This window comes from Ranitomeya variabilis, chromosome 3, assembly GCF_051348905.1.
Source record: "Ranitomeya variabilis isolate aRanVar5 chromosome 3, aRanVar5.hap1, whole genome shotgun sequence".
Classification (NCBI taxonomy): Eukaryota; Metazoa; Chordata; class Amphibia; order Anura; family Dendrobatidae; genus Ranitomeya; species Ranitomeya variabilis.
In genome coordinates this window covers 117,273,291-117,345,379 of record NC_135234.1, presented here as the reverse complement: position 1 = coordinate 117,345,379, position 72,089 = coordinate 117,273,291, and the positions used below count along the sequence as shown (strand labels likewise).

Sequence of the window (72,089 nt, the reverse complement as noted above, 5' to 3'; positions counted from 1 at the left end):
AGGTCTTAAACCGAGTACTCTGAGGGTTCAAGTGGCAGCCCTCAGTGTATTTTATGACTCTTCCCTAGCCTCCCACCCCTGGATTGCTCGTTTTTCCAGGGCAGTTTTAAGGCTAAGGCCCTTGATCAGGAAAACCATCCCACCTTCGGATCTTAACCTGGTCCTTAATGAATTGTGCAAAAATCCTTTTGACTTAGCTGAGGATATAAATATCTCTAATCTCTCCCTCAAAACTGCATTTCTAGTGGCCATCACTTCAGCCAAGAGACTAGGAGAACTCCAGGCCCTGTCTATTCAGAACCCCTATCTGCAAATATTTGATGATAGGCTAGTCTTAAGACTTGACCCAGGCTTCCTTCCGAAGGTGGTCTCAGATTCCAATATAAATCAGGAGGTAGTACTTCCATCGTTTTGTCAGTTTCCCAAAAACCAAAAAGAAACATTTAATCATAACTTGGACGTTAGGGAGACCGTACTTAAGTACTTGGAGGCAACTAGGGCCTGGAGACGGGATACTAATCTATTTGTTCTCTTTAGAGGCCCTGATAAGGGGAAAAAAGCTTCAAAATCTACCATTGCGAGATGGATTAGGTCCACCATTAGCCTAGCATACGAGGCACAGGGAAAGAGTCCCCCAGGCAACCTAAAAGCTCATTCATCCAGGGCGGTAGCCGCCTCATGGGCAGAGAAAGGGGGTGCTTTGGCGGATCAGATCTGCAGGGCTGCATCCTGGTCTAGTCTCAGTACCTTTTCTAAGCATTACAAACTAGACGTAGTGTCGTCTCAGCTAGCCTTTGGCAGGAAGGTGCTTCATGCAGTAGTCCCGCCCTAAGACCAAAAAGTCTCCTTTGGTACTTCTCCATGGTGCTGTCAGGTGGTGACCTGGAAAACGGTAATTAAATCTACCGGTAATTGTATTTCCAGGAATCCATCCTGACAGCACTGTTAGTTCCCTCCCTATTTCAAATTCAGTGCATACTTATGTGAATATCCATTCTTTTATACCTGTGGCAATACCTGTGGCAATACATTTCTGTCTCCCAAATCATAACATTATGGACATGAAATTACTTGTATTAAAGGGTAACTTCAAATCGCAAAAAGACAGGAGAGTCTTGGAATATAAACTGATGACGACCTTTGACACTCTAAATGCAGGAATGAGTGTGTCACACGGATTTATGTCTTTATACATCAACTAACTACAACTAAGGAACTTGCCCATCAGACCATGTGGGGTCATCAAACAGAGACCCTAATCACAGGACAATAAAACAATCCTTATCTAAGAATTGGCCCAATATTTATGGACGTAACTGTTTATCACCCATGGTAATTCTGCTTCATGTCACCTGGCTTATCCATGGTTTTTTTCCCCTCTCCCTTTTTTTTTTCTCTATACTATGTTGTGCATAAATATGTGATTCTTCAGAATTTGTTTTAGTCTTTGCCTGATGAAGAGACGTATGTAGTCTCGAAAGCTTGCAATTTGTTACCACCTTTTCAGTTAGCCATTAAAAGGTATCAACCACTGAGGACTCTCAATTCTAAATATTTTTGTGTACTCTGGTTGGAATTCTAAAGAAAATAAAGGGTGCATCTGGCTGTAAATCAAATATTTAAAGAGGGTGCAGTGCCTAGTCCAATGATATGTGTAGTACCAAAACGAGGAAAAAAGGATTGGACTAAAACAGGCACGCACAACCATATGATATGAAAAAATAGAAAAACCTTTTTATTCAACATCACAACAAATATAAAAACATTTAAAACAGGTGAAAACACCCAACACCCCTATACAAGTATTCAACTGCAATAATCGGATGAGTATACAATATATGTTACAAAGACACGCTCCACCAAATCAACTTGTAAGCCTAGCACCGCCTGATAACCCATACATGAGCCATGGCTCTGAAAGACCATAAAAATAAGCCTGATAATGAGCCAGGCAAGAAGTAGTGCAATACTACATGCACTAATCCCTCAGTTACCTATTGAAGGAGGGAATGGTGCCTATGTGAAAAAGTAATCACAACGCTGACTACACAGTGCTCCTATGTATAAGAAGAGGCAAAATGTGCCGTCAATACTGAACTGAATAGAATCCGGAGCAAACTGTGGCCGCGATTTAGCTAGGTTGAAGAGTCCAGGCGGGTACACAGGTAGGTAGAAGTCGGTGTGCGATGAAAGTAGGGGGGGAAGAACCTCACAACACCCCCTACTTTCTATTTTTTCATATCATATGGTTGTGCGTGCCTGTTTTAGTCCAATCCTTTTTTCCTCGTTTTGGTACTCTGGTTGGAATTCAACTGACACTGGAATGGAATGGCTGTCAGACATGTAAAGAAGCTGATTTTTATAAAGCTGTGCAGTGGTCTCTTAATTTTTGCCAGAGCTATAGCTATATATATATATATATATATATATATATATATATATATATATATATATATATATATACACATACATACATACATACATACATACATACATACATACATACATACATACATACATATCGTGCAGGGCTGCATATACAGGGACGGACATATAGTTGATGCAGCTGCTCCGGGGCCTGGAGGTGGAGGAGGGCCCTTGCAGGGCAGTAATACTGAAGGCAATCTGACCTGTTGCTCGGAGCCCGAGGCTCCGTGGGGACAATGGCCTGATTGCTCTTATAATATGCGGTGGGCAGAGAGCAATCCCTGCTTCCTACTTTGCGCTATTTCTCTGACACAGGCATGTGCAGCTTGATGACGTCAGCATGCAGCGCGCACCTACGAAAGTTCACAGTTTTTTAAAGATAGACTATTAGAGAGATTTATATATGTAATCACCGCAGAGCTCTAATATTAAAATTAATAAAACATCAATTTTTATTTAACTAGCTTAAAATGTCAATACAAAAAAGTGAATATACACCAACACCAATGCATTAAAATTAGATGCACCCAGGGGGAGGTGCCTGACCCTATATACAACCTGTCTCACCCTGCCTGACAGCGGAGGTTGGCACCCTATATCCTGCGCACTGGCGCCCCCACTCGTCGGCGGCTCTCCCTGTCTGCCCTACTTGTCTCTATCATTGGCAGGGAAGTGAAATGCCGATAGAGCTGACCTTGCTCAGGGGCCCCATTGCGGCTGGGCAGCAGAGCAGGGAGACCGATTCTCCCTGCTCCGCCGCAGAATGTAACTATTGGCTTGCTGCACGTGCCGATACAGGTGGGCCCACTCTGATCACCGGGCCCGGGGCTCTCGCACCCTCGGCGAGAGCTCAGAGCACCACTGGAACAAGGGGGAAGAGAGGTGAGTATTTATTTATTGCTTTTTTTTAATGGGGGCTGCCTGCCTTATGCTACAGGGTCTGCCTAAGGGGGTACTGTCTTATACTTACAGGGCCTGCCTATGGGGGTACTGTCTTATACTTACAGGGTCTGCCAATGGGGGTACTGTCTTATACTACAGGGTCTGCCTATGGGGGTACTGTCTTATACTTACAGGGTCTGCCTATAGGGGTATTGTCTTATACTTACAGGGTCTGCCTATAGGGGTACTGTCTTATACTACAGGGCCTGCCTATGAGGGTACTGTCTTATACTTACAGGGTCTGCCTATAGGGGTACTGTCTTATACTACAGGGTCTGCCTATGGGGTAGTGTCTTATACTTACAGGGTCTGCCTATAGGGGTACTGTCTTAGTCTTATGCTATAGGGTCTGCCTATGTGGTGCTGCCTTATACTACAGGATCTGAATATGGGGGTGCTGCCTTATACTACAGGATCTGCCTATGAGGTGCTGCCTTATAATACAGGGTCTGCCTATGGGGTGCTGCATTGTGCTATAGAGACTGCCTATGGGGAGTGCATTATACTATGTTGAGGACTATCTGGTGCATTATACTATATGGAGGCCATCATACAGTGTGGGGATTACAGTGAAGGGGCCATCATACAGTGCTAGAGCCATCAAAGAGTTTGGAGGCTACTAAGGGGTCAGTATACTGTGTGGGTGCTACTATACAGTGAGGGGGCATTATACTGTGTATAAGAGAGCATCATACTGTGTATAGGGGAGCTGTACAGGGGGGAGACTAGGGACATTATTAAATGTAAAGTGGGCACTTATTGTTATAGGGGAACTCAGGTTACTGTGAGTATTAAAGGGGCACACAGGGCAATATTACTTTGTAGGGGGCAAAATGTAGGCTCTGTTTTCTAGAGCACTTGCACCCGGCATTACTATATTATAGAGTGGTGCTTTAGAATTTAGAGGGCACAGAGAATCACACAGCAGGTGCAGTAATACTAACACATACGGCGCCAGCGGCTCAGTATTGGGGTATCAGGTGCAGTAATAGGGACACATACGGCGCCAGCGGCTCAGTATTGGAGTATCAGGTGCAGTAATAGGGACACATACGGCAGCGGCTCAGTATTGCGGTATTAGGGGCAGTAATAGGGACACATACGGCAGCAGCGGCTCAGTATTGGGGTGTTAGGTGCAGTAATAGGGACACATACGGCAGCAGCGGCTCAGTATTGGGGTATCAGGTGCAGTAATAGGGACACATACGGCAGCAGCGGCTCAGTATTGGGGTGTTAGGTGCAGTAATAGGGACACATATGGCAGCAGCGGCTCAGTATTGGGGTATCAGGTGCAGTAATAGGGACACATACGGCAGCAGCGGCTCAGTATTGGGGTATCAGCAGGATGAGGAGTTTTTTGCAGTATGGGAATAGATGGTGATGGGGCTGGAATGTGAGAAGTGAAATGTGTCTTTGTTGTATTCTCTGCTGGTGAGTCGTTGCTGGAAGAAGTTGTCTTGTCGGTCTGGGCCAGATGGAAAAGACGTCAGCAGTAAGTCATTATCTGTAACTGTGTAGTGATCTCTTATATGTTCTGTAGGGCTGGTATTTACCACTGATCATATGGTGGTAATATCTATGTTAGTCTCTATATAAAGACCATCTTCAGTAACAGAGCGGTCATCTGCTGAGGTTCTCCTCCAATATTAGGGTGCATCACCAAGTTGTAATCAAGGTTACCTGGTTAGGGGCCCACTCAGAAGTTTCGCCCCCCTGAACCAAAACCCTAGCTACGCCTCTGGGTATACAGTCTGATATTGGGAGGGATGATGGTACACTGCCAGACTGTTCATAGAAGAAAATTGAATAAATTGTCACTAAAGTCCGCATTCACACATCTGTGTGTCACAGTCTGAGTACAGACTATCATTCACGAACTGGCCACAGGTCTTTAGACCCAAAATTGACAACCTCATCAGCATATACAGTGGGGCAAAAAAGTATTTAGTCAGTCAGCAATAGTGCAAGTTCCACCACTTAAAAAGATGAGAGGCGTCTGTAATTTACATCATAGGTAGACCTCAACTATGGGAGACAAACTGAGACAAAAAAATCCAGAAAATCACATTGTCTGTTTTTTTATCATTTTATTTGCATATTATGGTGGAAAATAAGTATTTGGTCAGAAACAAACAATCAAGATTTCTGGCTCTCACAGACCTGTAACTTCTTCTTTAAGAGTCTCCTCTTTCCTCCACTCATTACCTGTAGTAATGGCACCTGTTTAAACTTGTTATCAGTATAAAAAGACACCTGTGCACACCCTCAAACAGTCTGACTCTAAACTCCACTATGGTGAAGACCAAAGAGCTGTCAAAGGACACCAGAAACAAAATTGTAGCCCTGCACCAGGCTGGGAAGACTGAATCTGCAATAGCCAACCAGCTTGGAGTGAAGAAATCAACAGTGGGAGCAATAATTAGAAAATGGAAGACATTCAAGACCACTGATAATCTCCCTCGATCTGGGGCTCCACGCAAAATCCCACCCAGTGGGGTCAGAATGATCACAAGAACGGTGAGCACAAATCCCAGAACCATGCGGGGGGACCTAGTGAATGAACTGCAGAGAGCTGGGACCAATGTAACAAGGCCTACCATAAGTAACACACTACGCCACCATGGACTCAGATCCTGCAGTGCCAGACGTGTCCCACTTCTTAAACCAGTACATGTCCGGGCCCGTCTGAAGTTTGCTAGAGAGCATTTGGATGATCCAGAGGAGTTTTGGGAGAATGTCCTATGGTCTGATGAAACCAAACTGGAACTGTTTGGTAGAAACACAACTTGTCGTGTTTGGAGGAAAAAGAATACTGAGTTGCATCCATCAAACACCATACCTACTGTAAAGCATGGTGGTGGAAACATCATGCTTTGGGGCTGTTTCTCTGCAAAGGGGCCAGGACGACTGATCCGGGTACATGAAAGAATGAATGGGGCCATGTATCGTGAGATTTTGAGTGCAAACCTCCTTCCATCAGCAAGGGCATTGAAGATGAAACGTGGCTGGGTCTTTCAACATGACAATGATCCAAAGCACACCGCCAGAGCAATGAAGGAGTGGCTTCGTAAGAAGCATTTCAAGGTCCTGGAGTGGCCTAGCCAGTCTCCAGATCTCAACCCTATAGAAAACCTTTGGAGGGAGTTGAAAGTCCGTGTTGCCAAGCGAAAAGCCAAAAACATCACTGCTCTAGAGGAGATCTGCATGGAGGAATGGGCCAACATACCAACAACAGTGTGTGGCAACCTTGTGAAGACTTACAGAAAACGTTTGATCTCTGTCATTGCCAACAAAGGATATATTACAAAGTATTGAGATGAAATTTTGTTTCTGACCAAATACTTATTTTCCACCATAATATGCAAATAAGATGATAAAAAAACAGACAATGTGATTTTCTGGATTTTTTTTGTCTCAGTTTGTCTCCCATAGTTGAGGTCTACCTATGATGTAAATTACAGACGCCTCTCATCTTTTTAAGTGGTGGAACTTGCACTATTGCTGACTGACTAAATACTTTTTTGCCCCACTGTATGAGGCTGTAATGTTCAGGTTAGGAGAACTGCGGAGGGTTGGGGAATAACTATCTGTCCTCAGCCTGTGACACATAGATGAGCTGCTGCTCTCTCTATTCCTCCGGATGTATGTGATATGTCCACAGGCGGGTAGAGTGAAGCCAGTGCTGATTGGCTACAGGGATCGCGTGACATAACACTGGTACGCAATCCGAGTGCCGACACTGCCGGAACTGGAGGCGAGTATAAGTTTTTTTATTTTAAATGGGGAACATTTGGATTGAAAAGAGGTTGTCCAAGTAATAAAGCAAAATTCGACACGACCTGTCAGTGTTCAATGATTTGGGTTGAGGACACTTATTGTATGTGGGCTACTGAATTTTGTGTGCCAGGGCTGCTTTTTGGTCCCAGTCCGGCCCTGAATCACCCCCATTATCTGAATGCAATGAAGAGTGTGCACTTGTGCTAATTGTGCAGTAACACTTTGTCAGCATTGCTTCATCCTGTCTTCCAGCACAGGGTTAAAAATGCTCCGACTCCACATCTGTCTTAATTTCTTGATCATAGATGCCCTGATTCCCCCAAAAAATCCCACCAGCCCAAGATTGTGAAAGAAACACACAAAACACATTCATTGGATGTTAAATTGACTGAATTGTATTACAAATCACATTATTATTATTTCATTCAGTGTCTGAAATTTAGAATCAGCCAATTACTATGGAAAAGACACTGAAAATGGCACAACCCCAGACTCACGAAGAATCATCCTTCAGCACTCAGGAGAGAAAAAACCCCTGTGGTGGAAATCTCTAGGGAACCATGGCTGGAGGACTGCCCTTCCCTCGGGCTTAGAAGGTTAATGCCAACACAAATTGTACATTGTATCATATTTACAGTGAGACATAATATACATCCACCATAGATATGATCGCAGTGACATCATATAGTCACACAGGTTACACATTACGTCACCAGAAAACAGACAGTAATGGTCAAAGCAGGAGCCCTGTGTGGGTGCCGTATGGAGAGGCCTAATGCGACCTCTCCAGGCCGTACCAATAAAGGTGAAGGCGGCTAGTACCGGACGTGAGGGAGATCTGGCTGCATCATCTGTCACCCCATTGATCGCTAGGGTTAGTTTGATCTGGCTGGCTAGGCGGTATGGCTGATCTGGCTGGCTAGGTGGTAAGGCTGATCTGGCTGGCTAGGTGGTAAGGCTGATCTGGCTGGCTAGGCGGTATGGCTGATCTGGCTGGCTAGGCGGTAAGGCTGATCTGGCTGGCTAGGCGCTATGGCTGATCTGGCTGGCTAGGCGGTATGGCTGATCTGGCTGGCTAGGCGGTATGACTGATCCAGCTGGCTAGGCCGTGTCCCCTTCCTCCCATTGTGGAGTGATGAAGCTCCAGGTCTCCAGACACATCAAGTATGGCTCCTCCTACGGCTGAGTGACCTGTGGTTCCGGATTCTTCTCTATCACAGATGTATGCGTTTATGACATCAGCACAGTTGCCCTAGTTACCACAGGTGTTTAATGCTGATGCTTCATTGGCTAGAAAATCCCTCTCAGCGTTCTAAAGAATTAACCCTTGAATGACTGGCATTGTGCCTTTCTCCAGATGCCCGTAAAGTAATCTTGTCACTAGGCAGGATCGTTATCATTATTATATTTTAAAGTTTCCCTAACCAAAGTCTAATTAGTGGGCGCATTTACAGATGTGATGTGTAACAAGCATAATAATTCCCTTAAGCCCCACTAAATGTATAAATGCACAGAATGAGTACAGAGCAGTCCCATAGAGAATGAATTATATGGAGGTCAATGCAGTTAGATAAAGAAGTAGAAAGCCAAACTAGGGTGAGTGTTTCCCATGACACAATATGGCGTGCACTGCAGAGGAATGGCATGTATGGGTGTCATCCACAAAAGAAACCTCTCCTAAAGTCCATGCACAAAAAAAGTCCAAGTTGCCATGCTGAAAAATATGAAGACTACAGGTGCAGGCTGGGCCAGGTGGCAGAGAGGCATTTGCCCCCTGGGTCGGTTAATTAGCAATAGTTCGGGGCCGGCCGCCCTCACTGCAGGCTGAGTCAGAGGCTGACAGGGACGTTGGACTCGAGGCAGGCGAGCGTTGCTATGACACCCGGCGGCGTGCTGAGATTGGATGAGCCAGGGTTCAGACAGAGTTCAGAGGCGTGTCATGTACAGCGTGCTAAGTAAGTACGCCTCTGACCTCTGTATGAACCCTCAGAGCGGAGCGCTGTGAAGAGCGGCAGCGGCGCCATTACTGTCTGAGAGGCTGGCGGCCACCATTAGAGTGTGTGAGAGAAGGTCAGTCTGAGTCCCACTCCCTGCTGCCCAGTGCCTGCGCTAAGCCTGCACATACTGCTGATAGTGGCCATCTGACTCTGTAGCAGTGCTCATGTGACATGATCTGTTCTTCATATTCTCTCATCATATATTGATCTATTGACAATAGATCAATATATCCTGAGAATTGTGTATAGCGCACCCCCTGTATATACTGCACCCTGTATATAATACCTGTATATACTACACTCTGTATATAGTACCTGTATATACTGCACCCTATATATAGTACCTGTATATTACACATAGCAGGTAGTAATATATACAGGGTGCAGTATATACAGGGTTTAGTATACACAGTGTATACTGCACCCTATATACAGTGGGGCAAAAAAGTATTTAGTCAGTCAGCAATAGTGCAAGTTCCACCACTTAAAAAGATGAGAGGTGTCTGTAATTTACATCATAGGTAGACCTCAACTATGGGAGACAAACTGAGAAAAAAAAATCCAGAAAATCACATTGTCTGTTTTTTTATCATTTTATTTGCATATTATGGTGGAAAATAAGTATTTGGTCAGAAACAAACAATCAAGATTTCTGGCTCTCACAGACCTGTAACTTCTTCTTTAAGAGTCTCCTCTTTCCTCCACTCATTACCAGTAGTAATGGCACCTGTTTCAACTTGTTATCAGTATAAAAAGACCCCTGTGCACACCCTCAAACAGTCTGACTCCAAACTCCACTATGGTGAAGACCAAAGAGCTGTCAAAAGACACCAGAAACAAAATTGTAGCCCTGCACCAGGCTGGGAAGACTGAATCTGCAATAGCCAACCAGCTTGGAGTGAAGAAATCAACAGTGGGAGCAATAATTAGAAAATGGAAGACATACAAGACCACTGATAATCTCCCTCGATCTGGGGCTCCACGCAAAATCCCACCCCGTGGGGTCAGAATGATCACAAGAATGGTGAGCAAAAATCCCAGAACCACGCGGGGGGACCTAGTGAATGAACTGCAGAGAGCTGGGACCAATGTAACAAGGCCTACCATAAGTAACACACTACGCCACCATGGTCTCAGATCCTGCAGTGCCAGACGTGTCCCACTGCTTAAGCCAGTACATGTCCGGGCCCGTCTGAAGTTTGCTAGAGAGCATTTGGATGATCCAGAGGAGTTTTGGGAGAATGTCCTATGGTCTGATGAAACCAAACTGGAACTGTTTGGTAGAAACACAACTTGTCGTGTTTGGAGGAAAAAGAATACTGAGTTGCATCCATCAAACACCATACCTACTGTAAAGCATGGTGGTGGAAACATCATGCTTTGGGGCTGTTTCTCTGCAAAGGGGCCAGGACGACTGATCCGGGTACATGAAAGAATGAATGGGGCCATGTATCGTGAGATTTTGAGTGCAAACCTCCTTCCATCAGCAAGGGCATTGAAGATGAAACGTGGCTGGGTCTTTCAACATGACAATGATCCAAAGCACACCGCCAGGGCAATCAAGGAGTGGCTTCGTAAGAAGCATTTCAAGGTCCTGGAGTGGCCTAGCCAGTCTCCAGATCTCAACCCTATAGAAAACCTTTGGAGGGAGTTGAAAGTCCGTGTTGCCAAGCGAAAAGCCAAAAACATCACTGCTCTAGAGGAGATCTGCATGGAGGAATGGGCCAACATACCAACAACAGTGTGTGGCAACCTTGTGAAGACTTACAGAAAACGTTTGACCTCTGTCATTGCCAACAAAGGATATATTACAAAGTATTGAGATGAAATTTTGTTTCTGACCAAATACTTATTTTCCACCATAATATGCAAATAAAATGATAAAAAAACAGACAATGTGATTTTCTGGATTTTTTTTCTCAGTTTGTCTCCCATAGTTGAGGTCTACCTATGATGTAAATTACAGACGCCTCTCATCTTTTTAAGTGGTGGAACTTGCACTATTGCTGAATGACTAAATACTTTTTTGCCCCACTGTATACCGCGTAAGAAATGTGAAGATTGTTCCAGCTCCTTTCCGATTAAAAATCCTTTATTGATCCATATCCTTAAAAATCATCCCTGCACAGAAGGGAATGTGAACAGAGACAAAAACCTGCTAACATGGCTATAGCCATGATGAAGATCTTTTAGATCGAAACACGTAGCTATTAGCAGGTTTTTGTCGCTGTTCACATTCCCTTCTGTGCAGGGATGATTTTTAAGGATATGGATCAATAAAGGATTTTTAATCGGAAAGGAGCTGGAACAATCTTCACATTTCTTATGTCTTCAGCTGTTGGTACGTCTGGGTCAGGACGGGTTCACGTGCTCCTGTGGCCTTTTGGTGAGTTGACTGGGCCCTTGGCCCCCGCATTTTTCTATTTATATATACCGCGCCCTGTATGTAGTACTTGTGTTCACTGCACCTTGTATATACTTGTACCCATGTATACTGCACCCTGTATATACTGCACCCTGTATATAGTACCTGTATATACTGCACCCTGTATATAGTACCTGTGTATACAGTACCTGTATTTGAATAGAAGAGAACGGAGGGCACCACTTTTAATTTAAGTATTGGGGCTCACCCTGGACCATGAGAAGCTGCAAACTGACTAGGGAAAAGAGAAAGGTCATGTCCACACAAATGGGAGCACCTCAAACAATAATCAGAAAATACAAAATTTTATTGATGCATGTAGCAGCAAAACCTCACACAGAAAACATGGCTAAAAACATTTAAAAGTGCAACAACTAGCACAAAAAAGAACACACACAATTGTCATATCCTAATATGGGGAAAATGACAACCCACATCTCGGCCCCTTTCAAAAATACAAATGCATGTGAAGCGCAATGACCCATGACATGGTCATATACCTACATAAATGTGTGCAATATGTAAAGAGAGAAGGATTGGCTGAGCAATATGAACGAAAACACAGCTGCAAAAACACAGTGCATGTGTTTACATAGGACCATGAACATCACAGTACCATATAGCCCCGAACAAAAGCAGGGAATGTTGAACAATCAATGTACAATAACCCATGCTTTACACAACTGCAAAAAGAATAACAAGGCATCCACATATAAATAAGGTATATACCTGACCTAATGGTTTCCAGACATGCATATCCCATCAAAAACCATGTGCAAAAAAATATGGGAAAAGAGAAAGGGGAGGCAAAGAGGGATGTGGGGTGCGAACCCACGCGTATCGCTGCAATTATGGCGGCTTCCTCAGGGAAAGAATAGCATCAGTACCTGTATTTACTGCACCCTGTATATAGTACCTGTATATACTGCACCCTGTATATAGTACCTGTATATACTGCACCCTGTATATAGTACCTGTATATACTGCACCCTGTATATAGTACCTGTGTATACAGTACCTGTATTTACTGCACCCTGTATATAGTACCTGTGTATACTGCACCCTGTATATAGTACCTATATATACTGCACCCTGTATATAGTACCTGTGTATACTGCACCCTGTATACAGTACCTGTGTATACTGCACCCTGTATATAGTACCTGTGTATACTGCACCCTGTATATAGTACCTGTGTATACTGCACCCTGTATATAGTACCTGTATATACTGCACCCTGTATATAGTACCTGTGTATACAGTACCTGTATTTACTGCACCCTGTATATAGTACCTGTGTATACTGCACCCTGTATATAGTACCTATATATACTGCACCCTGTATATAGTACCTGTGTATACTGCACCCTGTATATAGTACCTGTGTATACTGCACCCTGTATATAGTACCTGTGTATACTGCACCCTGTATATAGTACCTGTATATACTGCACCCTGTATATAGTACCTGTGTATACTGCACCCTGTATATAGTACCTGTATTTACTGCACCCTGTATATAGTACCTGTATATACTGCACCCTGTATATAGTACCTGTATATACTGCACCCTGTATATAGTACCTGTATATACTGCACCCTGTATATAGTACCTGTGTATACAGTACCTGTATTTACTGCACCCTGTATATAGTACCTGTGTATACTGCACCCTGTATATAGTACCTATATATACTGCACCCTGTATATAGTACCTGTGTATACTGCACCCTGTATATAGTACCTGTGTATACTGCACCCTGTATATAGTACCTGTGTATACTGCACCCTGTATATAGTACCTGTATATACTGCACCCTGTATATAGTACCTGTGTATACTGCACCCTGTATATACGGGGTTCTCTAATGCTGGGAGTAAATTAAGTTTATTCCATCTGACAGTCTCGCTCTTTCAGTCATGTGTTCACTGACTGACAGCAGGTTCTAATGCATAGTTAGCTGTCAGTCAGTGCAGGGGGCACGGTCACAGCCACCGCTCCCTATACACAGAGTGATGACTGAACCCACGCCGGCATTACCCACGTGACTGAAAGAGTGAGACTGCCAGATGGAATAAAGTTAATTTCCTCCCAGTCCCAGCATCAGAGCTATAGTGTACATAGAGGGGTTATGTGGAGGCTCGTACTGTGTCTAGGGGGCTATGTGGGGACTCATACTGTATATAGGGGGCTATGTGAGGACTCACACTGAATATAAGGGACTGTGTGAGGGCTCATACTGTATATAGGTGCTCATACTGTATATGATGCGATACACTTTATTGATCCCGAGGGAAATTATGGCATTACAGCAGCGTTACAAACAGCATTTCAAACATTACAATATTACAAATAGCATTACATAAAGTAATTACTATATTATATATGTATATAGGGGGACATGTTGGGCTCACACTGTATATAAGGGGCTATGTGACAGCTTATACTGTAGATAGAGAACTTATGTGGAGGCTTATACCTCATTTGGGGGCTGTGTGTGGACTCATACTGTATATAAGGGAGATGTCAGCATACTTAAAGGCAACCTGGCACCAGGTTATTCCAATATAACCTATGACCACCACCTTTCAGTCCCATGTGACAGTGTTCTGGAATGCTCTGTATATGACGCCCTGTAAGGTTAAAAAAAATAGGTTTTATTATACTCACCTACTGTGCAGTCTGGTCCGATGGACGCCGCTGGTCTTGTTCCAGTTCCAGTCCTCCTCTCTTCTTGCGATGACGTTCTCCTTCCCTGCTTTGTTTCGATGACGCATCCTCCGTCATCCACACAATGTCCCCCATCGTGCTCTTGCGCAGGCGAACTTCTCTCTGCCCTGCTGAGGGCAGAGCACAGTACTATAATGCGCATGCGCCGGCACTCTTTGGCCTTTGCTTGCACATGCGCAGCACTTTGCTCTGCCCTTGGCAGAGCAGATAGAAGTGCGCCTGCACAGGAGTGCGATGGGGAGCTCTATGTGGATGATATAGGACACGTCATACACACGAAGCAGAGCCCCAATATGACCTTTAATATGATATATTCTATGATATTGTTGTTTTATTTTAATATGAATTGTAATTAATATGTTAATAATATTGAGCAGAATTAATTAATTTCAGCCTATTGCTTTGGTTTCAACGAGTCATGGTCTGTCACGTGGCCCCTCTGAGAAATGATATTTGCCCATACTATGTGCACAGACATCAGATGTTATATACAGGATAATATGTGACTGGTGTAACGTCTGGTGTCTGCACTCATAGTACAATATACAGCAGTCACATATTTTCCAGTACATACCATCTGATGCCTGTAGTCACAGTATATCACATACCCGTCATATATTCTCCTGTACACTGGATGTGGTATACTGTGTGCACATCTGATGTATATACAGATGATACGTCACTGATGTCTCATATACCAGTCACATATTATCTTGTATCCATATTTCTAAATGTAACCAGGTCTACTACTACACAGAAAGGATATAACTGTATGTCAATTATATTCTGCTTTAAAGAATCCTCCTATTAATTTTTCCCCCCCTAATTCTGTGTAGAGTCTAGAGTAGTGTCAGTGTGTGATAATGTGTACAAACTGTAAAGCGCTGCGGAATATGTTAGCGCTATATAAAATAAAGATTTATTATTATTAATATACTCACCTAGCGGCATCTTCTCCGGTATCCTGCAGCGCTCTGCTTCTCCTCTGAGTGACATCTTCACTCTTCAGACTCCGGCTCACACTATGCTTTATAGGTGCTTCTCACAAAATTAGAATATCATCAAAAAGTTCAGTTATTTCAGTTCTTCAATACAAAAAGTGAATCTCATATATAGTCATTACACACAGAGTGATCTATTTCAAGTGTTTCTTTCAGTTCTTCAATACAAAAAGTGAAACTCATACATTATATAGAGTCATTACAAACATAGTGATGTTTTTTAAGTGTTTCTTTCTGTTAATGTTGATGATAATGGCTTACAGCCAATGAAAACCCAAAAGTCATTATCTCAGTAAATTAGAATACTTTATAACACCAGCTTGAAAAATGATTTTAAAATCCGAAATGTTGGCCTACTGAAATGTATGTTCAGTAAATGCACTCAATCCTTGGTCAGGGCTCCTTTGGCATCAATTACTACATCAATGCGGTGTGGCATGGAGGCGATCAGCCTGTGGCACTGCTGAGGGTTTCCATGCTCTGACTCACAGGAGGCCCAATCGCAGCCTCCCTGAGCTCCTAATCACTTCTCTGCTCCTTTCCTCTCCCTTGTCTCTACCAGACTGTCTCCTTTGGTCTCCCTGGACCAACTGTCTCCTTCGGTCTCCCTGGACCACCTGTCTGACTCCTCCAGACCAGGATGTATATCAGGGGAGTTCCCCTAAAACCGGGTTTTGAGCTCCCCCTCCTGGCCTGGATTCAGAAGGTGTTGTGTGTGAGATTACCTGCCAAAGGGATCCCCCTTGTCTCCAGGCATGGCACTACCCTCCCAGAAAGGTAGCACCACTGTGGTTCCCAAACTCCTGGGGTGCCACAAAGGCAGCAGACAAATTGACAGTAACACCTAAAGCTGTACAGAAGCTTTTCCAAAATCTTGATGTAAACTGAACACCTCTATCAGAAATGATATTGTCAGGAATTCCATACAGCCTAAATATATAATAATATAAATGATAAATGATATAAATGATATTGTCAGGAATTCCATACAGCCTAAATATCTCTAACTATTAATTCTGTGATTTGTTTAGTGGTAGGAATCCCTTTAGTTGGAATAAAATGGGCCATCTTTGTGAGCCGATCTACCACAAAAAGAATAACAGTCATTTCTTTAGATGGAGGTAAGTCCACGATAAAATCCATTGAGATTGAACCCCAAGGCCAGGATGGAACTGGAGGAGGCTGAAGGAGTCCAAGAGGTGAAGATTGTGGCATCTTGCTCCATGCACATGTTAAACAGGAGGAAACATATTTTCTCACATGCTTTCTACAGTTAGGCCACTGTTGTGAATTTGCTTTTTGGTTCCCTCTAGTGGTTACTAGCGATTTGACTCTGGATATGTCAGTCATCCCTTGTATGCTCACCTGGGCCGTTAGTTCAGGGGTGTTGCTATATAAGCTCCCTGGACCTTCAGTTCCATGCCTGGCAACGTTGTAATCAGAGCTAATCTGTTGTGCTCTTGTCTACTGATCCTGGTTCCTGCTAGATTAAGCTAAGTCTGCTTTCTTGCTTTTTGTTATTTGTTTTTGTTTGCATTTTTGTCCAGCTTGTACTTAATCTGTATCCTGTCCTTGCTGGAAGCTCTAGGGAGCTGGTGTTCTCCCCCCAGGCCGTTAGACGGTTCGGGGGTTCTTGAATTTCCAGCGTGGATGTTTGATAGGGTTTTTGTTGACCATATAAGTTATCTTACTACATTCTGCTATTAGTAAGCGGGCCTCTCTTTGCTAAACCTAGTTCATTTCTATGTTTGTCATTTCCTCTTACCTCACCGTTATTATTTGTGGGGGGCTTGTATCCTACTTTTGGGGTCCTTTCTCTGGAGGCAAGAGAGGTCTTTGTTTTCCTCTTCTAGGGGTAGTTAGTTCTCCGGCTGGCGCGAGACATCTAGCGACCAACGTAGGCATGTTCCCCGGCTACTTCTAGTGTTGGCGTTAGGAGTAGATATATGGTCAACCTAGTTACCACTGCCCTATGAGCTGGATTTTTGTACTTCGCAGACTTACCTATTTCTCTGAGACCCTCGCCATTGGGGTCATAACAGTTTGCCAGGCCAGTATTAAATGTTAAATGCATTGCAGAAGCGGGATTATAAGAAAGAAAATTCTGAGTTTTTTTTTTTTCTGTCTCTCATTTTTTTTTCTTTTCCCCTTTACCTCTGAGTGGCTCAAGCTTGCTGCAGACATGAATGTCCAGACCTTGATTACAAGTGTGGACCAGCTTGCTGCTCGTGTGCAGGGCATACAAGATTATGTTACCAGAAATCCTATGTCAGAACCTAAGATACCGATTCCTGAATTGTTTTTCGGAGACCGATTTAAGTTTAGAAATTTCAGGAATAATTGTAAATTATTTTTGTCCCTGAGACCTTTTTCATCTGGAGACTCCGTTCAGCAAGTGAAAATTGTTATGTCTTTTTTACGGGGCGACCCTCAGGATTGGGCCTTCTCGCTGGCGCCAGGAGATCCGGCATTGGCGGATATTGATGCGTTTTTTCTGGCGCTCGGTTTACTTTATGAGGAACCCAATCTTGAGATTCAGGCAGAAAAAGCCTTGCTGGCTATGTCTCAGGGCCAGGACGAGGCTGAAGTGTATTGCCAAAAATTTCGGAAATGGTCCGTGCTGACTCAGTGGAACGAGTGTGCACTGGCCGCAAATTTTAGAAATGGCCTTTCTGAAGCCATTAAGAATGTGATGGTGGGTTTCCCTATTCCCACAGGTCTAAATGATTCCATGGCCCTGGCTATTCAAATTGACCGGCGGTTGCGGGAGCGCAAAACCGCAAATTCCCTTATGGTGTTGTCTGAACAGGCACCTGATTTAAGGCAATGTGATAGAAAAACCGCAAATTCACCTATGGTGCTGTCTGAACAAACACCTGATTTAATGCAATGTGATAGAATCCTGACTAGAAATGAGCGGAAAATTCATAGACGCCAGAATGGCTTGTGTTACTACTGTGGTGATTCTACACATGTTATCTCAGCATGCTCTAAACGTCTAACTAAGGTTGTTAGTCCTGTCACCGTTGGTAATTTGCAACCTAAATTTATTCTATCTGTAACTTTGATTTGTTCACTGTCATCTTATCCTGTCATGGCGTTTGTAGATTCAGGTGCTGCCCTGAGTCTTATGGATCTGTCATTTGCCAAGCGCTGTGGTTTGGTTCTTGAGCCATTAGAAAATCCAATCCCTCTTAGGGGTATTGATGCTACGCCGTTGGCAGAAAATAAACCGCAGTTTTGGACACAGGTTACCATGTGTATGACTCCTGAACATCGGGAGGTTATACGTTTTCTTGTTTTGCATAAAATGCATGATTTGGTTGTTTTGGGGTTGCCATGGTTGCAGACCCATAATCCAGTCTTGGATTGGAAGGCCATGTCAGTGTCAAGTTGGGGATGCCGTGGAAATCATGGGGATTCCCTGCCCGTGTCTATTGCTTCTTCTACGCCTTCGGAAGTTCCGGAGTATTTGTCTGATTATCAGGATGTCTTCAGCGAGTCCAGGTCCAGTGCACTGCCTCCTCATAGGGAGTGTGACTGCGCAATAGAGTTGGTTCCAGGCAGTAAGTTTCCTAAGGGAAGATTATTTAACCTGTCGGTACCTGAACATACCGCTATGCGTTCATATATTAGAGAGTCTCTGGAGAAGGGGCATATCCGTCCTTCTTCTTCCCCTCTTGGTGCGGGATTCTTTTTTGTGGCTAAAAAGGACGGATCTTTGAGGCCTTGTATTGACTATCGGCTCTTAAATAAGATCACTGTCAAATTTCAGTATCCTTTGCCGCTGTTGTCAGACTTGTTTGCCCGGATTAAAGGTGCCAAGTGGTTCACCAAGATAGACCTTCGTGGTGCGTACAACCTTGTGCGCATTAAGCAAGGCGATGAATGGAAAACCGCATTCAATACGCCCGAAGGTCATTTTGAGTACTTGGTGATGCCTTTTGGGCTCTCTAATGCGCCTTCAGTTTTTCAGTCCTTTATGCATGACATTTTCCGGAAGTATCTGGATAAATTTTTGATCGTTTATCTGGACGATATTCTGTTTTTTTCTGATGATTGGGACTCGCATGTAGAACAGGTCAGGATGGTTTTCAAGATTTTGCGTGAAAATTTTTTGTTTGTTAAAGGCTCAAAGTGTCTCTTTGGTGTACAGAAGGTTCCCTTTTTAGGGTTCATTTTTTCCCCTTCTGCTGTGGAGATGGACCCAGTCAAGGTCCGAGCTATTCATGATTGGACTCAGCCCTCGTCAGTTAAGAGTCTTCAGAAGTTCTTGGGTTTTGCTAACTTTTACCGTCGTTTTATCGCTAATTTTTCTAGCGTTGTTAAACCTTTGACGGATATGACCAAGAAAGGCTCTGATGTAGCTAACTGGGCTCCTGCTGCCGTGGAGGCTTTCCAGGAGTTGAAACGCCGGTTTACTTCGGCGCCTGTTTTGTGCCAGCCTGATGTCTCACTGCCCTTTCAGGTTGAGATGGATGCTTCGGAGATTGGGGCAGGGGCCGTTTTGTCTCAGAGAGGTCCTGGTTGCTCTACTATGAGACCTTGTGCCTTTTTCTCTAGGAAGTTTTTGCCTGCAGAGCGAAATTATGATGTGGGCAATCGGGAGTTGTTGGCCATGAAGTGGGCATTTGAGGAGTGGCGTCATTGGCTCGAGGGTGCTAAGCATCGTGTGGTGGTTTTGACTGATCACAAAAATCTGATGTATCTCGAGTCTGCTAAACGCCTGAATCCTAGACAGGCCCGCTGGTCATTGTTTTTCTCCCGTTTTGACTTTGTGGTCTCGTATTTACCAGGTTCGAAGAATGTGAAGGCCGATGCTCTGTCTAGGAGCTTTGTGCCTGATGCTCCTGGAGTCGCTGAACCTGTGGGTATTCTTAAGGAAGGAGTTATCTTGTCAGCTATTTCTCCGGATCTGCGACGTGTGTTGCAGAGATTTCAGGCTGGTAGGCCTGACTCTTGTCCACCTGACAGATTGTTTGTGCCTGCTAGGTGGACCAGTAGAGTCATTTCCGAGGTTCATTCCTCGGTGTTGGCAGGGCACCCGGGAATTTTTGGCACCAGGGATCTGGTGGCCAGGTCCTTTTGGTGGCCGTCCTTGTCTAGGGATGTGCGGTCTTTTGTGCAGTCCTGTGGGACTTGTGCTCGAGCTAAGCCTTGCTGTTCTCGTGCCAGCAGGTTGCTCTTGCCCTTGCCTGTCCCGAAGAGACCTTGGACACACATCTCTATGGATTTCATTTCTGATCTTCCGGTGTCTCGGGGCATGTCTGTCATCTGGGTGATATGTGATCGTTTCTCCAAGATGGTCCATTTGGTTCCTTTGCCTAAGCTGCCTTCCTCTTCCGATCTGGTTCCTGTGTTCTTCCAGAACGTGGTCCGTTTACACGGCATTCCTGAGAATATTGTGTCGGACAGAGGATCCCAGTTTGTTTCCAGGTTCTGGCGATCCTTTTGTGGTAGGATGGGCATTGATTTGTCGTTTTCGTCCGCCTTTCATCCACAGACTAATGGACAAACGGAGCGAACTAATCAGACTCTGGAGGCTTATTTGAGGTGTTTTGTCTCTTCTGATCAGGATGATTGGGTGACCTTCTTGCCGTTGGCTGAATTTGCCCTTAATAATCGGGCTAGTTCCGCCACCTTGGTTTCGCCATTTTTCTGCAACTCTGGTTTCCACCCTCGTTTTTCCTCGGGACATGTGGAGCCTTCTGACTGTCCTGGGGTGGATTCTGTGGTGGATAGGTTGCAGCAGATCTGGAATCATGTGGTGGACAACTTGAAGTTGTCACAGGAGAAGGCTCAGCGTTTTGCCAACCGCCGCCGCGGTGTGGGTCCCCGACTTCGTGTTGGGGATTTGGTGTGGCTGTCTTCTCGATTTGTTCCTATGAAGGTCTCCTCTCCCAAATTTAAGCCTCGCTTCATTGGTCCGTACAAGATATTGGAAATCCTTAATCCTGTGTCCTTTCGCCTGGATCTTCCGGTGTCGTTTGCCATTCACAACGTATTTCATAGGTCCTTGTTGCGGCAGTACGTTGTGCCTGTGGTTCCTTCTGCTGAGCCTCCTGCTCCGGTGTTGGTTGAGGGCGAGTTGGAGTACGTGGTGGAGAAGATCTTAGATTCTCATCTCTCCAGGCGGAGGCTTCAGTACCTGGTCAAGTGGAAGGGCTATGGTCAGGAGGATAATTCCTGGGTGGTCGCCTCTGATGTGCATGCGGCCGATTTAGTTCGGGCCTTTCACGCCGCTCATCCTGATCGCCCTGGTGGTCTTGGTGAGGGTTCGGTGACCCCTCACTAAGGAGGGGGTACTGTTGTGAATTTGCTTTTTGGTTCCCTCTAGTGGTTACTAGCGATTTGACTCTGGATATGTCAGTCATCCCTTGTATGCTCACCTGGGCCGTTAGTTCAGGGGTGTTGCTATATAAGCTCCCTGGACCTTCAGTTCCATGCCTGGCAACGTTGTAATCAGAGCTAATCTGTTGTGCTCTTGTCTACTGATCCTGGTTCCTGCTAGATTAAGCTAAGTCTGCTTTCTTGCTTTTTGTTATTTGTTTTTGTTTGCATTTTTGTCCAGCTTGTACTTAATCTGTATCCTGTCCTTGCTGGAAGCTCTAGGGAGCTGGTGTTCTCCCCCCAGGCCGTTAGACGGTTCGGGGGTTCTTGAATTTCCAGCGTGGATGTTTGATAGGGTTTTTGTTGACCATATAAGTTATCTTACTACATTCTGCTATTAGTAAGCGGGCCTCTCTTTGCTAAACCTAGTTCATTTCTATGAACAACAGAAAAATGCGGCAGCACTCACCCAATTGTGGTCCAGTTCTTTATTTAGAACATGAGTAAATACAGCTTTTCGGTCCGATGGAGTGCAGTTGGATGGGAGGTGAGCAGGTGAATGACGACAGCTGTTTCGCGCTGATCCAAGCGCTTCTACAGGTCTGGAGACAGGGGAAGTGACGCCGGCTTAAGACAGGTGAGTTAGAACAACCCACTCCTGCCTCGCTGTACGCCCACAAACCCTGTTCCAATAGAAACAGGTGCATATTAAACAACATGTGAATTAAAATAAAACAAAATGCAAATACAAAAACCCTGGATGACGGACCCTAGGACGAGCCCCAGGCGGGGTGGTCTGATGTAATTCTGCGTCCAGCGGATAAAGGTGGAAAAACAGTTTTGTTGTCTAGGGAGGCGTACGAGAGGGAAGCGTTACGGCAGCTTTCGGATGGGGGCACATATCGGAGATTGTTGAAAGATCCCACTAATAAATTTAAGAATGAATTGCAGTCATTTTTGAGGGTTTCAGTTTTGAAAGGAGTGATTACTCAGAAAAAAGCAGAAAAACTTTTTCCACCCTTTCCTACCAAACCTCATTGGTATTATCTTCCCAAAGTTCATAAATCGGTCACCCAGCCTCCTGGAAGACCGATTGTCTCAGGGGTTGGGTCACTAACTGAACCCCTCTCGCAATACCTGGAATGGCTGCTACATCCCTTACTTGCCTCTGTCCCTTCCCACACCCGGGACACCAAGTCGTTTTTGCAAAGCATTCATGGGTTTGCATGGCAGCCGGGGTTCTCCTTGGCGTCCATTGACGTGGTCAATCTGTATACCAGTATCCCCCAATCACTTGGGGTCGACTGCATCAGGCGTGTTTTAGACACTACTGATAGGAGCCGGCCCTTTGTTGATTTTGTGTGCGATGGGTTGAGTTTTATACTCACCCATAACGCCTTCACTTTTTTGGACACATGGTATCAGCAGACCACTGGGACTGCCATGGGGACCCCGGTTGCATGCACTTTCGCCAATTTGTTTTTGGCGGTGTTTGAGGAGAATTATGTATACTCGGCTAAAAACGCCTTCCTCAAACACATTAGACTATTTTTGAGATATGTCGACGATGTGTTCCTGGTGTGGGACGGCACAGAGGAGGAGTTTGAGGATTTTGTTAGTCATCTTAACACTACTAATCAGATGGGCATGTCATTCACTTCAGTATTTGGGGGAAGTCGGTTAGAGTTTTTGGACGTGCTGGTCACTATTGAGGAAGGTGATATCTGTACATCGGTTTATCGCAAACCCACTGCCACAAATTCGATTCTGCACTTCAATAGCTTCCATCCGAAACATGTCAAACGCTCACTCCCTTATAGTCAGTTATTACGCACACGAAGGGTGAACAATACTCAGAGGGGATTTACAAGACAAGCTGGGGAACTCCGCCAACGTCTGATGGAGAGGGGGTATCCGAAAACTCTGCTAGATACAGCCATGGAAAGAGTGAGCTCCACTACTGATGAGTGCAATAGAAGTAGACAGAGTCCAGTTGAACCCCGTTTTACCTTTTGCTTTAAATATGGTCCGTTAGACCAGGAGATCCGTGCATCATTGAGACGTCATTGGCACGTTCTTGAAAGGGATAGAGATCTCACAGGCAAGGCGTCGGGAGGGCCGTTAATTTCGAATAGGAGGAGCACACGGATCAGAGATATTCTGGTTCGCAATAGGTTAGTAGGTACGCAGAATAATTGGTTAGAGAAATCGACTCTGAAAGGTAATTACCGTTGTGGCCATTGTCACTTTTGTGCACGACATGTCATTGGACGGAGGATGAATATAGGTCCCATTACACACACGATAAGCCAGTTTATTTCCTGTAAGACTGACTATGTAGTTTATGTCGTCTTCTGTCCTTGCAGAAGATTTTATATTGGCAAAACAATACGTCAGATGTACGTGCGGTTTAGGGAACATGTCCGCTCCATTCAGACAGGAAAAGGCGTCCCCAGACTTATCAATCATGTAAGGGAAATACACGAAGGTAATGCGGATGTCCTCACGTTTGCTGGTATAGAGCGAGTGGTATTACCAGCGGGAGGAGGGGATTTGCATAAACTGTTATTGAGAGCAGAAGCCAGGTGGATCATGCGCACTAACGCGACCGGCCCTGCTGGCTTCAATGACAGAATCGATATGGCTGTGTTCTTGTAAAATCCCCCCTCCCCTGTATTTTATCGCAGGAGTCTGGAGTACTCTGTCATTTTGGTGCTATGTCTCCCTTTCTTTCTCTTTGGAGAGATCTGCTGCCGTGAGTATCAGGGACACCAATATGTCTATATAATTGGTTATTTCTGTGTTTAGGTAGTGGATATTAATCCTGATAAAGTGGAATATGTGTTTAGAACAAAAAGTTTGATAGATATGATGTTTTGTCCTTCCTGGGGCTCGTCCTAGGGTCCGTCATCCAGGGTTTTTGTATTTGCATTTTGTTTTATTTTAATTCACATGTTGTTTAATATGCACCTGTTTCTATTGGAACAGGGTTTGTGGGCGTACAGCGAGGCAGGAGTGGGTTGTTCTAACTCACCTGTCTTAAGCCGGCGTCACTTCCCCTGTCTCCAGACCTGTAGAAGCGCTTGGATCAGCGCGAAACAGCTGTCGTCATTCACCTGCTCACCTCCCATCCAACTGCACTCCATCGGACCGAAAAGCTGTATTTACTCATGTTCTAAATAAAGAACTGGACCACAATTGGGTGAGTGCTGCCGCATTTTTCTGTTGTTGATCTTCTGGATTGCTTCTATTTTCTCATGCGAGCACCTCCTATATTTCATTCAGCTTGTCACCACTCACCGCTGTCGACCTTCGGTATGCACACACAGGCTGTGCAGCTTACTTTTTTCTTTTTGTATCGGACTAGTTCATTTCTATGTTTGTCATTTCCTCTTACCTCACCGTTATTATTTGTGGGGGGCTTGTATCCTACTTTTGGGGTCCTTTCTCTGGAGGCAAGAGAGGTCTTTGTTTTCCTCTTCTAGGGGTAGTTAGTTCTCCGGCTGGCGCAAGACATCTAGCGACCAACGTAGGCATGTTCCCCGGCTACTTCTAGTGTTGGCGTTAGGAGTAGATATATGGTCAACCCAGTTACCACTGCCCTATGAGCTGGATTTTTGTACTTCGCAGACTTACCTATTTCTCTGAGACCCTCGCCATTGGGGTCATAACAGGCCACCAAAAAGAACAAAGCAGTAGTTCTTGTGTTTTCATGACTCCAGGTATCCTACAAATTTAGAATCATGGACAAATTTAAAGAATTGAAGTCGAGCAGATTGGGGGACATAGATTTTGTGGTTCTGCGTCCAAAATCTCTCCATAAAAGTAAGATCAATGTCTTTAGAAGGATGGATAAGAAAAGTCAGTTTGGTATCCATCTTTAATTTTCCTGAAAAATTCTTTGGAGTCCAATATTCCCCAAAAAATGTTTAGACGTAGAGTGGTACAATCAGTGTTAGACATCTCCTGAGGTCTAGGTTCAGTAAATATCCTGGACAGAGCATCAGCCTTGCCATTTCTTGAACCTGGCCGATAAGAACTTATAAAATTAAACCTAGAAAAAATAAGGCCCAATGTGCTTGTCTTGCAGACAACCTCTTAGCTGTACAGATAAATTCTAAATTTTTGTTGTCAGTAAGAACAATGATGATTGGCCCCTTCCAAAAGATGTCTCCATTCAGAAAAGGCGATTTTAATAGCTAACAGTTCTTTATTTCCAATGTCACAGTTCTTTTGTGCAGATGACATGGTACGAGAAAGGAATGCACAAGGATGAAGCTGCATATTGTGTCCAACTCGCTATGATAAATCGTCTCCCACTGCAGAGTCTGAAACGTCTACTTCGACAACAAACGGCAATTCAAGTTTCGGATGGACTAGTAGGTTTTCAATGGGGTTCAGGTCTGGAGATTGGGCTGGCCATGATAGGGATTTGATGTAGCGGTCCTTCATCCACACCTTGATTGACCTAGCTGTGTGGCATGGCGCATTGTCCTGCAGGAAAAACCAGTCCTCAGAGTGAGGAACATTGCCTGAGCAGAAGGAATCAACTGTTTTTCCAGGATAACCTTGTATGCGGCTTGATTCATTTGTCCTTCGCAAAGATTAACCTGCATAATTCCAGGCTTGCTGAAGCATCCCCAGATCATCACCAATCCTCCACCAAATTTCACAGTGGGTGCAAGACACTGCAGCTTGTACGCCTCTCCAGGTCTCCGTCTAATAATTCGACGACCAGGTGTTGGGCAAAGCTGAAAATTAGAATGATCAAAGAAGATTACCTTACTCCAGTCCTCTATGGTCCATTCCTTATGGTCTTTGGCAAACTTCAGCCTGGCTCTCCTTTGCTTCTCATTGATGAAAGGCTTTATTCTAGCTTTACATGACTTGAGTCCTGCCTCTAGGAACCGGTTACGAACTGTTCTTGCCGTGCACTTCACCCCAGCTGCAATTTGACATGCCTTTTGTAGGTCACTTGATGTCATCCTGCAGTTGAGTGACATTCGAATAAGATGACGGTCATCCCGGTCAGTGGAGAGTCATTTTCACCCATCTGCCGGTCTATAGCTTTGTTGTCCCCAATGTCTGCTGCTTGACCTTGTTGTAATGGACTGCCATCTTAGAAATTTTAAGGTTGGAGGCAACATGACGCTCTGTGTCCTTCTGCTAGTAAAGCCAGAATTGAGCCCTTCTTTTCCTCACTCAAGACTTTTCTTCCCAACTCATTTGGCATGGTTAAAAGTTATTTTTTCATTCCTATTACTTTTGGGATATTACTTGTACTTGTTTTGCCATCCAGCTTGTCCTATTGCAAGAGGATTGTGAACACCACAACAGTGTTTTTTATACTTTCCTTCGTTAAACAAGATTTGGTTCAGGTGATCACCTAATCAGAAGCACATTAAGTAGAATGAGGTGTACTCTGGTTGGAATTCAACTGACACTGGAATGGAATGGCTGTCAGACATGTAAAGAAGCTGATTTTTATAAAGCTGTGCAGTGGTCTCTTAATTTTTGCCAAAGCTATATATATATATATATATATATATACTAGATTGTGGCCCGATTCTAACGCATCGGGTATTCTAGAATATGCATGTCCCCGTAGTATATGGACAATGATGATTCCAGAATTCGCAGCAGACTGTGCCCGTCGCTGATTGGTCGAGGCAACCTTTATGACATCATCATCGCCATGGCAACCATTATGACATCTACGTCGATACTGTGCCCGTCGCTGATTGGTCGAGGCCGCCAGGCCTCGACCAATCAGAGATGCGGGATTTCCATTATGACATCATCCTCGCTATGCTGTGCCCGTCGCTGATTGGTCGAGGCCGCCAGGCCTCGACCAATCAGACGCGGGATTTCCAGGACAGACAGACAGACAGAAAAACCCTTAGACAATTATATATATATATATATATACACTCACTGGCCACTTTATTAGGTACACCATGCTAGTAACGGGTTGGACCCCCTTTTGCCTTCAGAACTGCCTCAATTCTTCGTGGCATAGATTCAACAAGGTGCTGGAAGCATTCCTCAGAGATTTTGGTCCATATTGACATGATTGCATCACACAGTTGCCGCAGATTTGTCGGCTGCACATCCCAAAGATGCTCCATACAAGGCAGGATGGATCCATGCTTTCATGTTGTTTACGCCAAATTCTGACCCTACCATCCGAATGTCGCAGCAGAAATCGAGACTCATCAGACCAAGCAACGTTTTTCCAATCTTCTACTGTCCAATTTCGATGAGCTTGTACAAATTGTAGCCTCAGTTTCCTGTTCTTAGCTGAAAGGAGTGGTACCCGGTGTGGTCTTCTGCTGCTGTAGCCCATCTGCCTCAAAGTTCGACGCACTGTGCGTTCAGAGATGCTCTTAGGCCTACCTTGGTTGTAACGGGTGGCGATTTTAGTCACTGTTGCCTTTCTATCAGCTCGAACCAGTCTGCCCATTCTCCTCTGACCTCTGGCATCAACAAGGCATTTCTGCCCACAGAACTGCCGCTCACTGGATTTTTTTTCTTTTTCGGACCATTCTCTGTAAACCCTAGAGATGGTTGTGCGTGAAAATCCCAGTAGATCAGCTGTTTCTGAAATACTCAGACCAGCCCTTCTGGCACCAACAACCATGCCACGTTCAAAGGCACTCAAATCACCTTTCTTCCCCATACTGATGCTCGGTTTGAACTGCAGGAGATTGTCTTGACCATGTCTACATGCCTAAATGCACTGAGTTGCCGCCATGTGATTGGCTGATTAGAAATTAAGTGTTAACAAGAAGTTGGACAGGTGTACCTAATAAAGTGGCCAGTGAGTGTATATATATATATATATATATATATATATATATATATATATAGCAACAGAAATCCCATATACATATTTGAGAAACAGGGGTAGCGACACAAATTGTCCGCAACCCTTGTTCAAACAACCTCAGCTCCAATAAACATCAGACAAAAATAGGAGAAAAAGGAACAAACTGATTACATCCAGTAAAAATAGTCATATAACTTTATTAATTCGTAGAAAAGATAAAACATCTCAACAGTACATAAAGAGCCATAAACAATGCAGATTGCTATATACCCCACCCCCCACCTATCACCACCTCACATTGCACATAAGTCCCTGAAAAAATAACATAAAGGTCCAAAGACCATAACCCTGAGGGAGCAGTGCATCCAAAAGTGGACACCTGGATGTCAGCATGCATCCATAAAGTGACTAAGGATAAAGTAACACCTGTCTATCTTTCATATAAAGTGCGGAAGTAACTAGCAAAAGGTGCAATGCTTACCAGCAGATGAGTGGGAACAAGAGGGGTCGGATGGAGGGTCCCGATGCACGTTTCGTGGCTACTTGAGGCCGCTTTCTCAAGGGAGTAAGGCTTGAGAAAGCGGCCCCAAGTAGCCGCGAAACGTGTGTCGGGACCCTCCATCCGACCCCCCTTGTTCCCACTCATCTGCTGGTAAGCATTGCACCTTTTGCTAGTTACTTCCACACTTTATATGAAAGATAGACAGGTGTTACTTTATCCTTAGTCACTTTATGGATGCATGCTGACCTCTAGGTGTCCACTTTTGGATGCACTGCTCCCTCAGGGTTATGGTCTTTGGACCTTTATGTTATTTTTTCAGGGACTCATGTGCAATGTGAGGTGGTGATAGGTGGGGGGTGGGGTATATAGCAATCTGCATTGTTTATGGCTCTTTATGTACTGTTGAGATGTTTTATCTTTTCTACGAATTAATAAAGTTATATGACTATTTTTACCGGATGTAATCAGTTTGCTCCTTTTTCTCCTATTTTTGATATATATATATATATATATATATATATATATATATATATATATATATATATATATATATACAGTGCCTACAAGTAGTATTCAACCCCCTGCAGATTTAGCAGGTTTACACATTTGGAATTAACTTGGCATTGTGACATTTGGACTGTAGATCAGCCTGGAAGTGTGAAATGCACTGCAGCAAAAAAGAATGTTATTTCTTTGTTTATTTTTTTTTTAAATTGGGAAAAGTATTTTCAGAGGGTCATTTATTATTCAACCCCTCAACCCACCAGAATTCTGTTTGGTTCCCCTAAAGTATTAAGAAGTAGTTCAGGCACAAAGAACAATGAGCTTTACATGTTTGGATTAATTATCTCTTTTTTCAGCCTTTTCTGACTATTTAAGACCCTCCCCAAACTTGTGAACAGCACTCATACATGGTCAACATGGGGAAGACAAAGGAGCATTCCAAGGCCATCAGAGACAAAATCGTGGAGGGTCACAAGGCTGGCAAGGGGTACAAAACCCTTTCCAAGGAGTTGGGCCTACCTGTCTCCACTGTTGGGAGCATCATCCGGAAGTGGAAGGCTTATGGAACTACTGTTAGCCTTCCACGGCCTGGACAGCCTTTGAAAGTTTCCTCCCGTGCCGAGGCCAGGCTTGTCCGAAGAGTCAAGGCTAACCCAAGGACAACAAGGAAGGAGCTCCGGGAAGATCTCATGGCAGTGGGGACATTGGTTTCAGTCAATACCACAAATAACGTACTCCACCGCAATGGTCTCCATTCCAGACGAGCCCGTAAGGTACCTTTACTTTCAAAGCGTCATGTCAAGGCTCATCTACAGTTTGCTCATGATCACTTGGAGGACTCTGAGACTGACTGGTTCAAGGTTCTCTGGTCTGATGAGACCAAGATCGAGATCTTTGGTGCCAACCACACACGTGACGTTTGGAGACTGGATGGCACTGCATACGACCCCAAGAATACCATCCCTACAGTCAAGCATGGTGGTGGCAGCATCATGCTGTGGGGCTGTTTCTCAGCCAAGGGGCCTAGCCATCTGGTCCGCATCCATGGGAAGATGGATAGCACGGCCTACCTGGAGATTTTGGCCAAGAACCTCCGCTCCTCCATCAAGGATCTTAAGATGGGTCGTCATTTCATCTTCCAACAAGACAACAGCCCAAAGGACACAGCCAAGAAAACCAAGGCCTGGTTCAAGAGGCAAAAAATCAAGGTGTTGCAGTGGCCTAGTCAGTCTCCTGACCTTAACCCAATTGAAAACTTGTGGAAGGAGCTCAAGATTAAAGTCCACATGAGACACCTAAAGAACCTAGATAACTTGGAGAAGATCTGCATGGAGGAGTGGGCCAAGATAACTCCAGAGACCTGTGCCGGCCTGATCAGGTCTTATAAAAGACGATTATTAGCTGTAATTGCAAACAAAGGTTATTCCACAAAATATTAAACCTAGGGGTTGAATAATAATTGACCCACATTTTTATGTTTACAATTTATAAAAATTTAACTGAGCAACAAAACTTTTTGGTTTGTAAGATTTATGCATCTGTTAATAAATCCTGCTCTTGTTTGAAGTTTGAAGGCTCTAACTTATTTGCATCTTATTAAACCTGCTAAATCTGCAGGGGGTTGAATACTACTTGTAGGCACTGTATATATATATATATATATACTAGATTGTGGCCCGATTCTAACGCATCGGGTATTCTAGAGTATGCATGTCCCCGTAGTATATGGACAATGATGATTCCAGAATTCGCGGCAGACTGTGCCCGTCGCTAATTGGTCGAGGCAACCTTTATGACATCATCGTCGCCATGGCAACCATTATGACATCTACGTTGATACTGTGCCCGTACGCATCGGGTATTCTAGAATATGCATGTCCCCGTAGTATATGGACAATGATGATTCCAGAATTCGCGGCAGACTGTGCCCGTCGCTGATTGGTCGAGGCAACCTTTATGACATCATCGTCGCCATGCTGTGCCCGTCGCTGATTGGTCGAGGCCTGGCGGCCTCGACCAATCAGAGACGCGGGATTTCCAGGACAGACAGACAGAAAACCCTTAGACAATGATATATATACTAGATTGTGGCCCGATTCTAACGCATCGGGTATTCTAGAATATGCATGTCCCCGTAGTATATGGACAATGATGATTCCGACTGTGCCCGTCGCTGATTGGTCGAGGCAACCTTTTTGACATCATCATCGCCATGGCAACCATTATGACATCTACGTCGATACTGTGCCCGTCGCTGATTGGTAGAGGCCTGGCGGCCTCGACCAATCAGAGACGCGTGATTTCCATTATGACATCATCATCGCCATGCTGTGCCCGTCGCTGATTGGTCGAGGTCGAGGCCCAGGCAGCCTCGACCAATCAGCGAATGAATAAACGGGACAGACAGACAGACAGACCGACAGAAAAACCCTTAGACAATTATATATATATATAGCTTGTGCAGGGCTGCATATACAAAGGCGGACATATAGCCGATGCAGCTAGCTGCTCCGGGCCGGGAGGTGGAGGAGGGCCCTTGCAGGGCGGTAATACTGAAGGCAGTCTGACCTGTTGCTCGGAGCCCGAGGCTCCGGGGGGACAATGGCCTGATTGCCCTTATAATATGCAGTGGGCAGAGAGCAATCCCTGCTTCGAGCTCGGCGCTTTCTCTCTGACACAGGCATGTGCGGCTTGATGACGTCAGCATGCAGCATGCACCTATATCAGTAAGAAAGAAGCAGCGATACCTCGGGGCCCCAGGGAAACGGACGGAAAGTTTTTTTTCTTCAATGCACTGGGGAGAGACCAATGAGAGGGATGGGGGGGGTGGGAGAGGACAATGTGAGGGATGTGTGGGAGAGGACAATAGTGGGATGTGTATGAGGTCAATGATTGGATGTGTGGGAGAGAGCAATGATGGGATGTGACGGAGAGAAAAATGATGGATGTGGAGGAGTGGACAATGATGTGATATGGGGGAGAGGACAAAGATGAATGTGTTGGATGTAGCACCGGCGTCTTTGACCTCTGCCTCCATTCCCGGCAGAGAAGCTGACTTACTCACCGCCCAGATCCCGCACTTCCTCCTTCCTCTCTTGCTACTGATGTCCGGGGTACACGCACAGCATGCAGATATCCGGGCACCGTGCTTAGGGAGACAAACCTTATTTATGGTACCTCCACCTGCATGGAGGTGCTTGTGCAACTTTATAGTTTGTTTCTAACACGCTTGCTGGTTTTCAGGTCCCAGTGGTCATTTCCCAGTATACCTGTCCTGTATGTCAGCCCGTCTGCCTGCCTGTCTTTCAGCCATGCAAGCGTGTCTGCCTATCAGCCGTGCTCGCCTGCCTACCTGCCAGCCGTGACTGCCTGTCTATCAGTTGCGCCCACTTGCCTGTCTGTATATTACCCGTGCCAGCCAGCACCCACCTGACAGGATACCAGTCATGCCCGTCAGTACCTGCCTGCCTGTGTGTTGTCGTGCCAGTCACTATACCAGCCGTGCTAGCCAGTACTTTCTAAATCTACCGTTCCTGCCTCCTGTCCCTTGGGAGTCAGCTGTCATCAACCTGAGGTCAGTCCTGGTGTACCACCTGGTTCCATCGCCATCGTCCCTCCTCAGATCGCGGTATCACCACTGTCGTGCATCCAAGGTCAAACTTGGTGGGGCACCTAGTCACACCCCTCCAGGCTCTACTCGGATCACGTCACAGTGGTTCCACCACACAGTCCGTTACAGTTTGCATGGGCCATAAAATCTGCTGGCTCTCAAGCTTTCTCCATCTCTGACTTGTATCTGGAGGTCTCCAGCCAGAAAGATCAACAGGACAAGATTGTATCCTATCTGCGGACAGTTAACACCCCTCTAGACACACTGACAACTCTGGCCGCATCTGCATCTAGCCAAGCTGCAACAGCGACGTACTTGTCTTCAGACCCAGTCTGTTTGCTCCTCCACGCTATGGCGGTGACCCTGCTCTATGTCGGGGGGTTTATTAATCAGTGCAAGCTACACTTGGCTCATCAGTTCATCTCTGATTGGGCCAAGGTGGCCTTCATTATGCTCCACCTCACTGGCGAGGCCTTGCCGTGGCTTAACCCACTATTGGAGAGAGGGGATCCTCTAGTGTCAAACCTTCAGCACTATCTAGAGGACTTCTGTAAGGTCTTCGATGAATATGGCCAATCGTCCTCAGTAGCATCTTCTCTCCTACGACTGCCCAAGGAAAACCTCTCAATGGGCCAGTACCCTGTACGTTTCTACACCCTGTCGACTGAACTTGCCTGGAATAACGAGGCTCTGGTCGCCACTTTCTTGGATAGGTTTCTTGGATTCACAAACTATTACTGCCAGTTTATTCCATATTTCTCTTTTCGACCTGCTCCTATTTCTCCCCTGACCCGTAAGGGGGCCAATCCTAAGATATGGACTCCAGAGGTAGAGTATGCCTTTGTATCTTTAAAACAGGCCTTTTCCTCATCTCCTGTGCTGCATCGTCGGGATAATAACAAGCAGTTCTTTCTGGAGGTGGATGCTTATTCTTCAGGGGCTGGAGCCATTCTTACTCAGTAGTCTGCTTCCGGTTGCCTGGTGACCTGCGGCTTCTTTTCCATGATCTACCTTGAATTCGCACTCAGGTGTAATTATATGTTGTGTGTCTGGTTTTAACTAATAGGGGGCCGAACATTTAGTTTAAGAAGGGGTTGTCCTAGTAGTGGAAGGGGATGTCTAGTACTTGGACCACACCTTCTCAATCCCTATGTTTTCCACTTGTAAAATAATAACACCTACATTCACCTCTGATGCCATTCTAGAGGTGTCGGCACTGGCAATCACAATGTCCCGTGATCCCTGTGGCCAATCAACACTTGCTTCACTCTCCCCGCCATCTAGCAAACTACATGCATCTGGAGGAAGTGAAAGAGCTGAAGGAGGACAGAGTAAAGTCAGAGCTGATTGGCCATGTGCCTCTTAATGAATCCAGCACCCCTGACTCCAGCACACCCGCACATCAAGCTCTGCATGAACAGCTCTAATATTGATGAATTAAGGCCAGAGTAGCTACTGTCTGGCCTTGAAGGGGTTGCCCACTAGTCGGCCAATTCCCTATATTTTCCACCCAGTAAAATAATAACACTTAGGCCACGTTCACACGTTCAGTATTTGGCCAGTATTTTACATCAGTATTGGTAAGCCAAACCCAGTGGAACAATGAAAGAAAAGTCTACACTTGACACTGCCTGTGCTGGATTCACTCTCCTCTCCTTCGTACTTAATTGACAGTCAGAGATGATGAAAGCGCTGCAGCGCTCGCTTCCTCTGGATGTCTGATATTTATTCACAGGAGGGAAAAGTGAAGCCATCACTGATAGGCTGCATGGATCTTGTGACATAACAATGTCACATGAACCCCGGGAGAGCCAGTGCTGACACCGCTGGAATGGCGCTGGCACCAGAGGTGATTACAAGTGTTATTATTTTACTATGGTGGAAACATAGGGATTGGGAAGGGTTGTCCCAGTAGTGGACAGTTCCAGTAAAGGGAACCTGTCATGTCAAAAAATGCTATTAACATTCAGATATGGTGTTAATCTGTCGGATAATAGCATTCTAAAGCTCCACGGCCGCCACTCTAACAGTCCGGCTACCAGGAGGAAATGAACTTTATTCCTCCTGGCGGCTTCTGGCTTTTAGTCAGAGTTGCGGCTGCAGCAGCTTCAGTCTTTGCTCAGTACATAGTGAGCAGTGGCTGTAACCATGCTGGCTCTGTACTGATGCACTGTTAAGCCGGTTGTCCGTCAGTGCCGGTGCATGGTTACAGCCGCCGTGCACTATGTACTGAGCAGTGACTTGAGCCGCGCCTCTATGGTTAAAGGCCAGAGGAATAAATTTAATTTTCACCTGGTAGTCGGACTGTCAGCTACCTAGCTTTAGAACATTATTATCCTGCAAATTAACCCCATATCTGCAGGTTAATAGCTTGAAAAACTGCAACTGCCTCTCAATGGTTAAAATCTTTATGTAGCACTTCAAACAGTGTGGCCTAGACGTAGCGTAGCTACCGAGGGCAGAGGGTGCGAGCGCCCCGGGCCCGGTGCTCAGAGGGGGCCCACCCGGAGCTACGCTACTGTAACTGTATCGGCGCGCGCAGCAAGCCGATACAGTTACATTCTGCGGCAGAGCAGGGAGAATCGTTCTCCCTGCTCTGCCGCTGGCCGCAATGGGGCCCCTGAGCAGGCGGGGGGCCCCGTTGCCAGCAGTGGGCCCCCTGCCCATCACCGCAAGGTCAGCTGTATCGGCATTTAGCCGATACAGCTGACCACATTGATGAGGGAAGGAGCACGCAGCGACACCGACCCTGACAGTGGGCGCTGTGACGTCACCACCCGGCACCCGCTGTCAGAAGATGAGCGAGAACTCGAAGCACCGCTGGAACAAGGAGGAAAAGAGGTGAGTATTTATTTATTGTTTTTTTTATGGGGGCTGCCGTACACTACAGGGTCTGCCTATGGGGGTACTGTCTTATACTTACGGGGTCTGCCTATGGGGGTACTGTCTTATACTTACAGGGTCTGCCTATAGGGGTACTGTCTTATACTTACAGGGTCTGCCTATAGGGGTACTGTCTTATACCTACAGGGTCTGCCTATAGGGGTATTGTCTTATACTTACAGGGTCTGCCTATAGGGGTACTGTCTTATACTTACAGGGTCTGCCTATGGGGGTACTGCCTTATACTACAGGGGCTGCCTATGGGGGTACTGCCTTATAATACAGGGTTTGCCTATGGGGTGCTGCCTTGTGCTATAGATTCTTCCTATGAGGAGTGCATTATACTATGTTGAGGACTATCTGGTGCATTATACTATATGGAGGCCATCGTACAGTGTGGGAATTACAGTGAAGAGGCCATCATACAGTGCTGGAGCCATCAAACAGTTTGGAGGCTACTAAAAGGTCAGTATACTGTGTGGGTGCTACTATACAGTGAGGGGGCATTATACTGTGTATAAGGGAGCATCACACTGTGTATAGGGGAGCTGTACAGAGGGGAGACTAGGGACATTATTAAATGTAAAGTGCGCACTTATTGTTATAGGAGAACTCAGGTTACTGTGACTATTAAAGGGGCACACAGGGCAATATTACTTTGTAGGGGGCGAAATGTGGGCTCTGTTTTCTAGGGCACTTGCACCCGCAGGTGCAGTAATAGGGACACATATGGCAGCAGCGGCTCAGTATTGGGGTATCAGGTGCAGTAATAGGGACACATACGGCAGCAGCGTCTCATTATTGGGGTATCAGGTGCAGTAATAGGGACACATATGGCGCCAGCGGCTCAGTATTGGGGTATCAGGTGCAGTAATAGGGACACATACAGCAGCATCGGCTCAGTATTGGGGTATCAGCAGGATGAGGAGTTTGTGCAGTATGGGAATAGATGGTGATGGGGCTGGAATGTGAGAAGTGAAATGTGTCTTTGTTGTATTCTCTGCAGGTGAGTCGTTGCTGGTACGCTGCCAGACTGTTCATAGAAGAATAGTGACAATTTATTCAATTAATGCCGCATTCACACATCTTTGTGTCACAGTCCGAGAACAGACTATCATTCACGAACTGGTCACAGGTCTTTTGACCCAAAATTGACAACCTCATCAGCATATATGAGGCTGTAATATTCAGGCTAGGAGACCTGCGGCGGGTTGGGGAATAACTATCTGTCCTCAGCCTGTGACACATAGATGAGCTGCTGCTCTCTCTATTCCTCCGGATGTATGTGATATGATAGGCGGGTAGAATGAAGCCAGTGCTGATTGGCTACAGGGATCGTGTGACATAACACTGGTACGCAATCCGAGTACCGACACCGCCGGAACTGGAGGCGAGTATAAGTTCTATTATTTTAAAAGGGGAAAACATTTGGAATGAAAAGAGGTTGTCCAAGTAATAAAGCAAAATTCGACACGACCTGTCAGTGTTCAACGATTTGGGTTGAGGACACTTATTGTATGTGGGCTGGTGAATTTTGTGTGCCAGGGCTGCTTTTTGGTCCCAGTCCGGCCCTGAATAACCCCCATTATCTGAATGCATTGAAGAGTGTGAACTTGTGCTAATTGTGCAGTAACACTTTGTCATCTTTGCTTTGTCCTGTCTTCCAGCACAGGGTTAAAAATGCTCCGACTCCACATCTGGCTTTATTTCTTGATCATAGATGCTGGATCCGGATTCCCCAAAAAATCCCACCAGCCCAAGATTGTGAAAGAAACACACAAAACACATTCATTGGATGTTAAATTGACTGAATTGTATTACAAATCACATTATTATTATTATTTCATTCAGTGTCTGAAATTTAGAATCAGCCAATTACTATGGAAAAGACACTGAAAATGGCACAACCCCAGACTCACGAAGAATCATCCTTCAGCACTCAGGAGAGAAAAAACCCCTGTGGTGGAAATCTCTAGGGAACCATGGCTGGAGGACTGCCCTTCCCTCGGGCTTAGAAGGTTAATGCCAACACAAATTGTGCATTGTATCATATTTACAGTGAGACATAATATACATCCACCATAGATATGATCGCAGTGACATCATATAGTCACACAGGTTACACATTACGTCACCAGAAAACAGACAGTAATGGTCAAAGCAGGAGCCCTGTGTGGGCGCCGTATGGAGAGGCCTAATGCGACCTCTCCAGGCCGTACCCATAAAGGTGAAGGCGGCTAGTACCGGACGTGAGGGAGATCTGGCTGCATCATCTGTCACCCCATTGATCGCTAGGGTTAGTTTGATCTGGCTGGCTAGGCGGTATGGCTGATCTGGCTGGCTAGGCGGTAAGGCTGATCTGGCTGGCTAGGCGGTATGGCTGATCTGGCTGGCTAGGCGGTATGGCTGATCTGGCTGGCTAGGCCGTGTCCCCTTCCTCCCATTGTGGAGTGATGAAGCTCCAGGTCTCCAGACACATCAAGTACGGCTCCTCCTACGGCTGAGTGACCTGTGGTTCCGGATTCTTCTCTATCATAGATGCATGTGTTTATGACATCAGCACAGTTGCCGTAGTTACCACAGGTGTTTAATGCTGATGCTTCATTGGCTAGAAAGTTTCTCTCAGCGTTCTAAAGAATTAACCCTTGAATGACTGGCATTGTGCCTTTCTCCAGATGCCTGTAAAGTAATCTTGTCACTAGGCAGGATCGTTATCATTATTATATTTTAAAGTTTCCCTAACCAAAGTCTAATTAGTGGGCGCATTTACAGATGTGATGTGTAACAAGCATAATAATTCCCTTAAGCCCCACTAAATGTATAAATGCACAGAAAGAGTACAGAGCAGTCCCATAGAGAATGAATTATATGGAGGTCAATGCAGTTAGATAAAGAAGTAGAAAGCCAAACTAGGGTGAGTGTTTCCCATGACACAATATGGCGTGCACTGCAGAGGAATGGCATGTATGGGTGTCATCCACAAAAGAAACCTCTCCTAAAGTCCATGCACAAAAAAGTCCAAGTTGCCATGCTGAAAAATATGAAGACTACAGGCAGGGGCGGGCTGGGCCGGGTGGCAGAGAGGCATTTGCCCCCTGGGTCGGTTAATTAGCAACAATTCAGGGCTGGTCGCCCTCACTGCACGCTGAGTCAGAGGCTGACAGGGACGTTGGACTCAAGGCAGGCAGCGCTGCATTGCTATGACACCCAGCGGCGCGCTGGGATTGGATAAGCCAGGGTTCAGACAGAGTTCAGAGGCGTGTCATGTACAGCGTGCTAAGTAAGCATGCCTCTGAACCAGGGCCGGACTGGCCATCGGGCACTTCTGGCATATGCCAGAGGGGCCGGTGCCAGGAGTGGGCCGCTGCCGCTATCAGCGGCGCCAGGGCAGACTCCTCCTGCCAGCGCCGACTCACCCCCCCGATCGCCCGCCCGCCCCGCATTCAACCATACCGGCGTCTGATGCCGGTGCAGTTGAATGCCAGCATCATTCCCCGCTCTGCCTCACGCTGACACTGCGGGTGCGTGATGACGTCATATCATCACGCACCTGCTGTATGTCGGGCGGGCAGACTGCAGCTGCTGAGACCAGAGCCGGGAGCAGCACGGGGCATGAGCAGAGTGTTGGACGGGTGCTGGCTGCATTACACTCTATGGGGGCTGGCTGCATTACATTCTGTGGGGGCTGGCTGCAGTACATTCCATTGAGGGGACTTTATTACATTCTATGGGGGCTGTGCTGTATTACATTCTATGGGGGTGCTGTATTACATTCTATGGGGGGCTGTATTACATTCTATGGGGGCAGTGCTGTATTACATTATATGGGAGGGCTGTATTACATTCTATGGGGGGCTGTATTACATTCTATGGGGGGCTGTATTACATTCTATGGTGGCAGTGCTGTATTACATTCTATGGGGGGCTGTATTACATTCTATGGGGGCAGTGCTGTATTACATTCTATGGGGGGCTGTATTACATTCTATGGGGAGGTGGGCTGTATTACATTCTATGGGGGGCTGTGTTACATTCTCTGGGGGCTACATTATATTCTATAGGGGGCTGTATTATATTCTATGAGGGGTGATTGCATCATACTCTATGAGGGGACTACATTATATTCTATGGGGAACTGCATTATACTATATGAGGAGGACTGCATTGTATTCTATGGAGGGGCTACATTATATTCTATGGGGGGCTGCATTATGCTCTATGAGGGGGCTACCATATATATGCAGGGGCTGCATTTTACTATATGAGGAGGATGCATTATATTCTCTGGGGGTTACATTATACTCAGGTGGCTACAATATATTCTGTGGGGTGGCTGCATTATACTCTGGAGTGGCATCATTATACTATATGTGGGCTGCATTATACTGTATCGAGGACTATGGGGAATACATTATACTATATGAAGAACTATGGGGTGCATTATACTATGGGATGTGAACTTTACTACATGGATGACAATGGCGGGGCATTATACTATATGGAGCACTATGAGGAATGTATTATACTATTTAGAGGACTGAGCAGTGTATTATACTATATGGAGGACTGTGGCAGTACATTATACTATATGGATGACTGAGGAGTGTATTATACTATATGGAGGACTGAGGAGTGTACTATACTATATGGAGCATTATATGGGGCACATTGTTATATGGAGCATCTATGGGGCCATAATCAGCATTTGTGCAGCATTATATGGGCCAAATATCCGTATGGAGCATCTTATGGGGCCATAATCAGCATTTGTGCAGCATTATATGGGGCATATTTTAATACGGAGCATCTTATGCATCTTATGAGGCCCATCATGAACTGTATGGAGCATTATATGGGGTTCCTGATTTAATATGGATATTCAAAAACACTTATCCTACTGATGTCTCAATTAAGTTTACCTTTATTGGTATCTATTTTTATTTTTGACATTTACCGGTTGCTGCTGCATTTTCCACCCTAGGCTTATACTCGAGTCAATAAGTTTTCCCAGTTTTTTGCTGCAAAATTAGGGGGGGGGGGTCGGCTTATACTCGGGTCGGCTTATACTTGAGTATATACGGTACTTGGAAGATTTATCGCACAGGTTTTAAGAGTCAACGCGTTTCGAGGTCACGCAGGACTTTTTCATCAGGACAAAAACCTAATAGCGACTGTCAGAACCAATTGTCTTTTATACGGTATTTAAAAAACAAAACAAAACACCAAACTGGGCACATGACAATGTCAAAGTTCAGCAGCAATGAAAAATAGTGTTGATATATTGCACAGCATAAAACACTTAAGATAGTCTAGGCTCTCCATTTTCCATTGAAAACCTCCAGAGTATTTGAGAAAATGTAAAAAAAAAAAAAATGATAAAGACAGGCAAAGAACTATAACGGTAAAAAATGTAATTCTGAAAGAAGGGGGTCCACATACCTGAAGAGAATGGCATCAGTTGAGATCCAAACTAGCATTCAAGTGATCTCTGAGGTTATTAAATCCAAAAAATAAGGCTATGTGATGGTCTGGATATGAAGATCATGAAAAAGGCAGGGGAGCGTATATGAATAGAGGGAGCACAAATTCGGTTCACGAAAAAAGTATGTGGCTATATCTAAAAAATACCTAAAAGTATTTGTTAAAAAACTCAATTAAAATTTAGATAAAAAACTTAAAAGGATAAACATGGGGAGAAAAAAGAAACGGCAAAAGATGACACCTCTAGAGAGTATATACAGCTCTGGCAAAAATTAAGAGACCACTGCAAGATGTTCAGTTTGGCTGATTTTTCTCTTTATATTATAGGAATATTTTTGAGTAAAATTTGGGGTGCGTTTTACAATCCGGAGCATTTTATAATCTGCAAAATACGGTAAACTACTGATTCCTATTATAGTGACACTACAATTACAGAACTTTATATGCAGCACATATACACAGATACACACTATACATGTACACACATTATATATACTTTATACATATAGAAACACACACTATATAAAGTACTAGATGGTGGTCTGAGTCTAACGCATCGGGTATTCTAGAATATGTATGTATGTATGTATGTATGTATGTATGTCGCGCTTAGCACAGCCACGTAGTATATAACACAGCCACATAGTATATAACACAGACAGCCACGTAGTATATAGCACAGCCACGTAGTATATAACACAGCCACGTAGTATATAGCACAGCCACATAGTATATAGCACAGCCACATAGTATATAGCACAGCCACATAGTATATAGCACAGCCACATAGTATATAGCACAGCCACATAGCATATAGCACAGCCACATAGCATATAGCACAGCCACATAGCATATAGCACAGCCACATAGCATATAGCACAGCCACATAGCATATAGCACAGCCACATAGCATATAGCACAGCCACATAGCATATAGCAGCCACATAGTATATAGCACAGCCACATAGTACATAGCACAGCCACATAGTATACAGCAGCCACATAGTATATAGCAGCCACATAGTATATAGCACAGCCATAGTATATAGCACAGCCACATAGTATATAGCACAGCTCTCGTAGTATATAACACAGCCCACATAGTATATAGCAGCCAGGCAGTATATAACACAGCCCACGTAATATATAACACAGGCCACGTAGTATATAACACAGCCCACGCAGTATATAACACAGCCCACGCAGTATATAACACAGCGCACGCAGTATATAACACAGCCCACGTAGTATATAGCAGTGTGGGCACCATATCCCTGTTAAAAAAAATTAAATAAAAAAGTTATATACTCACCCTCCAACGTAGCTGTCCCGATGCGCGCGATGCTGCCACCAGCTTCCGTTCCCAGTGATGCATTGCAAAATTACCCAGATGACTTAGCGGTCTCGCGAGACCGCTAAGTCATCTGGGTAATTTCGCAATGCATCACTGGGAACGAAAGCTGGCGGCAGCATCACGCGCATTGGTGGACAGCGGAAGGTGAGAATAGCACAATTTTTTATTATTTTTAACATTATATGTTTTTACTATTGATGCTGCATAGGCAGCATCAATAGTAAAAAGTTGGTCCGGGATGGGGCGACACTGGCACTGACTGGAGGGGAGTAGGGAGGGGGCACTGACTTGAGGAGAGTAGGGAGGGGCCAATTCGCGGCCGGCCGCGACCAATCAGCGAGGGGCTTAGTCCGGCCGCGAATTGGCCAATCAGCATCGCGGGATTTCTGTGACAAACAGATGGAAGTGACCCTTAGACGATTACATAGATAGATATTGTAGCGTTTCGCCTACTACGTGTCTTGGGGGACAGTCGCTTGGCACGGGATTAACGCACTCAGGCACGGTTTTCTTACAAAAAACACAGTCTTTTAGGTTTATTTCACAACACTATAAACCACATCCTCAGGAACTTGGTAATTAGCAACAGCCTGAACACAGTCTGTACATATTCAGCTTTACCACAGTCCCTCACTGACCCCGGTCAGCATAACACACGGACCCGTCCCTTACTTGTTGGCGACCTTCACAGGTTCCTGGACGCCTCTTGTCCTCAGAGATGTCCCATACACAATGTCTTTCTCTTTCTCTGACCCCAGTCAGTATAACACGGATCCCTTTCCGTTACCTGTTGGTGCCGCACAGGTTCTCGGACACCTCTCTTCCTCAGAGGTATCCTAGATGTTCTCACTGACCCCGGTCAGTATTACCCACTGTTATCAGACCGTTCCACACACTGGCATGTACCAGGTCCAAAGCCCCACCATGTGCTCTTCAGGGAGACGACACTCCCAACACAAAGGCTCTCCAGGGCCTTCCAGCACAGACCATTCAAGTCCACACTCAGAGACCATGTGACCAGACCTCAGTCACATTATATGGTTGTAACCTCTCCCCTAGATGGGAGTGTGTGTGGCTAGTTTGACCCACCCATCTCTCAGAACTAGCCCTGCCAGCCTCCCTAGTTAAACAACACAATTTACTTGTAGGACTACAGGTCCCAGAACATCCTTACTTCAGGCTGACAGTGCAGAGTGTATTCCTCTGCGACACACATACCGGCCATTCACAATAATCCCGGACTTTGACTCATCACCACAGTTATATCTGCGATTGCCATGCATTCCAATGGCCTTAATACGCCTCTATGTGCACTCTGGGAAGCCCATACAGCGCCCCCTACCTGTAACAGGGGTCACTACACCACAATATACACACAGAAACATTCAGTTTATATAAAGTATATACAGTATGCTCACATATATACAGTTTATACATATTTACACAAAATACTGCACATATGCAGAGATTGAATGGGACAGTGGCATGGATACATTCACCCTTCTAATTCATGGACAGTTGTGGCATATCATACACCAGAAAGGGATGTCTGGCAAGGAGTACGGAGGAACAAGCCACCTATAATGGGCACCTCATTAATTAATCAGTTTCCTCTTACTCCACCACTCCCTTTCATTGAGACTCTTATGTATAACGCCGGTCTTAGGGCTCATTCAGACATCTGTGCCAATCAGTACGGGCACAGAGCGCAGTACACGGACCGCCGTGTCAGCATGACAGCTTCACATGTTCGTATGCGGCACACTCAGCTCGGGAGGCCCGTGGCCATTCCATGCAGTGTAGTCCGTGCTGCGTTCAATTTTCACGGATGTCTGAACAAGCCCTTAATGAATCGGGGCTGTGGTGTTTCTTTGCCATAAGAAATGTAAGACGCTAATTGGAGTTGAGTCGCGGAATACAAAGAGGCATTCACGTAAGAAGATGTCAGGACTCTGAACATTTTGATCACCTTTTGTGCATTACTGCCCTTTTCCAAGATGGCGTCTTTGGTCTCATGTGCACTGTGTCTTCCTGCTATATAACTCCACCCCAGCCTTTAGTCTGTGCTACAGTATTCTGCCTTGCATCCAGCTCCTGATGACTCCTTGGCTTTGCACCTGAATCTGCACCTGTGAACCTGTGTGGAGATCCTGCTACTCAGCTCTGAGTTTCTGCTGCATACATCGGTTTCCAGTAATCCTCCTTCATCTGCTGCTCGTGTTTGTTTCCATCTGCATTTGCTGGACATGTAAGATGTTGCTGCTCTGCTTAAACCTGAGACTTTTACCCAGGCCTCCCTGGTTGTGCTAAGATATTATTTGAACTGCCTTATAAGCATATCTATCTGTGTTTGGACTACCAAGGACTTATTCGTGTCAAGTATCCTCAAGAATAATTGTGCTTCATAGACTTTCTGTGTGATTGTATTTTCCTCTGAAGTTTCCTATAGACTGCTAAGCTGTGTTTAATATTTACTCCAAGTGTTGTGGACTTGAGTTTCTCTCTGCACCTGTTTGAATCACCGTGTGATAATATAGACTTTACCACTTATAAAACTGTGTCCTGTAGTTGTCTTGTTCCATGCAAAGAGTCTCCTGAGTTATCCCTTATAATCATTACAGAAGAACATATTACCTAGGCATTAAGTGATAACTGTTAGATTGGAGGGGTCCAGATCCTGAGACCCCATCAGCCACACTGCCACTTCATTTCTTTTCTATGAAATTGTCATGTATAGCCGAGTGCTCCTAGATCCAGCAATCCCATAGACAATGAATGACGCTGCAGCAAACGTGTGCAAACCACAACTTCATCCAAATGGGGGGCACTGTTGGGGATTCTGGTGTAGGGCTCACAAGCTAAGTTACGTCACTGTGTGAAACTATGGCAATTTGTGATAGAATTCCATCCACAGGATGGGCAATAACTGCTATGGTTTTCATAGTATTGGACTTCTCATATGAACCAAAAGGAACTTTTAACCGCCCACCCCTAGGCCCCAGATGTGATTTTAGCCCCTGCACCCAGTTTAGTTACATGTCTGGGTCCACAGCTAGCACTGGTAAGTTGCGCTGGCTCTTAGCTGGTTTCACACATCCGACATTCACGATTCATGTACAGACCATGATGTCCGGACTGGCTGCCGGTTTTCTGATCTGACCACAGCATGATTGATGCCCTTCAGGGCACAGTCAGACGGCCACATAAATAGGGCCGAGATCGGAAGGCAGTGTACGGACTGGTCGGTGGCTCTCCTGACCCGAGCACGACAGCTCCATGTATTTCTCTGCACCTGCCACATCTGGCTCCGGAGAGCCGCCGGCCAGTCCGAGCATTGCGTTCCGATCTTGATCTGATGTATATGGCCGTCGCTGAGGTTGGAGACCTGCGGGCAGTGCGGATAGTGTGGCCTGCACTTGGAACCTTTAGGTCAGACGCAGTAGTAGTTGGTGGGGCCACAGGCAGGGTTTCCTGGCCCTTTGTGTACTGGGCCGTAGTCTGTTAGGGTCACACAACCGTGCTAGAAGTATAAGAAACAGATGGGGCCAGATATGGATGCTCTGTAGCTTTTCTTATTTACCCAAAGTGTCCAATATTGTAAAATAATTCACTGCAAACACAATGAGAATAGACCAAGGAGCTGGACCATGGACCATGCTGCACTGGATGTGGAAGTAAACATGGAGTCAGCATTAGTGACTGAAGCTGCTGCTTCCTCCAGGTCACACAGACACATAATGTGGAGCACTTCACCAGTTACAGCACTGAGGTGACACAGCAGCTCTCTATGGTGGCTGCCGCTCTACCCCGCGCTCTCTATGGTGTGTGGGAGGACCGGGCGGAGGAGATTGACAGGCAGGCGGGCGTGTCGCCAGCAGTGGGCAGCACAGAGCACTGTCGTCGCATATTGCCGAAGGCTCATCTGTCAGTGTGGAGTGTCCGGGACACGGGAGACGATGCTGCTCGGAGTCAGGTAGACATGTATGCCGCCTTCTCTGCCATGTGTCCCGCTGCGGGTGACTACGCCCGGACCTGACATGGCCTCTCCGGGCAGCCATGAGCCGTGCACCACCCAGTGTGTGAAGCGGGCAGTGGGGAAGCAGGCTAACTAAGGGTGTGGAGCAGGGATGTGCCAGATGTGCCATGGCCGTGTGTGATGTGGCCGTGTGTGCCATGGCCGTGTGTGATGTGGCCGTGTGTGCCATGGCCGTGTGTGATGTGGCACTGCTGCCCACGCTGAGGACCCTCTGTGCTTACAGGAGACTCCAGAGGAACATTATACATCTCCTGTCAATTGGGTTTTACCGCTGCCATAAAACAGCAGCCCCATGTAAAAGTTCCTGTAAAGCTCTGACCTCTGTATATAACCGCTTGTGGGTTTTTACCATGGAGTCCTGCAAGTAGGGAAGGTCATGGCCGGGATGTGGCTACATGGTCGCTGCTCTCTGACCCATCTCCAGCCGCTGGTGAACATCACAAGAGCTGTGTTCACCTGGTGAGAAGTTGCAGTAAAACAGAATTTGTGCCATCATTTTGGCGAATTTTGCAGCTTGTGAACACATCCAAAGATTAGTGACACAGGTGAACACACCATTTACTTGTGTCACCGTAGTGCAGTTCTGGCCCAATTTTCCATAATTATGGCCACAATTCTGGAAAATTTTGGAAAACTACAAGACTAAGGCTGTATAATGCTGATTCGGGTGACATGACCACTAGATCCCACCACCAGAAACATTTGTGTGGCTTATCTGCCCACTTACAGAGTGTTCACCCGTGACCTCCATTAAACCTATAGGGGCAAGGTCACGTGCTACCCGCATCCAGACATCCAACAGGTGTTTCCGTTTGCCCTGGAGGAGCCCTTCATACATATTCATTCAGCAGCTCCTTACACCCGCTGAAGGCTATAAGATTGTCCTCCTAGCCTCCGCCAGGTTGGTTTATCTTGGTATGCCTTTTTTTCTGAATAGCTGTACAGTGTATGTTTTTCTGCATGGGAGCCTATGGTGGACCGTGGCACTATACGCCTAGGTACTGGCATGCGTTGGAGGTACACAACGGGAAATCCTTTCTATCTATATCTCTTATGGGTATAACAAAACTCAGTGTGAAATCACCATAAGGGAATGCGCGTACCACATCATCTGAGCCGCTGAGTTTTCCTGAGGTGACTTCGCCAACGTGCTTACATTCTTTTTGCTGTGGCTTCCTCCGCCAGATTCTTTGCTCTATCCTTTCACCTTACTTGTATGTGACATGATGTCTTTTCCTGGCAAATTCTGCCTGGAAACCGCCTGAAAAAAGACACCCTCAAAAATTGATGTAATGCACAGCAATGTCAAAAAGACATTGCTATGTACATTTCGTCTTTTGTTACTTCTTTTATCTACTTAGGGTTCAGAAACCTTAAATTGGTTCAAGGGAGTACCATATGCATTCTTCAGGTGGCTTTGCTTGGAAGTCACACACCAGCAAACACGCTGCCCTCGGAACCACCCCAAAGACAACTGAAAAGACGCCGGTGAAGACGCTTTGGGAAAACGACCACTGGCATCTTCCTGAAGTGTTTTCGCCTTGAAAAAGTTGGCCGCTCTTCTGCATCTTACACACGGAGTTCACATCCTATTTGGCTGAATTTACACAATAGGTCTTTTTTTTGTCTTTTTATCAGAGGGCTGGATTATTTTATTATTTTACTCCATTTTATCCCTTTTTTTTTTTTCTCATTCACAAAAAAACCCCTAAATGTTTCCCAAGCTTCTCCAACGAATCAGTCAGTGAAAATGGAACACTAGAATGCAACTCGAATCGCATCAGTGCAATGTTTTTTTTTTTATCGCTGGTCCATTCACTCGAATGGTTGCATTTGGACCATAAAATGGACTCAAATTGGACATTTCCCCATTTGACATGTGAATAGCCCCATAGACTATAATTAGTCGTCTGAAACACTGATATGGAAGATTCACCCTTTCTAATGTGAGCCTTCTCAAACATTTGTACCCTTATATACCTTGTTATAGATTGCTTTTGGACCCTTTCCTAGTAACGCTCTCTTCTCTTGATTTCAGACTTGGTGTGACCTGTCAGAGGTCGGGATTTCTCAGGAGATCGCTGATGACTGCAAGCACCATACAGTCTAATGGCCGGCTACCAGATATGGCAGAAGGTAAATTCTGAAACTCGGGAAAAAAAAAGTCAGAATTTACAATCGTAATAATTTTTGCATTTGATGGCTACATCAGGTTCCAGCCAGTACCAGCTTTTAACCACAGTCTCTTTCACAATTGTGGACCCTGAGAGTTGAAGGATTGTCCACGACTAAAGATGGGCAAACCTGAACAGTAAAGTTCGGGTCCATACTGACACCTACTGAGGTCACCGCAGTTCAGGGGCCAGGCTGGGAACGCAGCTTCAGTGACCTGCCTTAACCTCGATGACGTCAACGCTAGTCACTGAGGCTGCAGCAGTTCATTCTCCAGTGGTTTTCAGCCTGGACAGTTGCATCTTGGCATCATCCAGGTTGAAAACTATTTATCCCAGACATGGATTGTGTAAAATAAAAGGACTTTATCCTGGCTGTGTGTTCATTTACAATATCGCTATGGGGATAGTAATGGAGGCATCTTATAGACGCCTCTCCATTACTAAGCTGTGGGCTTGATGTCACCAGACAAAACAAGGGTGGCATCAAACCCACAAATATGAACTCCCAATTACCACCACCACGGCAAGAGGGAAGAGTCGATCAAAGCTCCTGAATTGGCGCATCTAATAGATGCGCTTTTTCTGGGGTGGCCGCAGGCTGCTATTTTTAGGCAGGGGGGGGGGCAATATCCGTGACCCCTTACCAGCCTGAGAATACCAGCCCCCAGCTGTCCGCTTTAGCTTGGCTGGTTGTCAAAAATGGGAAACAGTTTGGGGAACCATCTATTCTTGATAACTAGCCATAATAAAGCTGACAGCTGAGGGTTTCAGCCCACAGCTGACAGTTTTGCCTGGCTGGCTATCAAAAATACTGGGGAACCATTTTTATTTATTATTGCGTAGGCACTGGCTGATGAATACTCCCATCAACCACCACCTGCTCTTACTCGTGACAGCAGGCCTAGGCTGATGGGAGTAGTAGTCCCATTAGCCGATGCCTGTGACCATAGGTAAACTTTTTTACCTCTGGTCACTAAAGCTGGCTCATCTGACAGCGTGGGAGCCACGGCTCTCTGACTGACTGTAATGATCTTACCGTCGATCGGAAGTATTGTTTGCTGCGCCGTCATGCACATGACAGCGTGGCAAACACTGGATGTTTGGGCCCCCCATTCCTGTGAATCGGGTACTGCTCTGGTACTCGAATCAAACATTTTTTTTTAACTGTTCGTCCGGACCCAAACATCTAGGGATTCTCCCATCACTATCCAGAACTTTTCTATTGATAGCCTATCCATAGGCCTATCCACTGGTTTTCATGCCCATAGGGGCTCATTCAGACATCACTTCTTCACAGCTTGTACCTATTCTACTCTACGGGGCTGTTTACATGCCCATATATTTTGCTGACTGAGTGGTCTGCTCCAAAACACAGACACCCATCCAATTTTCATCCATGTTACACATCAAACTTGCCAACGCAAGTCTATGTGTCTGTGAAAAAATCAGACAACACTCAGATGCCATCTGTATTCTGTCTGTTTTTCATTGACTATTTTATAGTCTGTTTATTTATTTTTATTTATTTTCCATAGTAAGTTACGGTAGTTAGTAAAAGCTAACACAATGGCTGAGCACCGATGAAAATCGGATCAAAACTTTGAGGAAACTGGCTCAGTGTTCTGCATATGAGAAAACTCACTGACGTCTGAATGAGCCCGAAGGTGGATTAATGTGTTAAGTGTTACGATTATTACGTCAGCATTCTAATAACCTGTCATGTTCAGGGGGGCATGTGTGGGAACATTATACCCTAGCTGGCTGGTGACATAGTGCACCTGGTGCAGTGTACAGTGCACGCGCTATGGATTTGGTTATATGTATATTGAAATGAAACACAGTTGTGCGGGAGGAGGGAAAAACCTTTATTTATTTTTTCAACAACTCACAAAAAATTACAGTGGATATATTCTCACACACTCATGGCTACCTTTCCTGTCTAGAATGTGAATTGAGGGGATTCTTGGAACTGGCACCTATTATCCATTTTTGCCATACACTTCAATATGCAGCAAATGTTTCAAATAGTACTACCCCTTTAAAGGAGTTGTCCGGGACTGTAACATTGATGGCCTATTCTTGGGATAAGTCATCAGTGTCTGATTAGTGGGAGTGCGACTCTCGGTAGCCCTACAGATCAGATGTTCACGGTGTACCCAGGAACTGCTCAGGTGTGGAGCTGCGCAGCACAGCTCGGTCAGCTGTATCGTGGCCACAGCCGGGTACTGTTGGAATCCATAGGCCGCGGATGTACAGTACCTGGCCGCACGCAATATTTTGTTGACGGAGCTGTGCAGCTTCACAATTGAGCAGAAGCAGCCAGCACCAGGAACAGCTGATTGGCGGGGGTGACGGGTGTCACACTCCCACTGTTCAGGAGAAGCCAGCAATGTTACCGTCCCGGACATTCATTTTATTTAAGTTTTATTGAGACCCTTAGGATTGGTAAGATATGTCGCCTGGCTTCGCAAAACAAACTGCATATATTATTACATGCCTCTCGGAGAACCTGATGAGGCTGGTATTGTTACTTTGAAAATCAACGTCAGAATGGCTTTAGAATCCTGATATTACATAAAGTAATTACTTTAAGTACTTAATGAAATTGTTACTGACCAATATTGTTAATGTTTGTTATTGATGTCTAATATTACAGCATATTTGTTTCATAATAATTTCTTATTCTCTTCTCCTCTGTAAAGTTTTGTTATTTCACTAAAGGCCACGTTCACACATACAGTATGTGGTCAGTATTTTATATCAGTATTTGTAAGCCAAAACCAGGAGAGGAACAATCCGAGGAAAAGTATAATAGAAACATATGCACCACTTCTGTATTTATCACCCTCTCTTGATTTTGGCTTACAAATACTGAGGCAAAATACTGATGTGAAATACTGATAGTGTGAACATGGCCTCAAACTTATGTTCACAAAAATGTTAAACCCCATAAGTATGTTTCTAATTTAATATTATTACAATATTGTTATTATTGTCCTATCCCTCCCTCTATCCCCTTCTTCATCTTCTCTAGGTTTTCCCAATAAAGATCAACTTTCTTTCCTTCTCATACTCCTGATGTCTCCCTTCCAACCGTATATAAAATTTGAATAAAATGATTGGAATATAATTCTGATATTAAGCTTAGCATTTCATGAGTTCATCTATATAATGAAATGGCTCTTGAATCCAAATGTATTCAGTCTCTGCTCAGTCCGACCCACTGACATCAGCAGCTTGTACTGAGCAGTGTGAGATCTCTACAGCAGGAGAGACACTGAGGAGCGGTCAATAAGGCTAAATGGACGAAGATTGCGTTCAAGTTTTATAAAGGATTATGCAGCCATTCTGACCTGGATTATCAAAGTATGTACACCAGCCTCATCAGTTCTAAGATCTATTTAATATATACTTTAATTTCTTACGCTTGCACATCCAGAGAGCAGTAGCTGAAATAATGGCAGCAGTGCACTGTATGAGAACACATCAGGATGGCATGAAGCAGCGGGCACAGTTCGGCACCACAGTTAATGTGTATGATTTGTGTGGCTTTCCTTGTACATTGTTGTATAAACTTGTCTTCCCTTGCAGGACACATTACAGTCCATGTGAATAATGGTTTGTGGTCATTTAATGCATGTTCCTAGCCTCTCACTTTCCTTTTTCATCTTTCCTGTGTATTTTGTTCTGGACTGCAGAGACACTTGTGATTTGTTGCAAATCAGACAAACAAAAACTATGACAGTATGATTATAATAAAATGTACGAGCATTTAAAAAAAAAAAAAAAAAATAGTTAAAGGGATTTTCCAGGAGTAGCAATGTCAACCCCATCGGGCCAGCGTTTGATTAAAATAATAAAAGTGTGGTTACTCATCTACCTCGGGTCCAGCACTGCCTCCCTGCCGTTGCTCCCATCTTTGATTACATGCTGCAGCAGTGCATATTACCACTGCAGCCAATCACTGAGCTCAATGCAGTATAGCCACCGAGCTCAGTGATTGGCTACAGCAGTGATGTGCATTGTTGTAATGTCACCAGAAGCAGCAGCAGAAAGGCAGCGCTAAAGGAGAAGCCAGGGGAAGGTGAAAAACGTTTTTTTATTTTACCTGAGCCCTGACTAATGGAACAAAACACACCATTGCCAGAAAGCCCATTTTAGTACCACAGATTTATGTAGAAGAACTCTGCCATGGATAGCACCTATTTATTTAAAGGAATTGTGCAGAATCACAAGATGTTGGCTTTCTTCCAAAAATAGTAGTGCCACACCTGTCCACAGGATGTGTTTGGTATTGCAGCTCAGCCCCATTCACGTCAATGGACTAGGGACACAATACCAGACACCATGGATAGTGGCTGACAAAAAACACTAACAGTATGTATCTATACATGGCTCCAGCATTTGGTCCTCTCGATGACCATGGTTGGTTTGTCACCCATAAGCCATTTCCCAATCAGACATTGAGGCCAAACCTTTATATAAATATAAATGTATTAGGGAGTACAATGAGCCCTGTATAAGAGCGACCTGCACAGGTGTCTGCAAGCATCATCCAGTCAGCAAAATGCATGAGTGCTTGCATCCGGCGCTCACTCCGCGCTGCGCTGTATGTCCTCTCCTCTGCATCCTCGGCTGGGCGCCAGTGCTGCGGTTTTCATCTGCTCACGTCTCACTTTTTGGTTCCTTTTGCCTGCATGGATCAGAGGGTCTTAGTCACATGCAGTTTTCACTATTTTTTCCTAATTGGTACATATTCCAATAACTTCTGAAATAGGGGATACCCCAAAAAGTGTCATCCTGGGCATCTGCGCAGGACGTGTACAGCGAGCAGCACTTGTGAGTTGTTGTACAGTGGGACTTTCAGTGCTGTCTGTCAGTGTTTCCTTCTGTTGGCCCTGTCTGTCGCTATGTATTAGTATTTTGTCCTCTCCAGTACTTCTATCCATCCCTTCTTCTTCTTCTTGCAGTGCGGGATCGACTGAGGGAAATCGTTGGCGCCTCTACAAACTGGAGGTATTCAGGACCCCATGTTCTGCTGGTCCAGATTTTTACATGTCTCCATATATTTCTATGACACGTATGCTTCTTTTATTTTGCCGTATGAGGGTTTGTTTTGTTGCTGGTCACATTGTACTTTTGAATGACTCTATTCATTTTGCCATACAATGTACTGAGAAATAGGAAAAGAGCTCCTAGTGGGATGAAATGGTGAAAAAAAAAAAAATGCAATCCCGCCATTGGTTAGTGGGTTTTGTTTTTATGGTGCTTTATTGTGCAGTAAAACTGTTGTGGCACCATGACTCTCCACATCAGTACAATTACGATGATACCATACTTGCTGCATTTTCTTTTTCAAAATTGTTTAAATTTTATTTAAAGGTAATGTATAATCAGAAAATGTCCTATTGTTTAAATCAGATTATTGTGTTTTAACCCCTTCACCCCAAGCCTGTTTTCACCTTCAGAACCAGGCCAAATTTTACAATTCTGACCAGTGTCACTATATGTGGTAATGGCTCTAGAACGCTTCAACGGATCCTGAGATTGTTTTTTCCTGACATGATGACAGCAGTAGATGTCTTATGTGGGCCCCCGGGTGCAATGATAACCCATCGATACCCAGCAATCATGTGGCAGCTATTGTGTGTGAACACTGGCATCTGTTCCACTTGAATGCCGGTGTCGGTTAGCGGCGGAAGCTTAGCTCTGGCCACGGCTATTAGACATCTATAGCACCAGTGTAATATAGCTGGCATATACCACATGCCTCCACACTTGCTGACCCTTCGAGTCACTGATGTCATATACTAAAATAGTGGTAGGGCATATCCCACCCTATCCTAAAATTCATTGTGTATAGAATAAGGGTGTACTATAATGAATTATGTACCCATAGCCTATTGGGTTCCCAAGTATCACATGTTTTAATAGAACTTGTCTTCCCATATGGACAAAACTGACCTTTTGGGCTCCTGCGCCCAGGTGCAATTACATCCTCAGCACTCACTATGGTTACCCCCTGTAAATACCCCCTGTGTAATACTGTATATAATGCATGCCACACTCTCAATGTGTGGGCCCTCAACCAACACCAGGGTCTGCAGCATGTACATTTCCAACCTCTTATCTTTTAGTTACACCAAGATTTAACAAAGATAATATCCTAGAAATTCAGCATTTTTTTTACTTGAATAAAATATACTTACATTTGTATAAAGTCAGTTTATTTTAATTGATATCCAATAGCAATTAGTACTTTGTCTTTGGCTATTTTCGGATTCTGTTAGAGATCACGTACAAGCCATGGAAGAACGGAAGGCTCTACAATCTCTTTTGGCCAAGAAGCAAGAAGATCTTCCCCCACGGAGGATGAAGGACAGTTACATTGAGGTTATGTTGCCCCTTGGCAGTGAACCACAACTGAGAGAAAAGTACCTGAATGTATACAACAATGTCCGGTGAGAACGTCTGGTTGCTTTTTCATGTAACTTGTAGTTTTAGATATATTCACATTGAAGAACTGTCAACATATAGAATTATTTAGAAGGTCCACAATCCTAGTTTGACCTATGAAATTGTGTTTTTGTTGCAGGTTTGGCAGGATTCTGGAAGACCTGGATAGCCTTGGAGGTATAGTATCCAGTATCCATGTATAGAATATCATCAGCCAATCAGCCATGTCTGATGAGAGCAGATCGAAAGAGATCATAAGAACATAATAGCAGGATGGTTACAGGTTGTGGACATTTATATCACACTTACCCTCTGTGACAACTTTTATGGCTGCTCTTGTAGAGAGAATATTGAGTGATAGTTGGCTTATTCTCACAGTCTGTGATTTCTACATCTTATTGAATGGGTATACACTCATTGAGTGTTATGGCTGTTCTCTCTAAGCTAATAAGATTTTACGTTTCACCACATACGACTTCATAGACACAATTATACACGCCCCAAAATTATGCACGACAGAGCCACACGTTCATTCTGTCAGCACCATTATATGCTATGGCCCATCGGCGTGTATGCTTGAATCCGTTTTGTGGGTTGTTTGTACGTAAGCCCCGACAGGACCGATGAACGGGTGCCAAAGCACCGTGTGAAAGCACCCTAACCTGCAATCCTGTGGTATTGCAGTATGTAGTATAACCTTTCAAAGCATTGTTCCCTAAGGGAACTCCAAAATAATGTAAAGAAGAAAAAAACACTTTTAAAAATATTTAAAAAATACAAAAGTTAAAATCCCCTCCTGTGATGCTAGTCACTACTCACGGATAGACTGTGAGGGAGAGAAGTCAGACGTTCCAGGATCAGTACCAAGAGAGCTCATAGAAAACCAAGGAAAAAGACAAAGGCGTAAGTCAGGTCACTGTCCTGGTATTTTTATCCTGGAGATAGCGGATAAAGGCAAAAGGACATGACAAAGTGATAGTCATAACATGGTCCAATGGTCAGGCAGCGTAAGAACTCAGAACAACAGAATCAGGTAAACAATCACCAGGAAGCACAAACTATGTCTGGCAGGGATCAGAGGCAAACAGCTCAGTTAAATACCTTAAGCAATCTCCAGAACAGAACACCTGGAGACAGTCCCGCACCTTCCAGTCCCAGATTGGACAGCCGAGCTGTCAGACAAAGCACTGACAGGGTCAGCACGCCAACACAAGACTGGGCAGCCAACTGTCAATCAAAACAGTGACTACTCGGCATCACCAGTTTCCATAGGACAGCAAAAATAAGGGAAAAATAATAATCATAAATATTGGTGCTTCTCACAAAATTAGAATATCATCAAAAAGTTTATTTCAGTTCTCATGGATTATATGGAGTCATTACAAACATTGTGATTTATTTCAAGTGTTTATTTCTGTTAATGTTGATGATTAAGGCTTACAACCAATAAAAACCCAAAAGTCATTATCTCAGTAAATTAGAATACTTTATAACACCAGCTTGAAAAAATTATTTTAAAATCCAAAATGACTGTAAGCCATAATCATCAACATTAACAGTAATAAACCCTTGAAATAGATCACTCTATATAAGGAGTTTCACTTTTTGTATTGAAGAACTGATATAAATTAACTTTTTGATGATATTCTAATTTTGGGAGAAGCACCTGTATGTCATACTTCACACTAAAGGGTTAATCCCGCCACCTTTTCTTGTACCTTTTATAAGGAGTAATAAACAATGTAATACATTTTTGCTTTGCGATTCGTGACAATAACTGTAGCAAAAATTGTGCATAAATGTCACTCCAATGTTGCTCTTTTTCTTCTAGTTCTCATCTGTTACACTCACACAAAGTCCGCGTCACGGAACATGTCTCCTCTGTCAATAGTCACTGCGCTGGTGGATAAGATAGGTAACAGCTTTATTGGAATCAATATGAACTCATCGTTCTTTTTGCTGAAATTAATAAGACTGAGAATTCTGTCCCTGGCTGTGCCAGCCTTACCGCCCTGTGCACAGCTTTGTCTGCCACCATTAATGAGGGTTAGGAAAACTGTGAGTTCAGCTCTGATCTGTTACCGGCTGTCACTCCAGACTGGCACAGCACAAGTAATACAGTGCATGTACAAGGTGGCTCAGCATTGTAGGTGTACTACTGATATGCCCTAAGGGAACTATCCTCTAGAGTCTGGATGCCTGACTGCTGTGTACTTTTTTCTTGCTCAATCAAGAGTCAGTCACTTCATAAAAATAAAGTAGAAGACAAATACAGTAAATGGGTTGTTTACATTCTTCTTTCCTATTCCTGGTCATCTATTTCAGAACTTCGTAAGCAGATTATGTCTCCCGATTGTGATATCAAGTTTACAGGGCATGTGTCTTGGGTTGGGAAGACCTCAATGGAAGTTAAAATGCACATGTTACAGGTTTGTGGTCTTGGGGCTCATTTACACTCGCTTTTATTCCTCTGTATAAGTTGCCAGGCTCTGCACCCTTTCCTTTTTGATCACAGAGTGCATTTCCAATGCTACAAATAGTAGTATGCAAAAAAATGTAAACTGTTTGCAGAAAGATATACATATTCCTACGTTTTGTAGTGTGCATGGGTATATCTGCACACCATTTTTTCAGGCTTTTTTTTGAGCATTTGTGTGGCTTTTTTTTTTTTTTTATTAATAGCATTTTTTGCTTTTGTGAATAGTGATCAGGTCATTTTATTTCATTATTATGATTTTTATAAAGCTGTGCAGTGGTCTCTTAATTTTTGCCAGAGCTATATATAATATGTATGTGTGTGTGTGTGTGTGTGTGTGTGTGTGTATATATATATATATATATATATATATATATATATATATATATATATATATATATATATATATATATGTATATAATATTTTTTTTTTACCTTAGCCATTAGCAGCAATGTAACTTGAAGCTCCTAAATCCCAATGCAATATGTATCAGGGCTCTCCTAACAACCACATGCCCCACTGGCAATCTTATGCAGCAGGCGGGGGGCCTCTAGGCCAGTTTCCTGGGCATCATGACCTCTATATTGGTCATACTGGTCCCAAGTGTACTGCTCTGTGCTATTACTATATCCATTGTAATCATCTGTTGGGATTATAGTCCAGCATATGTTCACACAGAAGTGCCTTGTTGGAGGTGTGGTATGTCTGTCTGTCCATACAAATTATTACAGCAGCCATATTTGTTCTCTTATAAAGCTCCATGATGGCATTTACAGTCCGGTTTTGGATGCAACATTTGTTATGGTGGCCAGAGACCCGGAGAACAGAAGGTATGTGTATAAGCTGTATCATTTTAGAAGAATTGTGGTATGTGTATAGGAACAGACCTGCCAGTCTCGGTGAGCATGGTGGGGAGAAGCCACCGTGAAACATGCCTGGCTGCAATAACGGATCCAGTGTCTGACAAGTGCTGCCCATGGTTTGAGTAACCTGAATCTACTGTCAGGTTCCCTGTAAAAACTCTTACTCCTATGGTATTTTGTGATACACTATCACCAGATTATGCATTACAATATTCTTGTATCTTCGTTCCTTCAGGCCTGCATTTGTCAATCCAATAGTTCCTGATGGTCCTGAAGAGGAAAGACTTTTACAACAAGGAGAATGTATGTTTTTGAGTTTTTTCTATTTTCCCTACGATCTTGTATGTTGCCCTTCTCCCTTATTTAACCAGATCTGTTTTTACATTTGTTACCTTTAGTGAACAAGTTGAGAAGAATTGAATTCAGTACAGCATCGTTACTAAAAATGGCTCCAACCGCCGAAGAAAGGAAGATTGCACATGACATTTTTCTAAACACACTAGATACAAAGTAAGGGCCAAGAAAACAAAAATGATGAACGTGGTATAGTGGTGTTTTTCAGCTATGAAGCCTGTCTTAAAGGAGTCGTCTCACGGCAGACACTTATGACATATCCACATGCACCTGTTTCCAGAACAATCTTCTGATCCTGTTTCTCTGACAGGAGAGGTCAATTCAGATGTGCCGACTCTCTCCATTTACTACTATTGGAGCTTGGAATACAGCCAAGATCTCTTGCATATAGATAAACTTCCATTGCAATAACTAGAAAGATGGTGCATGAAAGGCCACCTGTTCTGTCCATCAGAACGGGCACCAGTTGGAACGGGGGTCGGAAGATTGTTCTGTAGACGCGTGCCAACTCTGGACCTGCATTTATTAGATATTTGTGGAATATCCTTTGCATATGTCAAAAAATGTCTGTCAAGAGACAGTATGATCTCCTTTGTTCCTAATAGATTTTTGTCACATAACTCTGTAAATCTGAATGAGATTGTCTCTGCAGCATGTGAATGAAAGTTTTAAAAACTCTTCTCAATCTGGACTTAATTTTTTTGACAGAAATTTGTCATCTTAGAACATACTGTGCCATTATCATTAAAATCACCTGCCTAATATTTTACTGGGCTGGGAAAAGGCTATGACGTGTACGGACCGAGGAGACAGGCTCCACTAGATCTCTGATGGTGTCCTGCGGTACCAAGACAGTGGATGCAGATCCTTTAAGTTCTGTCATTTGCAAGAAGTTGTGAGTTGAGGCCTCCATGAATCACACTTATTTTTCTGGCCCATCGTTTAAATACTCTATAATCTAATATCTGGTGAATTTGGCGGTCAAGAGAATATCTTGATCTGTTTGTTCATGTTCCCCAAAGCATTCCTGAACAATTTCTGCAGGGTGACCGAATTAATACCTTGGCGTATAAGGCCACTGCCACCAGGGAATACCATTGCTGTAAATTAGTGTAATTGGTTGGCAACAATGGTCAGGTAGGTGATACGTGTCAAGAAAATATACATGTGAATGCCAGGAATCACAGAACATGCGTAGAGCATCACACGATCTACTCGCTTGTCTGATTCCTCTAGTGCATCCTGGTGTCATGTCTTCATGCCAGGTAAGTATTGGTAGAAAGAGCAGTCCACCTCCTTCTTCTGCTCCATTTCTCATGCTCACATGCCCATTGTAGGTACATTGGTGGTGCACAGAGGTCCACATTCTCACCATTGTTGTGACACCTTTCTATCATGGTCAAAAATATACTTTTCTAGCTATTTTTCTACAATCACTTTCTTGTGGGATTGCACCAGATCGGCTAACCAGGACACCCTGTTCACGATAGCTGAGCCATGGGCACCATAACCCTGTTACTGGCTCATCAGCTGTCCTTTTTTTAGATTCTAACCGTAGAAACACTCTACAAACCCTGCATTTTAGCGATGATCTGACTCAGTCGTCCAGGAATGCAATTGGGCTCTTGTCACAGTTTCTCAGATTTTTTTATTGGTACATTTTTCAACATGTACTTGCTGTTCTCTTGCAACCTAATAGATACCGCTGAGACGTGTTCTTGTCATGATAGTTAATCTTATTGACTTTACCTGTCAGTAGTTGTAGTGATGACTGATTGGTGTATGTAATGTAATGGAGGGATAGGTAACCTAGATAATACTGAAATGTTCCAGCATGGCTTTTTAATGATTTCCTGAAGTGCTTGATTGCTTGTCTTTTAGCACCGTGAGCTTCAGGAGCCGCATCTTGCCACCGAATTCGGTCTGGATGGAAGATGCAAAACTCAAGGGCTTGGAAATTTGTCATCCACAGGTATTTTATGAAAGCCAAATATAAAAATCAAAGCAAATGACAGATTAACTTTACATAGTAATTTGTAATCTAATTATCCTAGAAATCCTAAATGCAGCACATGAGAACCATTACAGTCATGGCCAAAAGTTTTGAGAATGACACCAAAATTATATTTTCACATGATCTGCTGTCCTCTGGTTTTTATTAGTGTTTGTCTGATGTTTATATCACATGCAGAAATATAATTGCAATCATATTATGAGTACCAATAGGTTATATTGACAGTTAGAATGAGTTAATGCAGCAAGTCAATATTTGCAGTGTTGACCCTTCTTCTTCAAGACCTCTGCAATTCTCCCTGGCATGCTCTCAATCAACTTCTGGACCAAATCCTGACCGATAGCAGTCCATTCTTGCATAATCAATGCTTGCATTTTGCCAGAATTTGTTGGTTTTTGTTTGTCCACCCGTCTCTTGATGATTGACCACAAGTTCTCAATGGGATTAAGATCTGGGGAGTTTCCAGGCCATGGACCCAAAATCTCTATGTTTTGTTCCATGAGCCATTTAGTTATCACCTTTGCTTTATGGCAAGGTGCTCCATCATGCTGGAAAAGGCATTGTTGGGCGCCAAACTGCTCTTGGACGGTTGGGAGAAGTTGCTCTTGGAGGACATTCTGGTACCATTCTTTATTCATGGCTGTGTTTTTAGGCAAGACTGTGAGTGAGCCGATTCCCTTGGCTGAGAAGCCATCCCACACATGAATGGTTTCAGGATGCTTTACAGTTGGCATGAGACAAGACTGGTGGTAGCGCTCACCTCTTCTTCTCCGAATAAGCTGTTTTCCAGATGTCCCAAACAATCGAAAAGGGGATTCATCAGAGAAAATGACTTTGCCCCAGTCCTCAGCAGTCCACTCCCTGTACCTTTTGCAGAATATCAGTCGGTCCCTGATGTTTTTTCTGGAGAGAAGTGGCTTCTTTGCTGACCTCCTTGAAACCAGGCCTTGCTCAAAGAGTCTCCGCCTCACAGTGCGTGCAGAAGCACTCACACCAGCCTGCTGCCATTCCTGAGCAAGCTCGGCACTGCTGGGAGTCCGATCCCGCAGCTGAAACAGTTTTAAGATACGGTCCTGGTGCTTGCTGGTCTTTCTTGGGCGCCCTGGAGCCTTTTTGACAACAATGGAAGCTCTCTCCTTGAAGTTCTTGATGATGCGATAGATTGTTGACTGAGGTGCAATCTTTGTAGCTGCGATACTCTTCCCTGTTAGGCCATTTTTGTGCAGTGCAATGATGGCTGCACGTGTTTCTTTAGAGACCACAATGGTTAACTGAAGAGAAACAATGATACCAAGCACCAGCCTCCTTTTAAAGTGTCCAGTGATGTCATTCTTACTTAATCATGACTGATTGATCGCCAGCCCTGTCCTCATCAACACCCACACCTGTGTTAATGGATCAATCACTAAAACGATGTTAGCTGATCCTTTTAAGGCAGGACTGCAATGATGTTGAAATGTGTTTTGGGGGTTAAAGTTCATTTTCTGGGCAAATATTGACTTTGCAAGTACAGTAATTGCTGTTAAGCTGCTCACTCTGACATTCAGGAGTATATGCAAATTGCCATTAGAAAAAATGAAGCAGTAGACTTTGGAAAAATTAATATTTGTCTCATTCTCAAAATTTTTGTCCATGACTGTACATTGGTTTTTTTTAAGTCATCTGGGACTTTTTCACGATACCTATGGCAGTGATGCAAGTGCTTCAAGAGTAACCAGTTCAAGACCAGACCATTTTTTCCTTTCCATGATCTGGCAAATGTTCGTACATTTGGTTTTAAGTGCAGTAAAGCTTTTTTTTTTTTTTTTTTTTTTTTTTTAACCATTCAGATAATCAAACAATATTTGCCTCCCTTTTTTTGTGATATGTGGGGCCTAGGGGGAAAAATGTAGAAATGAAATGGGAAATGAGTGATTGTAATCACACTTTTTTTTTTTCTTAAATTTTTTTTTTTTTACTACAACAATAGACCACTAACATACATTTATAATTGTGTTCCCCATTTATTTTAGAAATTATTTTCATATATAGTACATATGGGTTTCTTTCTACGGCAGTGTGGCTACAAAAGCGAATTGGACTCTTGGTGGCTTTCCTTATTTTTTTATTTAATTATTTTTTGTTTTCGCTTTATTTATTTTCTCATTCATTTCACCCATTGTTCACCATCGCATAAGATCGTAAAAAGACCCTTCAGTCGCATTTCAACAATTTAAATACATTTTTTTTTATTGTTGATTTCCCCTATAACTGTGGATGGCACATTAGAACAAGTTGCAGGGTGAATTCAGCCTCTTGCTTTCATATCGGAGCTGATCTGTGTTTGCTGGGAAGTGACAGATCCTGATCACTGGGTCCGCAGGAGGATGCTTTTCGTGCTTTCCATTCACGGCTCTTGATCGACACTGTGTATGTAGCAATTAGGAAGTCAGAGCTTAAAAAAAAAAAAAAGTTGCAACCTTCTCCTATAGGAATCCAGCCTATGTACGATCTCATTCACCTGTTTACTCTGCAGTCGCTAAAAATGTCATTGCAGAATTATATGCCGACGCCTGGACTTTTAGGCTACGTTCACACGATCCTTTTTTTCATCCTTTTTTTTTCAGGTCCTGTTTTGAAAAACCGCAGCTAAATTCAGCGCTGATTTTAGCTGCGGTTTTTGATCCTTTTTCTTCTGCGGATTCCACTGCGGGTTTCCAAATGCAGTTTCCTATTGGTGCTGCTGGAAACCCGCAGCGGAATCTGCAGAAAGAAGTGACATGCTACTTCTTTTTTCTGCAGGCAAAACCGCTGCGGATTTGCCTGTGGAAAAAAGGATCGTCGGCACAGCGGGTCCTTTTTTCCATTGGGTTACATTGTACTGTAACCTACATGGAAAACTGCTGCGGATCCGCAGTGCAATTCCGCTGCGGATCCGCAGCAAAAACCGCACCGTGTGAACATAGCCTTAAAGTTTATGGGCGGTCTGCAGGAGGTTGCCAAGCTCTGTCCTGATATACTGTGCTTTGTGTTGGAAACTGTTCTGTTTTGACTCATGAATAATGGGAATATTTTGGGAGTATATCTAAAGATTATTAAAAAAAAGTTCTAAAATATTTGTATGTTTAATTCCGTTTGTCCTCAGGAAAGAAACATCTTCAACCGAATTTTCGGTGGTTTTCTAATGAGGAAAGCCTATGAATTAGCCTGGGCAACTGCATGTTCTTATGGGTGAGTGCTCCTCTTTAATGGTATGGGAAAGGGTGTTAACACAGAAACTTTTCTTCATGTTCTCATCTCTTTTACTAGTCAAAAAGGTACCGTATACTCAAATGGCCAAAATTGTTGGGACACGTCTGGTAAAGTAAGAAAAACCCACAACGGTCAATAAAATAACTTGGCAAAAGTAGTTTTCAATTTACATTTCCAGAATATCAACTAACGAGAATCAGATATTGCTTTGAATTGGGGTTCAACAGAAAAAAAAACTAATGGTTAATGGCCTGGAGGAAAATGATGGTAGCCTTACCGTGATATATTGTTGCACAACCTTTTGAGGAAATAACTACAAACAAACCATTTAGTGAGATTACCACAATTATCCACTAGCATTGAAAATTAGTTTTGTCAGTTTCAAGTTATTTCTGTGTCCACTGTGGGTTTTTCTTACTTTACAAGAAGGGCACCAACAATTTTGTCCGTGTTCATTGATTGCTCCATTTTGGAGAACATGTCTTTTTCTACTGTGAGAAGATGAGTAGCTACATACGTAATAACCTAATTAGGACACTTATTTAATTTTTGGAATATTTACAGTTGCAGACAAAATTACTTAAACTCCATTGCAAATGTGTTTTATCTGAATTTATAAACTTTCAGCTTTTTGTAATAAAACAATGAAGCGAGAACAATTGAAATAACTCGAAACAACTAATATAACAAAAGATAGCTCTAAAATCAACACAATATGCCACTTTTAATGACCACTGCAACCCCTTGATGAAAAACATTTTTGGCAGTTATGACCTGCTGCAAACCTGATGCGTGACCAGTCACCAGCTTCTGACAGTGTTCCCGAGGAATCCTAGCCCATTCCTCCTGGAAAATTGCCTCCACCAATTAATATTCTTGGGTGTGTGTTCTGCAATCGCCTTCTTCAAATCTCACCAAAGATTTTGTATGGGGTTAAAGTTAATGACTGTGAATTCCACTGCAGAATCTTCCAAGACTTATGACTCCAAGCTTTGAGATATACTTGGGATTATTATCCATAGCCCATTCCTTAATAGCAATGGTCTTTTCTTTACGAAAATTCTTGGTGTGTCAAGAGAATGGTCCAAATAATTCAGTGATTGTTGCCGTGTTCAAAGAAGGAAAAAGACACAAGAAGATAGCAAAGGCATTGAATGCTCCTAGAGACTCAGTTGGAAGCAGAGTTTGCAAGTTCAAAGTTAGAGGAAGAAATTTTCTGTAAATTTGCTTATACATCTAATTTGCAAAAGGGGTTGAATAATGTTCATTGCCACTATAATTCTGGTGACTATGTGGAGATATGTGTAAGTCTACGTTCACATTAGCGTTCGGCGCCGCAGCGTCGGGCGCCACAGCGTCGCCGCATTAGTCATGCGCCCCTATATTTAACATGGGGGCGCATGGACATGCGTTGTGCTGCGTTTTGCGACGCATGGCCGCAAGCGTTGGGCACAGAGAACGCAACAAGTTGCATTTTTTTTGCGTCCAACTTTCGGCCAAAAAAGGACGCATGCGTCGCAAAACGCAGCGTTTTAGCGTGCGTTTTGTTGCGGTTTTGTTTGCGTTGTGCGTTGCGTCGTCGACGCTGCGGGGCACAACGCAAATGTGAACGTAGCCTTAGTGGACATTAACCTAAGCAGATGCTCTATCTGCGCTAGTAGTGACGGACCCGGAAACGCATCCCAGGGTCCGTCACTCAATGACGGCACATCGCTAGCGCACGCCCATTATGGGCCCGAAATAGGGGATAATGGCAGCGTTAACGGACTGCGTTACACCGCGTTATGCCGCGGTGTAATGCAGTCCATCTAACGGACTGCCAGAACATTATGTGAACCCAGCCTAAGTGGCATGCATGAACTTTGCACATCCTAAACTGTAATTTGGTAGCTCTTTGTGTCTCGGTCTCTGCATGAAATAGACTTTTGGCTACAAACATGAATTTTTTTTCAAAATGTTATGTTGTGATACAAAATTACTTGAAGGTACCAGTGACTATGAAGTGCCAGATGGCATTTCCCAATGTGAATTGTTTAGTATCTGAAAATATATGGTGTAGAATGTGAATGGTTTTATTTTATATTTCAGGGTTTTGTTGTATTTCACAAAAGTATGAAAATTATCCCAATTGAGAAAATTAATAGAGTTCTGTACAACATAATATGACCTTAAAAATGTAAAGAGAACTTTTCACCAGGTCAAAACTGGGAGGTTTATGCTCTTGATTCATTCCTGCTGCTATACAATTCCAGAGATGTGGGCCTTTTTATTTAGTGCAGCCAATATGCAAATTTTTATGGTCTTTACCTTGGGTGGAGTTGTGCACAGGATCCTCTAGAGTTGCGTCTTTAGACTGCTCGCAATGTCCTAATGGTAAAGACCATGCAAATTTAGCATAAAAGCTCAATAGAAAAGCTGAATACTCGGGAGCAGTGGGGCTAAAATGGTAGCAAAACCGGCACACTTTTGACCTAGTGACAAGTCCTCTTTAAATAACAATGAATATCCTTTAGTATAGCACAGGAGGTACTATACTCAGCAGAACTTCATGGGACTGTTTCCTTCTGGGACATCGGGACAATGTATATTTTAAGGAGGCTAATGGCCGCATCGTCGATGTGCGGTATGTATCACAGAGATGGCTGCTCTCTGTGACGTAACCCGGAGTATTTTCTTTAGTGCACTTAAGCACTAAAATGTCGTTTGGTGCACCTGGGTCCAGGTTGCGGGTAGCTATGACAGATGGGCGGGTCTGGCTACCCACATACCTCATCTCTGGGAGTGGTTACAGCTTATGTAATGGAGGCTGTTGTTTGGCACTTGGTCTGTGTGTTGGGAGGGAGAAGGCCTCCTGTGTGTGTGGCTCCAGACCGAGCCCGAGTACTGGACATTACTCCAGCCTGTGTGCCCACAGGCCTGGCAGAGCAGAGCCCTGCTATGGACCTTGATGTTTTGTTTTTGCCTGCTTTGAAGGCTGTTTTGCTTTTGTTGGTGCTTCTGGGTTTATGAAGCAATAAACCCACATGAACTTTTAAAGAAAGGTGCCTCCTGTTTCCTCCTGTCACACCTGAGGGAGTACAACCCCTAAAATATGTTAAATCCACATCACACAAATTGTGCAGAAACTATAACCGCTCAGACATCATATGTTTCAGATATGTAAAACACAAATTCCTAAAATTACAGGATTTTTGCAATATTTAATTTTCCAGTGGTTCTAGGCCATATGTTGTTGCTGTTGATGACATCATGTTCCAGCGACCAGTGGAGATTGGATCATTACTCTTCCTGTCCTCTCAGGTAGGACCTTTGTGGGAGACATTGTAAAATTCATATTTTTGGCTTTAGAGGGCACATACAGTATAAACGATAAACACTCACATAAGAACACCTATTTGCAAGGTGAAAGGAAGGGGCTTGAAAATGTATTGTGCCTCCATATTTTAATTGATTAAAACCAGTTAGCAAAAAGTGTTGTTTTTTTTTTTTTTTTTTTATAAAGTTTATCATTGTACATCATTCAATAAAAAAAATCAGCATGCACTAATCTCTTCCATATCTCGGATGAAATGAAAGGACAAATATTATAACATAATGCAAACTGATAAATGTTTTACGTTAATGTGTTCATTCCATCTGCCCTGAATCTGTTGGTATTTCATACAGGTGTGTTACACAGAGAATAACTACATACAAATCAGGGTCCACAGCGAAGTTTCAGATCCCATAACCCGAGAACATCATACAACCAACATCTTCCATTTTACATACATGTCAGAAAAAGAAATGCCGCAGATTGTGCCACAGACATATGGACGTGAGTATAATACAATAATTTCTTGTAAGACATTGTCTTTCCCTGATTGTTTCTTTATTAATGTTTTATAATGAATGTGTCATCTTTTACCCTTGTGGAGTGTGCGTAGTTGGTCTAGGGAAACTTATAGGCCATGCACATATGATGGGAATTTAAATGTGTAAATAGACTCTTCAGAGAAGAAGAGGGGAAGAGGACCGCCACCTACTGGATGTAGCAATCCTAAGGCTATGTGCAGGGCCGTATTTAGAGTTTCTGCTGCCCTAGGCACTTTTAGTGCTGCCTCCCCCATTGGTGAGTATGACACTATCGGCAGTGACTTTGGCAAAAATCGCTGATGTGAAAGTCGCCTTTTGCAGCAGATCCGGCAGTTTTTCCGCATCTGCCGCGTAATGGATCACTTACGGCCTCATTCATTCCCTATGGGACTTGAAGGAGGGGGGGCGGGCACTTCACCCCGGAGTTTAAAAAAAATAAAAAAAATAAAAAAAATCTAGCTCAAGTACGCCCCCCCCCGCATCCTGCCGCCCTAGGCACGCACGTGCCCTCAAGTGCCTAGTGGCAAATACGGCCCTGCCTATGTGCACACATTCAGGAATGTCAGCAGAATTTTCCTGAACAAAACTGGACTTTTTCTGCAGGAAATCCGCTCGCGTTTTTTTTCTGGAGCTTCCCAATGCAATAATATAGTGGCAAAAGCGCAAAAAATCAGCAAAATTATTGAACATGCTGCGTTTTTTTTACCGTGATGCGTTTTTTACCGCGATGCGTAAACGCAGTATGTGCACAAAAATTGCGGAATGCATTAAAATGATGAGATGCTTAATGTAAGCATTTTTTAGAGGTTTTTCCGCGGAAAACAGACGAAAAAACGTGAAAAATCCTGAACGTGTACACGCACATAGCCTAAAAGTCAATATTGACTTAGGATAAGCAGCCCAACCAGAAACTCCATTTGCAGACACATATTTCAGTGTGGCTGCCACTTATCAGTGCAAAACAGGAAAAATAGTTTGCTGGGTGAAAACCTTCTAATGGGGCATAAGGTGTACAGTTTCTATTTGCCAATTAGGCTCCCTGTCTGAGGCCTCTCCCTCACCCAGCTATTGAGTTCTACTACTTTGCTTTAATGAGTGGCAAACACTCTGAAACACATCTCTGTATATGGAGTTTCTGGTGTGGCTTCTTATCCTAATGTGGCAAGGCTCTTTAGGCCATGTGCACACTTTGCGGGGTTCTCCTGCAGCGGATTTGATAAATCTGCAGGGCAAAACCGCTGCGGTTATCCCTGCAGATTTATCGCGGTTTGTTTTGCGGTTTCCGCTGCGGGTTTACTCCTATACTATTGATGCTGCATATGCAGCAATATGCAGCATCAATAGTAATGTTAAAAATAATAAAAATTGGTTATATACTCACCCGCTGACGTCCCGATCTCCTCGGCGCTGCACTCGGCGGTCCGGTTCCAAAGATGCTGTGCGAGAAGGACCTTCGTGACGTCACGGTCATGTGACCGCGACGTCATCTCAGGCCCTGCTCGCACAGCAACTGAGACCGGACAGCCGCGTGCAGCGCTGAGAGGTGAGTATAGCATCATTTTTTATTTTAATTCTTTTTTTTTTTTACACTAATATGGTTCCCAGGGCCTGGAGGAGAGTCTCCTCTCCTCCACCCCGGGTAGCAACCGCACATTATCCGCTTACTTCCCGCATCGTGGGCACAGCCCCATGCGGGAAGTAAGCGGATCAATGCATTACTATGTGTGCAGAATCGCTGCGATTCTGCACAAAGAAGTGACATGCTGCGGGTTGTAAACCGCTGCGTTTCTGCGCGGTTTTTCCCGCAGCATGTGCACAGCGGTTTGCGGTTTCCATAGGGTTTACACGTAAATGTAAACGCAATGGAAACTGCTGCGGACCCGCAGCTGCAGAAACGCTGCAGATCCGCGGTAAAACCCGCAAAGTGTGAACATGGCCTTAGAAGGATCAATGTTGACTTTTAGGATTGCTATCTCCAATAGGTTGCACTTGAGTTCCTGTCTTGTTCCTCTCTGAAGAGGCTATTTGCACATCATCCTTTAACAAAACCCCTTTACATTGCTTGCCTAGTGTGACTTGATAGCTGGCCAACTTTTTGTATTCTAAAAATAAAAAGTTGTATATTGGACTTTCTTCCAAAGCACACAGGTGCAGGTCTTCCTATGGATTCTCTTTATTGATGATTTTACGTTGGCCAAACCATCCATCAACTGCAAACCATTCTCTTTGCCAAGTTGTAGCTACAGTAAAACATGCAAATAAAGAGACAACAGTACATAGACCCAAAGAATGTAATGGAACTGGTCATATGTCCGTCTTTTTTTTTTTTTTTTTTTATGCGTCCATGTGTCTGGAACATTAAACTCCGAAGCCATCGTATTTAACAGATCTGGGTTTTTTGGTGTTCACAAAAGTGGGTCCAGTCATGTTCCCTAAAAAAAATAGGAATTAAAAATCCCCCACAGATCAGCACAGATGCAGCAGTTTTGTATGGCTCAATCATTACTTCATTTTTCACTTGCTATTGTGCATCCGTGAATATTTGTTTTCCAGAGTCCATGCTGTATTTGGATGGAAAGCGACACTTTGATGCTGTGGTGCAAAGCAGAAATGGTCAAAGCCAAAGCTCGTAGACAATGGGTACTACAGATAATACCAATAAGGAGCAATCATGGAAATGCGTACCAAAGAAAGAGGGGTGCAGAATATTGAGGGATCATGGAATTCAGTCTCCTACAATACCTTCCAGTATGTCTAGAACAAACCTGTATATCGACTTACCTGCAAATTCATTTTTGCTGCTAAGAACTTTTACATATTTCACGGATAGGTCACTATTTGTAAGAACAAAGCTTTTCTACAGCTGAATGCTTCCTTATGCGTGGAAACATTGCATGCGTATTTTTATTTTACTTGCATTAGTTCGTACAATAAATATATATTTTTCCGATCTATCTATTTATCTATATATAGTTATTCATTATTTTTATCAATCACACCGTATGACCTGAATTTCCACTTGCTGGTTTCTAAGTTTCCTAGCCTTTTTCTGCTGATGTCTTTGGCCACCAAAAATGTCCTTCCGGAGGTTTGAGTAACTACTCGTGATGAGCGAACGATAAAGCCTTGCGCAGGCGTGTACTATGGAGGACAGAGAATGAACTTCAATCCAATATTGCAGCCAGCATGCAGCCAGCGGGTAAGGAAAGGGTGAATCAAACACCCGAAAACCCCGCCCATATGACTGAAAATTGTTCCCTCCAAATTCAGGTGACAGAGTCCCTTTAATCTGAGCGTGCACCGCCTCCAGCGGCCATTTTCCTGTAACCCACCGCAGGAAAATTAATGGGAAGAGTGGGGAATTCGCTCACCACCCATATTTTCTGACAGCCGCGGGCTCGCTGCCTCACACCACCAAGACACCCCTCCACCCATACCACGTCTCGCAGCATTGACCTACTCCTGCCACCACCAGCCTACCACAGCATCGACCCTGCCTCCTGTGACCCCGCTCCACCAGAACTGCCCCCCTATTCCCCGGTAAGCTATCGTAAAATCGGATTATAAGACACTCTTCCATTTTATTTTTTAAATACATTTTCATATTTTTCTCCCCAATTTGGGGTATGTCTTATGGTCCGATACGTTTTATAGTTTGCAAAATGCAGTACTTCCTCTATGGGACTTTAACTTTTATTACTCTGATCACTGGTCTAATGCAATGCATTACATCGGTCAGTGTGACACAGACAAAATGCATTTTAGACCATGCTCCTGGCATGATCTAACAGGCTAATATAGCTGGCAGTCTTGAAGGTCATTATTTTACCAAGAAT

The 72,089-nt window shown here is 44.2% G+C and overlaps 1 protein-coding gene across 3 annotated transcripts; it reads left to right on the top strand.

Annotated features, from left to right (window-relative positions):
* The first annotated feature begins 46,554 nt into the window (after positions 1–46,554).
* Positions 46,555–71,209, top strand: ACOT9 (acyl-CoA thioesterase 9). Of its 3 annotated transcripts, none has more exons than XM_077294589.1 (16): positions 46,555–46,766; positions 48,868–48,965; positions 52,595–52,621; positions 53,974–54,019; positions 55,294–55,464; positions 55,599–55,636; positions 57,291–57,374; positions 57,785–57,888; positions 58,693–58,766; positions 59,035–59,102; positions 59,198–59,309; positions 61,035–61,125; positions 64,292–64,377; positions 67,611–67,698; positions 68,065–68,215; positions 70,807–71,209. In XM_077294589.1, the coding sequence occupies exons 1-16, from the start codon at positions 46,612–46,614 to the stop codon at positions 70,884–70,886; spliced, it is 1,473 nt and encodes a 490-aa protein (XP_077150704.1). In that variant the 5' UTR covers positions 46,555–46,611; the 3' UTR covers positions 70,887–71,209. The 3 variants fall into 3 exon arrangements, with proteins under 3 accessions (XP_077150704.1, XP_077150703.1, XP_077150705.1); XM_077294590.1 differs by lacking the exon at positions 46,555–46,766 and adding an exon at positions 47,598–47,730; XM_077294588.1 differs by lacking the exon at positions 52,595–52,621 and having other exon boundaries at positions 46,611–46,766.
* The last annotated feature ends 880 nt before the right edge of the window (positions 71,210–72,089 follow it).

Excerpts from the sequence above, each read along its gene's own strand:
- ACOT9 (XM_077294589.1), top strand. The coding sequence starts at position 46,612 with ATGGTGTGTGGGAGGACCGGGCGGAGGAGATTGACAGGCAGGCGGGCG. Across the intron at positions 54,020-55,293 it reads GGCGCCTCTACAAACTGGAG|AGATCACGTACAAGCCATGG; the intron begins GTATTCAGGACC and ends GGATTCTGTTAG. Across the intron at positions 57,375-57,784 it reads TGCGCTGGTGGATAAGATAG|AACTTCGTAAGCAGATTATG; the intron begins GTAACAGCTTTA and ends CATCTATTTCAG.